Here is a 72,089-nt window from a genome sequence, read left to right on the forward strand (position 1 = left end):
ACCCATGAGGCATTGGCCACAATATGCAACTGTTCCACCAAATAGCAGAATACCCTGAGGTAGTGGGTGCTATAGACTGCATGCACATGCACATCAAAGCACCACCCGGTGAGTGGGGTAGGGTCTACATCAACCGCAAGGGCTTTCCTTCCATCAACTGACAGGTCATGTGTGATGCCCAGGGCATAATAATGAATGTGTGTGCTGGCTGCCCTGGAAGCTATCACAAGTCCCACACCTGGCATCTGACACAGCTGTACCACAGATTTGCCAATGGGGAAATCCCTTATGGTCACCTAGTGGGAGATGCTGGATGCACACTGGAGACGTGGCTGGTGACACCCATCAGAAATGCACACACACCCGAACAAGAAGTCCATAATAAGGCACATGCACAGACCAGAATTATAATAGAGCATGTGTTTGGGATGCTCAAGTCACGGTTCTGGTGCCTGGACACATTTTATTAATTTTATTTATTTGCATTTGTTAACCGGGTTGGTCCAGCTGGGTAAGAATTACCCTTTTTCAGTGGAGACCCGAGGGGAAAAGCCCCAAACAGACATACAAATACATACGAATAGAGACAAATTGACAATATTACAGAGGAAAACAATATTATGGGTACAATGGATGAGAAAAACAAACAATGAAGGTTTGAGAAAATGAGTAAGGTAGGCCAGAGGCATGCATGCAAAAGATTTATGAAAAGGTGTTCTGAGCAAGATCTCTGAATTAAGTTAATGTAGGCAAAGAAATGATGATTTAGGTGTGCCTTGCAGTACTCACCAGCTACATGTACCCAAATTGTCATCATATGTGCCATGCTACACAATATGATCCTGCGCACACAGCCCCCCACCATTGCCAAGGCCTGCACAGGCACAGAGTGACCCAGAGGAGGAACAACCTGAGCCTGCTCCAGTAGGCAGAAGGAGGCATGCCCAGTATGCCCTGGCTTTGGCAAAGAGACAACACATAGTACATACACTGACATAGGAGGGACCTGGGGAATAACATCTACTACAAGATAGAGCAAAATCCTTAAAAGGTAAGACACCCTTGATCACTATAAGTAAAAAACTAAGAGCTCTCATAAAATCATCCAAAGCAAATTTCGAGAGAAAAATAGCTAAAGACTCAAAAGACAATCATAAGGCCTTCTTTAGCTATGTTAGAAACCTAGGAGGAAACTCCCAGATATGCTCAGAACTAGTTCAAAATGATGTGAAGATTACTGATCCTACAGACATTGCCAACATACTGGCTGACAGGTTCAGTGCAAACTTCTCCCTCCCCCAAAAGGAGAGATATCTATACCAAATGAGTGCAGCCCCCAAACATCTCCAGCCCAAGTGAGAACTGCTCTCTCCAAAGCAAAAACACAGCATCCATGGGACCCGATGGTGTCCCGGCTGTGTGCTCCACGAACTCAATGAGGAATTAAACCCACAGCTAGGACAGCTGTTTAATCAAAGTCTTACCTCTGGATACATCCAGGAGTGGCGCACTGCAACTGTGGTCCCACTTCACAAAGGCGGTGCCTCCACAGACCCTGGAAATTACCGCCCATTAGCTTGACAAGCCTTATCTGCAAAGCCATGGAGAGGATCATAATGGACCTCATAAATAAAGACATAGGAATTTGCAGACTTTGGATCCAACCCAGTTTGGCTTTGTCAAAGGCAGATCATGCCTTTTAAACTTGGTTGACTTTTTCAAACAGTCACCAAAGCCATTGATGAGGGAAAGGCAGTCCATACAGCCTACCTCGATCTGGCTAAGGCCTTCGATACAATACCCCACTCGGGTATCATTGAAAACTCATCAGCTTAAATGTTAACCCATACATCACAAGATGGGTTGCAAACTGGCTGAGTGACAGAACCCACAGGGTCAGAGTTGCTGGCGCCATGTCAGACTCAAAGCCTGTCACAAGTGGTGTCCCACAGGGCTCAGTCCTGGGCCCACTCTTGTTTGGCATCTACTTTTCAAGTACAAGCAAACACAGGAGGGTTATGGCTGACAAAGTTTGCAGATGACTGCAAACTGGGCCATAGTAGAAAACACATCTGACACAGATATCCTTCAGAAGGGTCTCACAGAAATGGATAACTGGTGCCAGAGCCACGCCTAAAGTTAAATGCCAAAAATGCATAGTCATACCCTTCGGGAAAAACAAGGTTACCCCTAGCTACCAAATAGGTGGCAATCCACTGAGCACAGAAGAAGTTATCAGGGACCTGGGGACCCAGGTTGATAGTAGTCTGTCATTCGACACCCATGTAGCTAAAGTAGTTAGGAAGTCCTTCTACATTGCCCACCTTATCATGAAGGGATTCTCATCTAGATCAAGGGAGGTCATAGTCTCCCTTTACTCATCACTCATCAGACCAATGATTGAGTACAATGCCCCATTCGAATGTATCTGACCCGACACTTGCAGCAGCTGGAGAGGCCACAAAAGTTCCTCACCAAAAGGATAAAGGGTCTCAAAATCTGTCCTATGCTGCCCGACTGAAAGAACTCCAGCTCTATTCAGTCGCCACGCTTGCTCAGAGGTGACCTTTGCCTAACATACAAGGCCATGTCAAACCCAGATTTGATGAATATGCTTCACCTCAAAAATCTAGATCCATCAGAGCCACAAGGGCGGGAGACTTAAACCTCGACACGGCTATTAATAGGACGTGCTGGAGGGATAGATTCATCACCCAAAGACTCCCTATGCTGTGGAACAAAATCCCGGTACATGTGAGGCAGAGCACCTCGCTGGCCTTGTTCAAGAGAAATCTTGACCAATGGATGGGAGATCGCAGATATACCCCAGGAATTACCTCAGTGTCACTGCTCGACAGAGGCACAGCAAAATAATGGGTATAGTTCCCCATACTAAAGGGGTGGCGTAAGCCACAAAACAGTGGGCTAGGCTTATAAATGCCCTCGGGCAGATAGCCTAGTATGAACCTATGAACCTATGAACCTATCTCTCTTTGATTCTTATATACAGTAAAAGGGATGCCAAACGTGACACTATCTGTGCTTAACCATGTGTAGGGAATGTACTATGTACATCCAACATAGGCAGCCCTGCAGCACCACCCTCAATACTAGGACACCCAGAAGGTAAGTCATTCAACGTACCAATTGCCGAATGGAGTAGAATGTGTTGTTACCTGTATCTATGGTTTGGATGTAAGCATACAAGAGAATTGGGTGGCTGAATGGTATGCCAGCAGATATTAGACACCTATAGTGGCACCATGAGATCTGTAACAATTACTGGTGTCACCATAGTAGCCAGTATTACATAGGATGACAAAACCCACTGCAGGAAATGTGCTGGGCCACATGTGTGTCCATATGACTTTCACATGCCAGTCAGGGAGGTTCACATACCCAACAACAGTCTCAGACAGCAGGACAGGTGTAGACAAACAGAAACAAAGGCTGTGCTATGGCCTCTGAAATATGCCTATGGGTAACCTCCCTCCCCCAGGCCTACACAGACAGACTACAGCAGGCCAGGCAGTGGGATGTTAGTTCTGAAGGGCAGGAAGTCAGAAACTAATATGTAGGTCAATCAAAGCTAAGAACAGTAGTACACTGACATGCCTCTAGTCAGCATGATAGGTTAGAATACAGAATGAAATGGAGGACCTGACATAGCAGTACAGTCATAGCAAATGTGTACAAGTGTCAGATGTGCCCTCCCCCATCCTACGTATAAATGTAAAAACAGTCAGGTGTGCCCTCCCAATCCTGTGTAGAAATGTAGAAACAGTTAGATGTGCCACCCCCAATCCTGTGAAGAAATGTAGTAACAGTCACGTGTGCCCCCTGACTCCTACATAGACACATAGAAACAGTCAGGTGTTCCCCTTTCCTCAATCCAGCATAGACATGTAGTAACAGTCAGGTGTGCCTCCCAATCCTGTGTAGAAATGTAGAAACAGTCAGGTGTGTCTCTTCCAATCCTATGTAGAAATGTAGTAACAGTCAACTGTGCCCCCCAATCCTGCATAGAAATATAGTAACATGTATCAGTAGGTATAATACCAGTGGAGCACAGATGCCCAGAGGTGGCCAAGGTAGCAGGATAGGTTGTAGCATTTGCACAATATGCAGGTCTGTGTGTGTGTTACGCTGGTGTGTGTTTCATATTGTGTGAGAGTGGTCAGTATGTATGCATGTTGAGGTAAGACCTGGTGGCCATTGCCCACTACTGCTAATGACAGGGACAAGCCCTCAAAACTGCAGTGCCAAAGACAATTTCCACCAGTATAACACATGCTATGTATAGTGGTAAAATGCGTCACCATCTGAAAGACTGACATGTCATGGCTGTTGGGATAGATATGCAATCAGTACTCAGGGGAAAGTACCCCAGACATACAGTATATATTGTATCACTGTGAAATGGAGACACCCTTGGAATTGTACATACAGGTATGCATCAGATTAACGGGCCCTGTAGTAGGGGATAACGGTGATGTCTGCCCAAACACTTGCAGAACACAAAGGAGGTAGGACTGATGTATTAGGAAACAGTTGATGTACCTGCACATGCCAGCATAACTGGAATGCCCCATGCATATCTGTGTGTCAGATGCAAGTAGTGTCCATAGCGCACATGCATCCAACTCACGCAAACACCACCCACAGGCACCTCTCTGGTCATATCCCTGCTGTGGGGAATGGGTACAATATGATCCCGCCTGTATATGGCAATAGTGGAAGAATGCAGCACGCAGTGCAGGTGTTCCATGCAGGTGTGTCCCTAGCTGCACATAGCACCCTGCCAGCATCCACACCACCTGATCAAGACTGATAGGAGGTATTGGCATGAACACCTATCACACCTACCCTGTCACCTCATGGGAATATATTGTATGGTGGTCTGAGACTGTATGACTGACAGAATGCAACATCCTGCTACATCTGGCCTGCAGAACACCTAATAGCCCACAGGCCTCTGCTAAAAGCCTGTGTCTCACATGTACTGCCAATGCATGTTATGTCATGGACACCCAAATAACAACATAGCACACTCCACATAAGCCATATGCAAGGACATGTGGACAAACCATAGTAACATGTCCACCATGTCCCACTGCATGAACTGTGGACCAACACTAACACACACACACATGTGATGGGGTGATAAACTTATGGAAAGTATCAGAGAATGTATGCATAATGTATGAAAGAGGTTAGAATAACAGAAGGGGGTGGGAGCATGGGCAGCATGGAATGTGCAGGGTCCGACACCAAGCTGTGTGCACACACTTTCCGTGGCTGCAAACACATAAATGGGTGGCTACACACCTGCCTGTACGCCACAATAGGGGTAATGTCCTGACCCAGGGCCCCTGCCTCTGAGTAACCTGTGCGAATCAGTAGAGCTATGAGGTATTACCACAGCAAGATAAGGCCATACTGCCATGTCAATGGGTGTACAAGTATGGGATCCTCCACCAGCACTGTACCAAGGTGCTGAACCAGATACACAGACCCAGCAGCACGTGTCTGCAGCTCCCCCTCCAGAATGGCATAACTTACCATGAATACTTAGGTGTCTGCCCACAATACATGACACAGCTGCAGTCACCCCTGTCCTCCAAGACATCACTGTGAGCAAGAATGCCCACCTGACAGTACATGAGGACAGTAACATCACAGTGTATAACAGTACACATGTCTGACTATCTCTGCTAACAGCTGTACCATGCAGCTGAAGCCGCACAGACGCAGTCACCTACAGTACACAACATCCCTTGCACACTTTGTCCCCATATCGCCAAATGATCGACGGATACCCTGCAGAAACAGTTTTCTACCTGTAGGTGTACAACAAAAAGGTATGCACTGGAGTACAAACTACCTGGAATCGATCCACACATTCAATGCAGAAGACCATACTGGGCATGCTCACACACTTAATAAATGATGGCAATGTCAGACAACAACATACTGAAAGGTCATACTGGGCATGCTCACATACAAACAAATGAAGCCCATGTCTGCAAATAACAGTGAACCATACATGTCTGGCAGTTGCAGATGTTAGTGCAGACACTCCTCAGTATGAACCATTCATGCTTTGCACACGCAGTGGATAGGAATACAGACATATATCCAAGGACAACACACTATAATAAGCCACATGTAGATGTACATAGATGTGTAAAAGAGAGTGACTGTGACAAGGAGCCATCCATTATAAGGCCTGTCCCACTCAGCACACAGCCAAATGGCTACAACCACATGAGGTTCAGATGTCGCTCACTGTAGATACTAGCCGCTGATATCTGTCAGCATTACAGACTATGTGGTGCAAGTGCTAGCTGTGCAACATGACTGCACAAGGAAGTAGTCATCTCGCAGCTATATACACGTACCTGTGGAATATAACCCTGCATGTGCCTGCATGTGTGTGTCAACCTCTAGATGAATGGGTTATGGCCCATGCACATACACTGCCCTCCCCATAGCCCTACTATGACAAGGCTGTTGAGGTCATCCACTTTGAAATACTCCTTTCGGAAAATTGTAGCCCAGTAATCTCTGTGGCACTTTCTATAACTGTGTACTGCTGTAGTGTGATATACTGGTTAGGTAGGAGTCCTAATCCCAGACATGGCAAGTGTGTGTGTCTGTGTGTGTGTGTGTGTGTGTGTGTGTGTGTGTGTGTGTGTGTGTGTGTGTGTGTGTGTGTGTGTGTGTCTGTGTGTGTGTGTGTCTGTCTGCCTCTGTCTGTGTAGAGAGCGATGCTTTTTAGGCTAGTCACACTCCCTGCAATTCAAATGTCCCACTTTGGCAAGGCTGCTGATGTCATCCACCTTGAAATACACCTTTGGAAAAGTTGTAGCCCAGTAATCTCCATGGTGTGTCCTATAACTGTGTACTGCTGTAGTGCGATATACTAGTCAGGTAGGAGTTCTAATCACAGACATGGCAACTGTGTGTGTGTTTGTCTCTGTCTGTGTAGAGAGCAATGCTTTTTAGGCTAGTCACACTCACTGCAATTCAAATGCCCTACTTTGGCAATCCTGATGATGTAATTCACTGTGAAATACACCTTTGGGGAAAAAAGTACTCCAGTAATCTCCATGGTGCATCCTATAACTGGGTAGTGCTGTAGTGTAATAAACTAGTTAGGTAGGAGTTCTAATCCCAGACATGACAGATGTGTGTGTGTCTGTGTGTCTGTGTTTGCAATTTGTATCCTGTGTGGAGGTGGTTGTGAGTGTGTAACAACTGGACTCAATGTGGAGTGGGTTTTGATAATTTCTTTTATGGTGGCCCCAGTATATATCACAATGTCCACCATACAAGGATAACAGATGTAAAATAGCCAAGAGGCTGGGGTGCAAATCCATATCCCTACATGTAATATCAAGGCCAGGTGAAAAATGAGAGCAACCTTAGTATTACCCAGAGAACACTCTCAACCCATGTCTCATACACCTTAGTATTACCCAGAGAACACTCTCAACCCATGTCTCATACACACACACACACACACACTTGCCTAGGCAACAGCCGTTATGTTGGTAATACCCTGCATATTGCCCACTGATAGTAACCATGGTGTGATTGCAGTGGGCTACAGTGGGCATGGCACCCCGTCCATCAGTCCAATAGGCACATACATGCTGACAGTGCACCTTCCCCGTGTTCCCTACTGGACACCTGCAACACCTGCGGTGCCATCAAATGTGACCCACAAAGGACATACCATGCCTGAAAACATGCCCTGTATGGACAGATGCCACTAACACCAGGGAATACTGATATCATGCTATCAATGTAGGTGCAGGGTAAACCTGCTGTCCATTAACAGTTCCTCCACATGAGGCCAGCACTGGCACATCTGATAACAATCTGTGTACACAACATGGGCCAGACACCGCAGGTACAGTTCCACATGTCACTGTACATACATGTGGGAGGTATGCACATCCCAGACACCATCCATGTCATTGACTAAGGAATACATACATGGCAAGCAATGCACAGCATTGGCAACATGCAATAGTCACCAAGGTAACCGGATGGTGATTACAATACCCACCTGTGTGGGCAAATCCAGAAACTACACTACTGAGCCACAATGCAAACCATTGTCACGTGGCCTAATGACAAGGTATACCCATTACCTAGCCTTGTATAGCCATCTGGCGCAGTTAACCACTACATACCTGTGAAGCAATGCACCCATGTATGTCAGTACTGGCTGTGTGTGTGTGTGTGTGTGTTGTATGATGCGTATGATCACATTCACACTCACTACAACCCCGATTGGCATACTGAAGCATGCTGTCTGATGTCAGACACCTCCACATACACTTCACTCATATAACCTCCATATGACTCCTGTCGTGCATGTGATACCTGCACAGTAATGTGTTGGGGCAATCTCACTAGTGATGAGTTGTATTCCTGGCCCTGCCAAGTGTGTTAATGTGTGTGCATCCCTGTGAGAGTGTGGCTGTGCTGACACTGTCAACTGTTCATGCGGACAAGCACGTGTACTCCACCTACCGTATAGTTACCATATCCCTGTTGCAGATGTCACTCACCATCACATATACGTTTTGAGGGCTCCTCAACATGTAACCTATGTGGTGCATCCAGCAGCTGCATAGAAATCTGTTAGCACTACATATTCATCAGGGGTTTGATACCCTGTGCTGGTAGGTGTGTGACACGAACATGCTTAGGTATTACTCTTCCCACCCCTCCCTGACTTTTCTTTTCCTCTGTCTGCCTCTCTCACTCCCTCTCTGGTGGATGTGGAGACCTACACCTGCTTTGCTTAGGCAGCAGCATGTGTATTTTAAGTGATGCTCATGATCAGCTGATGGCCTCTGCATGAATTGCAGCCCTCTTCTAGCTGATTGCATGTAGAACAGCTGTGGTAACATTCCCATAACCAGTTGCATGGAAACACTATCCAATATCTAGGAACATCATGTTGGTGTTGGGCCTTTTCATTCACTGTGAGCAGGAACTCGATCTGTTGTTTAGCAAACAGCATCGCAGATGGATTGGAGATTTACCTCTAACAACATACACTGTGGAAACAGGCCAACACACAGAAGGGGGATGTGCCTGACCTGACTACAAACTGTATGTGCTTCTATACTGCATTTGGAGTAATTTTGGTTTAACAGGGTATTTGTGGATATGGCTGTCCTACATGTTTTAATACCTGCCATGTCAGTGCTATGTTTATGAGGAAACCTCCATCTGTAGGGTCATCTGCAGGCTGGGCAGTGTGTGGTGCCTTTTGTTTCATGTGTTACCCACAGAGCACCTATCTGTGAACTGCAGAAGGTAGTGTGAGGATTGCAGTATGTAGATGGTGACAGCCATGAGAGTTACTGACTTCATATCCCTCATAGGATATATGTTGCAACAAACCCTGTCACAACAGTAAATGTATGTGGTTATCACAGCAACATGTCAGTATTGGCCATGTGTATGTGCCTCCAGCCACAACTTTGTCAACCTTTGTACACATGTCATGCAGTAAGAGGTGCATATGTGCTGTACACCATAATTAGTGACATTATATCTGATAACAAGCCAGTGAGATATCAGATTGCTACACATGTTATGTATAGTAGGCGGTATATTTGATGACATAACCCAGACATTCTGTGGTTGTGTGTTCAGTACTGTCCGTGTACTTATGGTGAATGTTGACACTGTGTGTATTGTTAATATGTACTTTGGCCTGTGTACAGACTGTGGCAGATGTCATTGTTCTTGATCCTGTTCTATCTGATGTTACATGCTGCTCCACGATATGTTACCCCATCAGCTTACATGTTTGTAGGGTCATACACACACATGTCCCATACCACAGACAGGCATCGGACCACACTGTGTAGCGGCTCAGTATATGTAGGGTTAGGGTGTGAGTGGCATATATGAGGATGGTGTTGAACAGATAGCCAATATACTGTATTACTATGCTAGCTTACGATATGCGGCTGTAGCTGTGGCTGTGTTCACATTGATTGCAGTTATGCACTTTCATACAGATGTATCATACTCTGTGCTGTGACATGCCTGTAGAGCCTGCTATATATGTAGGTACATCTGCATTCCCCCATAGGAAATGTAGGCCAGTGTTGAGCCAGTCTGCCTGTAGCCTGCACAGTGCTTTGTTACATGCCTAGCAGCTAAGTGTACGTACTCAGTGAGATGTCATGTCCAGATACTTGCCAGATGTACTACTGCCAGGCCTCCCTTAACAGCCATGTATGTCAGACAGAGCAGTGGGATGCTGTACAGATGTATTTCAATATCTAGTGGGTAGTATGTGGCCATGGCACCTCTGTACCAGTGGTTATTATGTGTCAGGACAGACAGGGGTCTGTGAATGCATAACCTATGGGGGCAAATGTATACCAGTCATTACATGTTATACCCATCTACATGGCTGTTAACATCCACATTGTCAGGCTTGGTCCACATGTCTTGCACTAAGGGGTTCTGTGTATACCACTGAACTGTCCAGATTGCATCAGAATGTCCACATATATTGGCCAATATCTCTGCTGTAGTCCACAGGAGCATTACCTGCTAGCAACGGTACTGTACTATGATGTCCTTAGGATGTCTGTCAGTAGCCAATGGCACACATGTTAAAAGCAGATGTGACCTCCCACACACACACCATGTCTATGAAGGCAATCACTATTACAGTAGCAACAGTCTACAAATATACCTGCTATACATACCTGACTTCCCCATGCACTACAAAGTTGGGACTATAGAGGCTGAGGTATGGCTATACCCCATGTTCAGGACATATGGTGAAAATATATGTATATATAATTACACAGCTATCTATATAGATATGTACACATATACATATCGACATATATAAAGGGATATGTATATGCACATAGATACACATATAAATACCCAGATATATGCATATACAGAGCAATATATGTCTACACATATACAGATTGAGATACATATGCACATATACGTATGGATATCTACATATATATTGACAGTAGTAGGTATATCAGAATAGATATGTATGCACATATAGTTATAGATCTCTACATATATACCAACATAACTAGGCATATCTGTAGACATAGGATGTGCATACATATATAGCTATATATACATATATCTATATATACATATACGTATATCTATATATACATATATCTATATATACATATATGTATATACATATATGTACATACAAAGAAATGTACACATGGCCATATATATGTAGCACTATACAGATGTGTATACAGACATATGTATGAGTATACATGTGTATGTATATGTAGACATATATAGACTTATTATTTGTATACAACCATATCTCACCGTATGTATCTGCTATGTGTACATTATGTTAAAACAACATATGTCATGCAGCAGTAATATTAATCAGTGTCTTCCACTTGCTAACTGCATGCAGCTTGCTGTGTAGTACCTCCCATTACCACTATCATGACAACCACCTACTATAAATCCCTACATCATGTGGGTGTGGTCCCTTTACCTTTCCTGTGTGATGGACATCCTTCCTGTGTGTGGGCATCAGTGCTACAAACAGCAGGTAGCAATATCTCTTACAGGAGAACCTGCACACTCAGACCAGCTAGATATTTGTGGGAGGTTCCAGAACTACAGACAGAGTGTGAGTAGAGTTGTTGTATGCCTTGTATAGTACTGATGTTACAGGCTTTGTGTGTACATACTAGTTTACCTTGGGATGCAGTCTGTCTGCATAGCTCTCAACTGTGGGCCTATCCTCTTGATGGCCAGAGATGTGCCTATTATGTTTTGTCTGTCCACCACACAGGTTTTGTGTCAGATATTTCATTGGTAGTGTGTGTGCTGAGTGCTATCAGTACATGGCTACATCCATTTCTGTTTCTAACTTCAAATTCCTGACTAAGGGTATGTTGCAGACTATCCTGTAACACCAGCAACTTGCTTAGTGTATGACAACAGTTTTCCACATATGGGCCTGTGTTCCAGCCTCTGTCCTCCACCTACATATCAGGCTTTGCACATATGATATGCTGTCAGGGGTTGTTCTGTAGTGGGCTGTGAGTATGTCATGCTGCCATTCCTGCCATCAGTCCACTGCTGTTGTGTCCCCCACACATACAGTGGGGTTGGGGGCCATATATATGTGTGGGCTTCATCTACACAATACATGTGTGCCCTTATGCACTCCTGAGGCCAGTGTATGTAATAGTGGTATATGGTCCTGTATTATTGAGTCTGGGGGGATACACCATAACTAACCTAGGCTGTTACAACATGTGGGGGTATCAGGGGTGAGCTGCCTTAAGTTATCTGAATGTACATTAACATGCAATCAACCTTGGGTAAATGCAGGCCTACTACCACCTGCCATACAGACTGTTCGGTTTGTTAGTGTGCTTGTGATGGTGTCAGTTATGCCTCGTTATGTAACAGTTACATCCCATTGTGTCAGCTGAGGTCTTTACCCCCTAGGTATTGTGTACAGAGTGTAGATAGAGGCTGCTGAACTATACATCTGCATTACATACTGTTGATTGTTTGGTATCCTGTGACCCAGTCTGTCTTTACTATTGTACTATTTGAAGGCCTTGGCCTGGACAGCAACATTTGTAAGCCTTTCCAGACTACTGCATTAATATAACTGTTTCACAGTTGCATTACTCAGTTTATATGGATGTCCGTGTCTAAACAGCTATATGACATGGCATGTACAACTGTCATAGTACACAAATAAAGCTTTCCCATTTATGCAAACCTGTGTGTGGTGTTATATCCTTTGACCTCTCTGTGTGTATATGTTGCAGGTAACGATTGTCATTTGTATGGGTGGCTTATACCTGCTTATATATATATATATATATATATATAACTTGCTGTATATATAGAGACATATAGATGTAGACAAAAATATCTATAGATGTATGGATTTGTATGTATATATGTTTATTGATATATATATATATATATATATATATATATATATATATATATATATATATATATATATATATATACATATGTATATATATATATATATATATATATATATATATATATATGGGTCTACCTGACATGGTTGACAGTTCATATGGTCGACAGTTTATTTGGTCGACAGTTCATTTGATCGACAAGCATTTTAGGTGGGGGGCTTCGCCCCCCGATGTGGGGGGCTGTGCCCCCCCCACACACCCCCAACTATGTATATCAACTCCAGGGTTGCACAACATTGGGGAAGGGGGCAAATCTGCTTGTCGACCAAATGAACTGTCGACCAAATAAACTGTCGACCATATGAACTGTCGACCATGTCAGGTAGACCCATATATATATATATACATATATATATATATATATATATATATATATATATATACATTCTATATTATATCTATATATATATATATATATATATATATATATATATATATATATATATACATTCTATATTATATCTATATATATATATATATATATATATATGTTTTATCTATGTAGATATTAATATATATATATATATATATATATATATATATATATATATATATATATATATATATAGATATAGATATATATGTACACACACACACACACACACACACACACACACACACACATACACACTCACACACACACTTACATCTACATGTTAGAATACATTTCCTGTACTGTTGAATGACTGGGCTGAATGATATGTTTGTGAAAATATCAGGGTTTTGTAGATCTGGTGTGGCGTAGTGATAAATCACTTTGGCTATGGGATGATGGGTCCTGGGTTTGAGCCTTGCAGAAGCTGTTTATTTTGTTGCTGGGCAGAACAAGGGCAGTTGGATACAGAATGATTAAGGCACTTTTGAGCAGTTGTAAGCGGGTTTGCACAGGTTTGTGCGGAGGTAAGCACTGCTAACTTCTGGTTACAGTTTCTTATACTCAGATTCTAAATTGCTTAACCTGTGTAGGCATTGCTTACCCCCATGCAAGCAGGCTTACTGCTGCTTAAAAGTGCTTATTCCCGCTTACCCCCATGCTAATTTTTTTAAAAGAAAAGAAAAAAGGGTTGATAGGAAAGTGATGAAAAAGGGGCACAAAGAGGGAAAGACAGTAGGGAAAATAGCTAGGGATGTGCTGGAAGGGTGTAGGTAAAGTCCATAGCTGCCCATTTCTTCTACAGCAACAGCTGTGCATATACACTGAATTTGTAGGCAGATTTGGACACCCAAACCCCTGGGAGGGGGTGAGGACAACAATAATAATTTGTGATGCCAATTGGACCAGATTAATGTGTCCAGTGGACTCGTGTGCAAAATGGACAGATATGTATGGAGCGAGATTTTTTTTGTGGAACAGATTGCCATTTTTTTTTCAGGTGAGAGTGGGATGTTGGGGAGGGATTAGTAGGTATATTTGAGGAGGTAGGTTGGGTAGGTTAACAGATAATTCAAAAGACGCATACAGGGTGATATGTGACACATGTGGGGGATAAACATCTTGATAGGGAGGGGTGTTGGGAAATCGGAAGCCCATAAGCCCCCTAGTGGGCACAGCGTGACTGAGGTCCCCACCCATGGGCAGTCACCACTGCACCTTCTCAGCCCCGAAGGTGGCTGTGCTAGGGGCTGAGTCACAGAGCCAGGCTGACCCTCTAATCATGACACGAGGCCCTCAAGCTGGTGTAGCAGATCACCAAATTGCTGGTTGAGCTTGCTAACGCACCACAACCAGGACCTGGTGACAGGTGACAGGTTCCTGTCCACTCCCACTCCTGGGGGGTGCAAGCCCCATCTCCTGAGGTGGTTCCACCTGAAGGTGGTGCAGGACCAACAGACAAGGCGGTCCCAGGTTGGGCCCCAGACATGCTGATGCCTGGTGCCATGGCCAGCTGAGGTGGGACAGGTGGGTCCACTGGGACTGGCATTCCCAAACGTGCTATAGTGTTTAAATTTTATCATCATATGTGGATTAGTAATATTCAACACATTCCAGGGTTTGGTATAACAGCATGCATAGATATTCCCATTAACCCAGACACCAGATCCTGAACAGTTGCATAGCAAACATGCATATATGGGACCACAGTGGTAATAAGAACAGCATGCAGGTACATTGATGGCACCATGCCACCAATGTTGGAATAATTCAATATAGCACATGCATGGGAACAATTAAAATATTTATCAGACAACAGGACATTATCAGAACATTGGAGTCATTACATACCATTTGGGGTGGGCATGTTGTTTATTGCTGGAGATATGGTGGGGGGAGAGAAAGATGTCAATTAACAACTAGTATATTCCTGTAGTCCACATTACTTTCCTAGTCAGTGCTGTTATCTGTACCTTACAAGTCTTACTACACTACCCTATAGCCTTAGTTTGGACAGTGATATAGCTGTCATCATCTTTATACCTGAACTTATTTTACCTGCAGTATACACCTCTTGCCTGGTATACCTGTGGAGGGAATGTTTGTTAACACTAACTAACTGTTTCTACACATACTCCCAGATTCCAGGTTGATGTGCACATAGCTGTCCATCTCTTTCTGCACAGACTCTGGCCATGTCTTGACCACATGCAGGTGTACCGGGACATATCTAGACTATTGCCCTCTTCAACCTTTAGTGACTTGACATACACATATACATGCTTTCCTACACAGTTATATTATGTAGCACAGTGTGGGTGATAGTGACCAGTGATACTTTATTATTCAGAGAAACTGCAACACTCACAATTCCCTACAATACCAGAGTAAACAGTACCAGTACAGGGTATAATGGTTTTTATTTCTTAGCACAGTGTTCATAACTGACATACCTACGGGAGCAATGTTTGTTAGCACTACCTGAATGTTGCCACGCAAAGATCCAGATTACACATTAGTATTATGCACATACATCTCACTCTGTTACTGTACACACTCTGGTCACAGCTTGACAACATGGGGGTGTAGATAGGACATACTTGGCTTATTACTCTCCTAACAGTTTCAATAGTTGCTACAGTGACAGGTTTGTTCACATAGATGTTTGACAATCACTTGTATTCCCTGTTTGCTGGCTAAACATCTGGGATCAACCCACAGACTTCCCAGGGGGACAGGGTGACAGGCAGCAGATATGGGCCCATATACTGGACATTCTGGTCTTATCTATACAGTTGCGGGGTATGATTCTGTATGCAGCCTACATCCACTCCCAGGATTCAGACCATGGCTGTGTCTGCTACAACCTAAAGACTGTCCATCAGAGTTGTGTGTGCTATATAGATATTGCTGTATATCTCCTATCTGCTTTCTGTCTTATAATTCTCTTGTGCTTTGGCATTCTGGCCTTGTATTACAACACTCTTATACAGATTTCCTAGACAGTTATATTTTTTAGGATAGTGTGGGTGACAGTGATGAGTAATACCTCATTATTCAGAGCAGCTGCATCAGTCACAATGCCATACAATACCAATGTAAACAGTACCAGTACAGGATATCATTCTTGTATTTCTGGGCACAGTGTTGTTATCTGACAGACCTGTATGAGAAATGTTTGTTAGCACTACCTGAATATTCATAGGTTCATAGGTTCATACTAGGCTATCTGCCCTAGGGCATTTATAAGCCTAGCCAGAGTGTGTATGGCTTTCGCCACCCATTTTAAATTAATTTTGCTATGCCCTTTTTCGAGGTTAGTATACTATGCTTCTGTCCAACAGTGACACAGAAGTGATACCCGGGGTAAACCTACGATCTCCCATCCACTCATCAAGATTCCTCTTGAAGAGAGTCAATGAGGGACTCTGCCTAACCTGGACTGGGTTTTATTCCAGAGTGAAGGGAGCCTCTGGGTTATGAATCTGTCCCTCCAGCATGTCCTATTTATTTCAGTGCTGAGGTTTAAGTCCTGCGAGCACGTAGCTCAATGGGATTTGGATTTTCTGAGGTGCAGCATGTCCATTAATTCCGGGTTGGACATGGCTTTATAAGTCAGGCACAGATTGCCTCTGAGCAGACGGTATGCCACTGAGTAGAGCTGGAGTTTCTTTAACCGGGCAGCATACGGCATCTGTTTGAGCCCCTTGATCCTCTTGGTGAGGTACTTTTGGGGTCTTTCCAGTTGCTGCAGGTGTCTGGTAAGGTACATCCCAAAAGGGGCATTGTACTCAATTATGGGCCTGATGAGGGATGAGTAAAGAGGCACGATGACCTCCCCTGATCTAGATGTGAATCCCTTCATTATTAGGTGGGCTATATAAAATGTTTTTCTAACCACTTTGGCCACGTGGTTGTCAAATGAGAGATTGCTATCAACTTGGGTCCCCAGGTCCCTAATTACGTCTTCTGTACTTAATGGATTACCACCTATGTGGTAATTTCTGGGCACTTTGTTTTTGCCAAAGGGGATGACTATACACTTTTTGGCGTTTAGCTTGAGGCCATGGCTCTGGCACCAGTTGTCTTTTTCTATGAAGCCCTTTTGAGTTAGCTGGCCTACACATTGCTTACACCTCATAAGAGGGACTATGCAATGCTTAGCATTGCTTACATTTGACTTTGCATTATATTTCCTTTTTGGCATTGATTTATTATTCATTACATCTTATATGTATGCCTGGTATCCATGATTCATGTGTACGTACACTGTATGGGGTCCTTGTGTTTTATTGGGGACTTCAACACTCTATTATAATTACGCCTGTCTTCTGGGTTTATTGCTGTATTCCAGTTCACATATTTATGTTATGTAGTGGGTTATGGAACATATATCTGTATACTGATTCCTTTCACAGGTTCAGTTTGATTTTACTGTAGTGAAGACGTGTTTGCTGATACCTCAATCTTCTGTACTGTTCAGATGGCTTGGTGGTTAACTACCATGCCTATTGTGTATAGGGTCCTGGGTTCAAGACCTGCAAGGCTGTTAATTTTGTTGATGGGCAGAACACGGGCCATTGGATACAGAGTGATTAAGGCACTTTTGAGCATTTGTAAATGGGTTTGCGCAGGTTTGCGTGAGGGTAAGCAATGCTAGCCTCCAGTTACATATGCATGCAGAGAGTTAGCTTCAAAATTGCTTAACCTGTGTCCCCATTGCTTACCGCCATGCAAATGGGCTTAAACTCGCTTACCAGTGCTTAAATATGCTTACTACTGCTTATTGGTGCTTAAACCTACTTACTAATGCTTTATTCATTATGACACTGACACCTCACATGTGCATTTACTGCAGTACTCCAGTTCATAAATATATTTTATTTAGTGGGTTATGCAACAAAAATATTGGTCATAACGTGCTTTGCCATGGAAAGTACTACAGTGGGACTCGAACAGGGAATGCCTGCTCGTAAGGCGAATGCTCTGTCCACTACACTACTGCTATGCTGTTTCATTTGCATATATCTTCCTTGTTATCCTCTTCAGCCATTTAAGCTGCATTAACCATAGCTAAGCGTTGGGCACAACCACGCACCTATGGTTAGCTTTAATCGGAGTTTAAAAAAAAAAGTTTGTTCATTTTATTTGTATTTACTTGCTGTTGTACACCAGGATGAATGTTGGTGGGGATATGCGGACACCTATGAGCGGTCTTGCTCATTTCGTATGCCTTTCTGCTGTTCTTCATTGCGGGGGGTGTATATTCTGAGAGCTGTGCTCTCAGACATGCCCCCTGCACTCTTACATGCTCCATGTAAGATTAGGAGCTCAGGCAGCGTGCCTCATTAATATGTATGGCGTGCTTCCATCCTGCTCCTAAACCGCCACTTCTGTGCAGGACTAAGCTAGTCCTGTATGGAAGATTAGTAAATCCGGGGGATACTGTCAGCAGCATTTTATTTGTCTAGCTCTGATCTTTCATAAGAGGCTAAGGAGTTCTGTCTGTGTTACCTGATTGTTGAGATATTTAGAAAAATGTGAAAATTATATCTATGTAAATTAATGTCATAGAAACAACAGTTAATATCTATTTATCTGGACTAGGCAGAGGTCAAATATTAATGCAGTTGAGTTTGCTATTGTGTAAGCTTTAAGATGAAATCTTTTAAAACCTTGTACATAGCATGATTTTGGAATTATTGATATAAATATGAACAAGCAATATTTGATGCCTAGAGGCGTCAGTAGGAGTTAACTGTAGATACACCTGGAGGCGTCATGCAGATGTAATGAATTAAAACATATAGATATGTTTGTAATATTAACCGTAAAGATACTTTTGAGAGAATTTTTGCAAGCCTTGTTTGTTTTATATTTTAGATGCGGTCACCAAGGCTAAAGAAAATAGTTTTACAGTTGTGAATGTTTATATGGACTATAGCAGCAATAAGGGGAAAGCTCTGTTTTCAAATGACCAATTTCAGTCTTAGTCCAGAATTACAGGAAGTATCAAAACCAAGTATACAAGAAGTATATACTGAATAAATTCAAACAGAGAATATACTACAGTTCAGCATCACACTTAAAGTGTTGTAGATTCTAACAAAGGTGTTTGACACAGTTGACGTACTAGTATTATGTTGATAACATTTTTGAATACTATCTAGGCTAAACTTCTTTATGTAACACTGTATATAAGGGCTGTTATAGCTACTTGATACAGCTGGTTTTAGCAAGGGCTGACACTTTTCTTTTTTCCCCCTTGGTCCTCATCCTCAAACTCAGAAGAGGGGTTACCCAATGAGGACGCATTGCCTTGGACACCAACCAGATTAGGTATTACTCTGTATTATGGTATGCAGTCACATAAGATTATAGGTTTGTCAAAACATACAATTTACTGGTTTTCAAGCAACTTTATTGCAATAATTGCACATTAATCTTTTTCTGTATGCTTACTTCTGGTTTGGGAAGCATTTTCTATAATCTTAGAATGCATTATGTTGTGTATATCTCACATTTTACTTTTTGTTTTAATTGCTGATATCTCTGTTTAGTTTTGTGCTCTCTGATCAGGTGTTAGCTACTGCTGAGGTATATTCGAGGTGTAGATATTCAAATAGAATTGCATTACTGACAAGGCAGAAATTTCTTTACAGTAACCTGTCCTCGCCTCTCCTAGTTAATATTCTTTCTGTCAATCATAGAGTTTCTCTTCTTGTCACTTGCTCTAAAATTTTATTTTTTTTAATGAATCTTGATGCTAATCCTGTACCTCTTCTTTTCTGTAACTTTGATCATGTAGATTAACAATGCAACCCCCCCCCACCCATTTTATTCTCCATCCTCTAGATCTTTGCACATTTCAGTAACTTTAGATCTCTGTTAACATTAACTCTTGAGCTCTTTATCTTTTTCTACCCTGTTCCCACTATGATCTCTTTCTCTTCGTGTCCCACTGGCGTACCCTAACTACCTCTTTTTCACTCCAATACCCCCATTTCTACTTTTCCTTCGACAACTGATACTTGTCATACACACCTAGCCTACATTATATCACTTCTAGAATACCTGTTTGTCTGCTTAACCCAGTTTCTTTCCTTATGATGTATTGCTTGCTTCCCTTGTTATAGTGAACTTAGCACTATAGCTCATGTACTTTTCATCCCATCCAAACAAATTTGCAGGCTGATATTGCATTATCTGACCTGTCTTTATGTAACCATATATGTCAACCTATTATAGCGGATATACTTTCTCACTTATCATTTCTTTTGAGAATATTGCTGCAACTGCTGATACAGATTTGGTTTCTGATTACCTCCTTATGTTATTGCATTACCAGCTTATTCTTACCAGTCTATTCTCAATGGATGCATTTTGTCTTCAAGCTGCTGTTTCCACTTATGTGTGCTGCTGCAACTATTGAAATGCCTTTGCCTGTCACCTGTAGGCTTATATTTATGTGCAAGTTCAAAATTACTTTTCATATATTTGACACCTGCTGCTTATGAGGATGAATCTCAGGGGATGACATACATTTGAAGACCAGAGGAAGAAAAACAGCATATTTACAGCAAGTGAGCTTAAAAGCTTCATACGCCAACTCATTAGTTTCATTATTATCCCATTATTATCCTAATGATCAGCTCCCACATCTGGGGCGATTCCTCATGACATCACCTGTCTATCTATAGCCATACAGCCATCACTGATATTCCTGTCCTGCTAGCCAGTTTGCCATGAATTAATTTAGTTCTTCACATATTGCAAATAAAAAGACTGCCTGTTCACTAATCCTGTGTAATTAAATTTATGTTTTGGATTTCAAGGATCTTAGTTTTTTACTGCAATTTAGTGAAATTATATTCTGAGTGTAATGAAGGCATACTCTGGGTCTGTGTTTTTCTGACACCACTAAAACAATGAATGCTAACATAATGTCTTGCTTTTCTCCCACTCTATGAAATTCAGTGAACTTTCCTGCCTTTACTCAAAAGTATATTTTCCAACATCGATTGACTTTATAATACTGTAAAATGGTATACTACGACTGGTCACTTTTGCGCTGTAGTTTACTATACTCCACTGGTAATAGTGTGCCATCACTATATTCAGCCCTACTGTTTCTTATATGTCTTGGACTGCATTGTAAATTTCCATGACAACATAATGTTAACAAATTGTATACTTTCTCCACATAAAGACAAATAGTGCTTGCTGTGGTACATTGACATCTGAGATGCTCTTGTTCATTGTATATCTCACTGGAGACAAAACATTCTGCCTTCAGCAGTACCATAGCTGGTAACAGAATGCCTTTGTTTTTCCTGTCGCAGAGCACTCCTGAGCACTCCCAAGCTTTCCTTTTCACCAGCTACAACTTATCAAACCTCTGTTAAAATCTGTGACATGATGTAAGCCTACGCTGTACTCGTGTACTTATAGAGTATCTTTCATCTGTTACCACTCTGTTATTTTTATGCTAACATTCTGCCAGTAACAGATCCATTTCTTCACTTCGTTGTTCCAGGAGCTATGATTTCTTCTCTGTCTCTGTACCCATTCTTACACTCCTCCTTATCTATCTTCGCAGAACTATGTCTAATGTCTAGTTCATGGTCACGAATAAATTGCAGGCCTGGCAAACAGGCATTCCCTTCAGTTTCTTTTCTCTTTTTCTGCTCAGTGGAAATCGGTCTCTCACTGAAAGTTGTCCTTTTTGCATATCCATTGGGTGCTAGAGCCATTGGACAAGGGAGCACTAACCCCCTGCCCACTTTAAAAGAAGCACAGCTGTTTACCATGTCTGGTTCTTTAAAAAATTAATTACATTTTTGTTACTATAGTGACAGTTACGCAGTTTCCATACATGCCAGGTATTCATAGATTGGAGCTATCAGTGATAATTGTTTTGTGTGAATGGCAGTGTTTTAAGTGATGAAGCAAGGTGACAGTGATGGAACTTCCTGCTTTAAAGGAAGCTTCAGCATATGCATTTACTGAAGGTAGAGATGGGATAAAGAAACTTGCTCTTAGCAAGCTCTGCAATGGAGAAATGGGCAAAACTAGTTCTGTATGTTGGGTGGGGTGAGGGCTGTTGCTTACTTAACAGATAAAAGTGAAGCAAGCTAAGTTTCTTCCTTTTCCTGTGCTGCTGACTGTAGAAAGAGAAACACAAACAGACATCTGATTTGGATTTTTGAATTAATTGATTGGATTGCTGTAAATGTGTTTTGAGTTTTTAAATAAACATTTTTATTTTGTTTCAGCTTTATTGCTACTAGGCTTGCCACTTGTGTGTTAATAATATTAATAATTTATTTCTACCATGCCTGCACCATTCTATGGACCTGAAGTGGCAGCCAGCTAAGGTTATCATTGTTTATTGCCCTTTATTGCATCTTATATCACTTGTACATTTTAGGTATCACACTAATCTACTTATATAACTGACCTTAGCTGTCCTTGCTTGACACTGGCTACTAAATGTAGATGGAGTTTGATCAGAGATGGAAACAATATTTTATGAAATGAGTAATCCTTTTACAGTATTTTCAATAGTTAATGGTCAATCTATTCACACACACACACACACACACACACACACAAAACAAAAAGCTCATTCAAGTAGCATATTGCTTTTTTCCAAAGAAAACATTCCAAGTTAGTAGTACCAATAGTTTAAAAAGTGTCTAATTTCTCTTTTGCTTTGTCTCTAATTCCAGCAGGTAAAAGATTGAGAGTTATGTATGGCCACCTGTTAGAACTTATGTTATTATTCATTGGAACTATTCAGCCAGCCAGCACCATGTCAGTCCTTTTTCTTCATATTAGTGAATTTGTTTGTTTTCAGGTACTTGTGAATTTAAATTAAAATAAAAATTACAAATGGCTTTGGTATTTTTTATTCTCTTGCAATTTTGTTTTCATAGGTTCATAGGTCCATAGGTAGATACTAGGCTATCTGCCCTAGGGCATTTATAAGCCTAGCCAGAGTGTATTTGGCTTCCGCCTCCCTATTAGATTAGCCTACTGTGCCTCTGTAAAGTAGGTCACAGAAGGTACCCTTTTAAGATTAGTTTACTGTGCCTCTGTCTAGCAGGGACACAGAAGAGATCCCAGGGGTGAATTTGCGATTTCCCATCCACACGTCCAGATTTCACTTGAAGAGGGTTAGTGAGGGGCTATGTCTAACATGAATTGGGATTCTATTCCAGAGTGAGGGGAGCCTCTGGGAAATGAATCTGTCCCTCCAGCATGTCCTATTTATTTTTGTGCTGAGGTTTAGGTCCCTGGAGCATGTAGCTCTAAGGGACTTGGATTTTTTGAGGTGAAGCATGTCCATTAATTCTGGGTTTGACATGGCTTTGTACGTCAGGCATAGATCACCTCTGAGTAGGCGGTAAGCAACTGAGTAGAGCTGGAGTTTCTTTAGTCGAGCTTCATAGGACATCTGTTTGTAGCCCATGATCCTCTTGGTGAGGTACTTTTGGGGACTCTCCAGTTGCTGCAGGTGTCGGGTAAGATACATCCCAAAAGGGGCATTGTATTCAATTATGGGCCTGATGAGCGATGAGTAGAGGGGCACAATGACCTCTCTTGATCTAGATGTGAACCCTTTTGTGATAAGGTGGGCTATATAGAAGGTCTTTCTAACCACTTTGGCAACGTGATTATCAAAGGAGAGATTACTATCTACGTTGGTCCCCAAATCTCTAATTACTTCTTCCGTACTTAATGGATTACCACCTATGTGGTAATTTGTGGGCACCTTGTTTTTCCCAAAGCGGGTGACTATGCACTTTTAGCATTTAGCTTGAGGCTGTGGCTCTGGCACCAAGCATCCGTCTCTGTGAGACCCTTTTGGAGGATGCTTGTGTCAGCTGGAGATTTGATTATGGCCCCCAGTTTGCAGTCATCTGCAAACTTTGTCAGCCTTAATCCCCCCGTGTTAGCCTGAACCTCAGAGAAGTATATACCGAACAAGAGAGGTCCCAGAACTGAGCCCTGTGGGACGCCACTTGTAACTGGTTTGGATTCGGACATGGCACCTGTGATTCTGACCATGTGGGTTCTATCTCTGAGCCAGTTTGCAACCCATCTTGTGATATAGGGGTTGATATTTAAGCTGGTAAGCTTTATTTATGATGCCCGAGTGGAGTATTGTGTCAAAGGCTTTTGTGAGGTCCAGGTAGGCTATGTGAACTACCTTGCCCTCATCTATGGCTTTGGTGACTGTTTCAAAGAAATCAACTAGGTTTAAGAGGCAAGATCTGCCCTTAACAAAGCCGAACTGGGTAAGGTCCAGTGTCTGGAGGCTCCCAATGTCTATGTTTATGAGTTCCATGATAATACGCTCCATAGCTTTACAGACCAGACTAGTCAGGCTTATGGGGCGATAGTTTCCGGGGTCCGTTGTGGCACCACCTTTGTGGAGTGGGATCACTGTAGCTGTACGCCATTCTTTGGGTATATATCCTGTAGTAAGGCTAAGTTTGAACAGTGACTTAATGTGAGGGTTCAGTTCTTGGAACTCGTGTAAGACACAGCCTGGGACACCGTCCGGTCCCATAGATGCTGTGTTTTTTGCTTTGGAGAGGGCAGCTTTTACCTGTGCATCTGTGATGTCAGGGAGGTTACATTCAGTTGGGATAGGCATTTGCTCCTTTGGGGGGGAAGGGGGGGGGGAGTTTGCGCTGAATCTGTCTGCCAGGATGTTGGCTATGTCTGTAGGTTCGGTATATTGTGTACCATTATGCAACAATTCAGAGCATATCTGGGAGTTTCCGCCCATGTTCCTGACATAACTAAAGAAGGCCTTGTGATTATCTTTAGTGTCTAGGGCAATTTTTCTTTCGAAACTGGCCTTTGATGATTTTATGAGGGATCGAAGTTTCTTGCTAATACTGATCAGAGATGCCTTCCCTATTTGGGATTTTGCTCTGTCATGTAGTAGCTTCCTCCTTCTGTTGTATAGTTTATTTATGGCCGGGGTCCACCAGACCGGTCTCCTGTTTTTGGAGGAGTGAGTCTTGGTTTTATTTGGGATAGCACGATCCATGCATTCTTGCAGGTGCTTATAGAATGCATTTGTAAAGGATTCTGCAGATTGGGCTGTATTATCCTCTGGCCCAGGGACTTTGAACGATTCCACCTCAGTCATGAGAAGTGCAAAGTTGGCTTTTGAGAAATTCTTTACAGTGATTTCCTTGGCTGGGGGTGGGGATGGGATATGGATGTCCAGGGACATTTGTTTATGGTCTGATCTTACCAATGAGGGGTTTACCTCTGGTGTGGAACATAGAGTCCTCATGTTGGTGATGACCAGGTCCAATATGTTGTTCCCTCTTGTGGGAGTGGTGACCAGTTGTTCCATTGCGATAGAGTTTATAAATTCAAGGAACCGTTGGGCGAGGGTGTTTGGGCTTGAGTAGTTTTCCCAGTCAATGTTTGGGTAGTTGAAGTCACCCAATAACATAGTGTTTGGGGAGGCCTTCATATTCTCCATTGTTCTCAGGAATGCCAAGTGGGGTTCCTGTAATAGGGAGGGTGTTCTGTAGCAGGCTACAAACTGAAAGGCAGTTTTGCCCGCTGTTACTTGCACATGGATGGTTTCCGATGCTTCGTGCAGTGCCATTAACCTGGAGGTGTAGGTATCTTTGATGAATATAGATACTCCCCCTCCTTTTGTGCTTCGTTCTGAGTTTTGGGGCCAAAACGTATGGTATGAGTTATAACCTGGTAGTGCTGGGGTGCTCTCTGGAGCCTTGAACCAGGTTTCTGTTACTGCACAGACATCAATTTTCTCCATACTGAGGAGAGTCTCGAGTGCGTGCATCTTGAGGTTTAGACTTCTAGCATTGAGTAGCATTACCTTTAGTTTTTTTATCATTGGGTTGTCTATGGAGGTGGGTTTGTCCTTTGAGCCTTGCCTAAAAAAGGCACTATGGGGGTGGCAAGAACCTTGGCCAGTATACAAAAGCCTAAGGGTGACAGGTGCAAGCTGTACCTAGCGAAGCAAGTGGCTTGTTGAGCATGTCATCCCAGGCTGACAGACACTGGATCCCCTTTGAATGGCACCAATACTTTAGCCAATTGTTGAAACTGATCATTTTGTCTTTATACTGTGGCATCATTCTTGGTGAGGGCAAGATGCTACTCAAGGTCAGCGTCATACCAGCCTGGGCTACATGGTCAGAGAGCTCCTCTATGTCTCTTTTCATGTAGTCCAGGGAGGTACGTCTCAGGTCATTCACACCAGCATGGACAATGATGGAGTCATACTTGTACTTGCTTTGGAGTGACCTGAGTGCTTGCATTATGTGGCAGATCCTGGCACCTGACAGGCAGCTTACAGTGACCTTCTCCTTGTTCAGTCTGGTGAACGGGACGTCAGTGTGCCGGACAATAGAGTCCCCTATAACAAGTGTATTTGGTGTGTTGTTTGGCCTTAAGGGCTGTGACTGTGAAGCACACTGATTTTGTGAAATATGTGATTCATGGGTATTGTTGAGGGGTGGCTGTTGCTTGGATATCTGCTTAGGAGGTCTTTGCTGTTTAGGCAGATTTTTATTTAGAGCCTACGAGTATGTTTTTGTGTGTTTATGTGTTGGGTATGCAGATGCAATAGGTCTGTGTGAGACTGGATTTGTGGTGTGGGTGGTTACCTTTTCCTCCTGACTGACTGTGCCAGTCTTGAGTTGAGAGAGCTCTGCCTCCAGTTTGGCTGTGTAACTGCATCTCTCACATGTATTACAGTTTGTTGGAAGGAGGAGAGGGTTGTCTGTGTACATAAGGCAATTGTAACATTGCCTCAAAATTCTCAGATTCACCAGATGGACTGGAGAGTAACCTTGAAACTGACCCTTGGACATACCAGATTAGTATAGGGAACTGTTTTTTTTACTGATCAGATTAGGGAAGGGAACTGATTTTTCACTTGATCGGGAAGGACTAATCGGGAGCCTAATACTTATGAGAAGTCAAGGAGGGTGTAGTGCTTTAGTTAGTTAGTGTTTCCTTTTAAGAGCTGAGCAAGTGCAGGGCTTTAGAAAGAGAATAGAGTGATTACTTTGAGAGTTTAAACAGTTCTAAGGGAAAAAGTGAAGTGCAGACTTTGTGGAGCCTGGAATAGATTAAACCTGTTTAGGCGGCGCTGCCCGACGCTGCTCAGTGCGCAAAACTGTGCAAAAAGAGAGTTGTAGGGTTTTAAGAGAGAGAGATCAAGGAGTTTAGAATTGACCCAAAATGGCCAATAAAACTACAGCTTCTAGGTAGTAACTACTCCTCCAGGGACAGGCAGGCTGTTCACTGTTAACAACTCCCACTGGTGAACACAGAGACTTCCCTTTAGCCCAAGCAAGCACTGGCCTTCTAGAAACTTCCAAACAGTTCAGAACCTCTCCATCCCCAAATTCTCTGTGTTCAATAGTATGCATCCCCAAAATTCTTAATTCCCTAGCCAATCTCTGGTTAATAAACCTCCTGACCCTTTCATTCGCCCTATAACTATAAGCATTCCTCCAACACAAACAAGGAACCATCTCCAACCAAACAATATCCATACCCAGGTACAATGTCTGCAACCTCAACAAATCCTATAGAATAATATCTACTAATCGCCTCTTAGAAAGAATTCCAAGATCATTGCCTCCCAAATGAATTACTAATATGCGAGGACACCCCACCCTCAATTTAACCTGTTTAAATTCATGCAGCAACCTATCCCACCTAAGACCCCTAACCCCAAGCCAAGTCATTAACCATCATACATGGGATAAACCAAAATTTTTCCCATCTTCCCTGACTAATGCATGCTACTCCACCCAGTGGATATATGAATGCCCCAAGATGACAATTTGCTTCCCTAGAAAAGAAGAAAAAAAGTCATTAATCATGCCAACAACTTTTATCGAATATATGATAAAAATGCATTTAAAGACCACCTCCTCACTCTCTTAATGACTTCAATGGAACTGCCCTCTCTAGCTAAATCTGAAGCCCTGTCAATTTAAAAAGATTGAGCTGCAAACATATCCACTGGAAATCCCATGAAATGTAAAAATAATCAAACATATGAATCTACTATTTGACACAACCTTCCCATCCACCAAACAAAAAATTAACTCATATACACTCCCCATCCTCCTCCTCCTGAATTCCTTGGCCATCTTACTGGACAAAGGCTAGCATTCCTGTCAGTCTAAAGCACCACCTGTAAACCTCTAGCCAACTGATTTGTCTTACTCTTCCACAACACAATAGTAATGTCTCCCTCACCTATGATAACGTCCTTCCAGCATAAAGAACTTAGCAACTCAGAAACACGCTAGACACTGAAATATAGTCATGAACACAGCGTGCCCCACATGAAATAATCCAAAGACTGACCTTGTAATAACACTAACCCTTTCAACAAAACTTTCAATACCGCCCTCGTAAGCGGCCATCGCATATCCCTACATTCCCCAACCACTCTCCCCCACCCCCTCAACATCCACCCTACCGTCCATGACTTTGTAAAATCCTGCAACCCCGATACCTTAGTGAAAATACTAATAGCAGCCAAATCCACCCTGACAGTCTGTAATGCCTTACCTAGTCCCCAAGCTTGAGCAACACTGCAACAATAGTTCCTCCGACCACACTGCTTTCTCTTCTGGCAGCTGCAAAACAAACTGATTAAAATCAGAAAGAGCCCTACCATAAGCCTTCCTTGTAGAGGGAGCCCAAAAATGATGTCCCAACCTCCTGGCTACCTTGACCCAAGGTTCCAAACCTCCTCTGGCAGGATTTCCGGTACTTCCTCCACCCCTGGAGCCAACCCTCGAAACTTGCAAAACTGAAATCGGGACAAGCTATCAGCAATATCATTCTTTACACCAGGCACATGCACTCCTGTAAATGAAAAATTTATTAACATGCTCTGCAAAACCAATTTATGTAATACCAACAACAACAATCCCAACTTAGCCATCTTCTTTTGTAACACCCTCACCACAGCCATATTGTCAGAATGAAAAACTACTCGCTTGTCCCGTAAGTGCTCCTTCCACACTGCAGAAGCTACCTACATAGGCATCAATTCTAGGAAGGCCACATCATGCCTCCATTCCTCTTTCCAATCCTGAGGCCATTTAGCTGCAAACTACTGACCTCCAAAGTAGGCCCCCATACAAGTGCCCACAGCTGCATCCGTAAACAACTGAAGTTCCTCCTGCCCCAACCAGTCAGCCTGCTAGAACGAGATCCCATTAAAATTTTGCAGAAAACCTTCCACAACAACAAATCCTCCCACACCAATTTGGACACCCTAACCTAATGATGTTTACTCTGGCCCCCCTTCAACATAAATGCCACTGACCTACAAAAGGGGCACCCTGGGTGCACTGCTCAACAGGCAAAATTTAAAAGCCCCAACAACTCCATGACTGATCGAATCCATATCTTATCCCTGCCCAGCACTAAATGTATCATCATCCTAAGCCTCTCTATCTTATCCTCAGGCAGACAAAACAGTCCTCACTCCACGTTTACTGTTAATCCCAAAAATTCTAACTCTCTCACCGAACCTTCCATCTTATGCTGGGCCAACAGTGCCCCCAACTCCTCACAAATGCTCGTAAACTCTTGCAGCCCCTCCTGTGCCCCTGCCCGTCCTTCACCCACCAGCAGAAAATCATCTACATAATGCACTGCCTTTTGCATTCCCAGTCACTGCTGCCATATCCAATGTAATACTGTACTGAACTTCTCAAATGTCGCACATGCCACTGAACAACCCATAGGCATAGCTTTGTCAAAATAGTACTATTCACCTACCCTCATCCCCAGTAATGGCCAATCCTCCCTTCTAATTGTCAGCAAGTGAAAGGCAGACTCAATGTCAACTTTAACCAGCCATAGCACCCAAAATTCCCTGATCACTTTCACAGCATCATCCAAGGATGCATAATGCACCTTGACCTCCTCCTTTGCAGTAAAATCATTCACTAATTCCCTTCCGAATGAGACAAGTGATGTATCAATCTGAATTCCCCAGCCCGTTTTTTTGGCACTAACCCCATGGGTGACACCTTGTAATGACTGAAAGGCGGACTGTCGAAAGGGCCCAATAAATGCCTCACCCAGAACTCCTTCTCCTCCAAAACCTCCAAAATGTCCTCTTTACCTCGCACTGATCACAGGTTCTTACAACCCTCCCCCAATATCTCCTACAGTGGACTTAATAGGAAACCCCTGATGAAACCCCTGTAATATCTCCTTCTTTATCACAGGGTCAGGAAATCGCCTAAGCATGCCCCGCAGGACCTCAACCTTAATGGGGAAAGTTGCCCCTTCCCCTGTTCCCTCTAAAGAACCCAATTCCTTGAGATCCAGGAAAATTATCCCTACTCCTTGCCGATTGAAACCCTTCCAAGGCGGGAAGGCGGGAAAACCACCCTCCCGAGCCATAACACTGGAGTTCCATGTAGACAGGTCCTGCCGACCACAAAAAATGACTGAATGACTCCTAACATATCTTGAGCAAATGTGTGCAAATTTGCACCCTACCCACGAACAAGAGCCACTATTGAAAGACCAACACACACCCGCTCCTTCTCCCCTGCTCACCCTCCTGTTAAAGCCACCATAACTATCCATCATGGTGGTTAACCATATATCCGGATGACATACCTCCCAATATAGTGAGTGGTCCACAGCCTTCTGTTTGCGGAAATGATGATTGTACCAGAGCCATGTATTCCGTGGCCTTAACCATTGAGCCTCCTGAATAGTAGGGAAATAACCTAGAAGTGGCAGGGCCAATGAACCATCCTTCTCCATCAGTACAGCCATATAGTAAATAAATCTGATCACCCAATTATCCCACATCCTAGGGCAAATCCTACCTACCCTTTTCCTCCCCAAAGCCACTAAAGCTGCCAGCAAGTCCTTACTACTAGACGACTCCATCTCCACTAACCACTGGACCCCTTCCACATCAATCAACTCAAATGCATCCACATACTCCCCATCCAAATTTTTTCTTACACCGACCCTGGAATATGCGGAATCAGAAAGACCGCTCCTGCCTCTTGTCCCAAGGCTTGAGTGGCTAACCAGTCCCCGGGCCACAGCCCAAAGTCAGGGCCTATGTCCGAGTCTAAAGCCAAACTGCCCCCATAACCTACACCAGCCCCAGTCGCATCCCCCAACTGCATACCCAGATCCCTCTACCACCCCCCCCTGAGCAGACCATATCGCTTGCCATCCCCTCCCGAGATCCCCACCTAATAGTTCCCTTTTATCTCGACTCCCCCCAAGATCCACACTACTCATTTCCCCAGCCATCACTGATGAAGCATAACCATTACCTGCACCTCCATCTTGAGATGTACTGGAAGCCAATGTCTCCACTGTGACTGCCTGCTTCACTGTCATCTGTCTTTTCCCCTGGGCTGGGGTTCTCGCCATGGTATGTCACCTCTTCTGACCTGGAGCCTGTTCCTGTTCCGTTACCACCTTGGATGACGCCACCTCCTGAAAAAATGATTCAGTCTGGGCCACAATAGCTTTCCACCACTGACATAGTCCCGGCAAGTTAGCCATCTGTAAAAAAAAAAAAAAAAAAAAAAAAAAAAACACATAACATTAATACCCTGCCTCGGACCACAATGCCCCATCCCACTTTGCTGACTTACTTAACCTTATAGATGCTAAGATCTTATGGTGTATTGCCCTATGCCCTACCTCCATTATCTGATTCACCTACCTCCTCTACCCTTTAGCCTGTAGAGGAAAAAAAAATTGTCCAGCTCTGAACAAGAACTCCTATCAAGGCCTAATTGGTAGGACAAACAGGGACCATACAGTCCCCCTGCAGCTATCTCCTATCCGCTCATCTAAATCCTCCTTTAGCAGGACTTGATTCCCAGACCCTGCACACCATAGTCAAAGCAATTTACCAGCAAGATCCTTAGCTGGTCATTAAACATTCCACTTTCCCTTCCATGTTTGCCTTTGCTTTCACTTCTGGACAAAAGCCTGACCCAGAGACTCCCCAGACTCCAGAATAGACTGCCCATACATGTCAAGCAGAGTGCCTCTTTGGCCCTCTTCAAAAGGAACCTTGATGATTGGATGGAAGAAAGGAAATTCACCCCGTGGATCACATAAGTCTCCCTGCTAGGCAGGGGTCCATGGAAGAAATAGCTAGGGGATTGTTATGGCTAGGCTTGTATAGGCCCTAGGGCTAATAGCCTAGTACCAACCTATGAACCTATGAACCTATGATATGATAGGGTAGCAAATAGGGACAGCTGTTAAAAATTGCTCTTACTACCTTAGAAAGTTGATAGAATAGGTCTTGAATCAGCATGAATTTTCTGAAGGATGTGGAGTCTTAACTCAAATGTTTGCCCTTATTTAATGACTTCCAACTTCAGCTACTTGCCAGAAAGGAACACATATTAGTAGGAACGCACCAAAACATATGAGGTGAAAATCTGGATATTCTGTGAAATCCGTAGCATTGAGCAATATGCCCGGAATCCCGTAGCTCTCCCTGCTTCACAGTGAAAGCATTACACAGGCTCGCCGCAAGGGCAACTGCCTCCAATGCACATACACAAAAGTGACGGCCATGTTAAGACTTCCCCAGCCTACTGACACATAAAACCAAGCCAAAGACCAAGGAAAGAAGCCAAACAGCCACACAAACCCACCAGGGAGCAACTAAGAGATCCCTAACCACTACTTCCATCACTGTCCGTAACCAGAAGACAAAAACTCACCATAGCCACCACCCACAACAACCGGGACATACGCAGACCAGGCCGCCGAGCCTCAGGCCTGCCACCAGACCACATGACCCTATGGGTCTATATTAGAACATCAAAGTTTCAGGTCTTCGAATGTTCTAATATTGACACCTAGTAACCGAAAACCGGTAAGACCAAAAATTTAGAACATCGAATTTTTTCCTAGGGAAAAAATTTGCTGTTCCAAAACACATACACACAGCACAAACACCAAACACACAGCAATCCATACACATACTCCTAAAATCTTACATGTAAACCTACACTAAACTGTACATACACCACTATCTACCCACTTACCTTAACCCAAACCCTAACCCTAAGGTCTGTCACTATTGCATACACACCTCACCCGCGCCCTAACCCTAACTCACCTATCCCACCCTAACCCTCACATCCAAACATTTGCACACTTACCTGACCCGCGCCCTAACCCTAACTCACCTATCCCACCCTAACCCTCATGTCCACACAATCGCACACTTACCTGTACCCGACTGTAACTTTTCACCACAGAGCTGAAAATAGCGAAGTGACTATAACGGACAACCGAATTCTTTCCCTAGGAAAGAATTTGCTTATCAAAAAATTTGCTGTTTTCAACTTTCGGTTACTAGGTGTCGATATTAGAACATTCGAAGACCTGACACTTTGATGTTCTAATAAAGACCCGGCCCTACTGAGCCCCCTTTTGAAATTACAAGGCTGTGACTGGACCAACGAATAAACCCAGAACCACCACTGGACCACCAGCGATCATCTCCCGCACCCCAACGCATCACCGGACCACCATGGAACCAATAAGCTGACAGCCACACCCCCAGCTAAGCCAAGCACCACCCTCCAGTCATGCACCACACGCCAACCACAAGCAGCTCCTCTCAAACACAAACTCCTGCCAGTTCTATAGCCTCCCTACCTCATCCCCCCATTCCAATACCCACTATTGCTCACTACCCAAACCCCCTTAAACCAGAAAGAAAGAAAAAAAAAAATGACACATATCTAACTCCACCTAGCTTCTCTCTACCACCCATGCCATCCAAGGCCTACCTGAATCCTCGATGCCTACAGGTCATCTGGACGTGAGCTAGTTGCTACTCCACCAACAACTCATGCCAAAATGTCCCTACTTCCTCTAAGCCCTACCACTTAAGCCTGCTATAAGTCCCTCCCTCCCCTATATCACTTTCCCTAACCTCCCTTTCTCTTTAACTCTTTAACCACTAAACCCAAGGCCGACTATCTAACCTACCTGCCAAACTCAAAACATTAACTTTCTACAGCTATACCCCCCTTTACCATCTGCGTGTGGGACCAGGACAACTTAGTTTGTCCCAAACTTTATTTAGCAATAGAAAAATGAATATAAATGATAAAACATATAATATGTCTTCTTTAAAATGTGTTTTATAAATGTAAATGATCTCAACAGTAGCAACAAGAGAGGTAGTTTGTTTAAATACTTAAAAATGCATAAAAACACAAGTTGCTATTTTACAAGATCATTTATTGTAGTAATATATTAATAGATGAAATACAATGTAATATAATATAATAGACAGTACTAGCAAGTTCTAGTTTTAAAGAAAAGCTAAGGGTTACAGCAGTCTTCTGGAGAAATTTTAATTTAATGTAGAAGAACAACAAGGCAGGATTCACCAAACTCAATTTATTCTCAAAGATACAAAAAAACTCTGACGTCTCGGCCTTCGCCTTCCAGGAGTAAATTTTAATTTAATACCTATGGTTATTGGCTCATACAGTGATAATAAAGGTATGGTATGAATGATCATTATAGAATATCAAAAAACAATATTAAGCTTAGCAAATATGTACCGGATTTTAGGATTAGGGGCTACATTCTATAGGAAGTATCAGGAAATTTTAACTTCAAATAAGAAAGGAAGTTTAATACTGGCAGAAGACATTAACAGTATACTTAAAGAAATATATAGTAGTGCAACAGTAGTACAATTAACAAACCTAGAATTTCAGCTAAGGTTTTAGTAAACTTTGCTGACTTACTTAACCTTATAGATGTTAATAATGTTTCTGAATCAAATTATTAGTTTTATCCTTATTTCTCTCGTAGATTTACTACACAGTCAACAATTAATACGGTATATATTTCAAATAATTTGGTTTCTAAAATAGAAAGGCAAAGGTGATAACTTGTCCTATATCAGATCACAATGCAATTATATATTCAGTACTGATACATCAGAAAAAATGCCTTTTTAATAGACTAAACAGCTTATGCAACAAAGGTAAAGAATTTTAAAGAGTAGCTTCTAATATAAATATAACAGTGCTTAGACTTCAATAATAATGGTGACATTTGTAATTTGATCCTATGTGACTCAATGAAAGCATATTTATATGGCAAAAATCTCAAATGGTATTATAAAAAGAGAAATCAGTGAGATAATGACTTATTGGAAGGAAAGCTAGAGAAATTAAAATTAAAATACAAAAAGGGAAAAATTACCTATTATCAGAAATGAAAAAAAAAATTTGGAAAAAGAAAACCCACAGTTGGCAAAAAGGCAGCCCTGAAAAAATAACATAAAATAAAGCAAGCAGGGTTAAAACAGAGGAAACCATTTACATATTTATTAAGAATTTTATTACATAAAAAGAGGAAGTGATTTTAATTTAACAGGATCTGAAGAAGGCTTGTTATAGCCAAAAGTGTTTATCCTTTTTATCTATGAGCTTTGTGTTTCTGAATAAATATATAGACAGTTTCCTCTGTTTTAACCCTGCTTGCTTTATATTATGAAAAAAGAATTCAGTACAGAGTTTTAGAAGATCCTATGACATAATATTTTATTAGTTTAAGAGAAGTGAAACTACATTTTTATTTTTTAACTCCTAAAACTTACATAAGTTAGGTCCTAGATCCGAAATGATAGCAAGAACTAATTATATTGAAATAATATTTATCCCTTCTAGTAATAAGAAATATCCATGTAAGAAATTCTGGGATATTTTAAAAATACTTCACATTTTTACATCACTAATTAACCCTCCTGCCATTCACCCCCTCACCTTCAGCAGCTTCTGGCACCCTGACCATGGAATGTTACAACTGCAATTTTCTAAGTATTATCATATTCAGCTATTCTAACTGTTGACTGCATCACTCTTGCCCATCTAGAAGTACATAACTTTTACAATGTAAGTGAACCTGTATCATTACCACACAACAAACTAATCAAATGCTGTCAATGATTCTGACTAATAACACAGCATATAATGGGGCAAAGGGAAAAAGCAAGAACATCCAAGAGTAGATCAAGACAATGAGGAAAATATGAGAAAGAGAGAGAGAGAAAGATAAACTGGTGATGTGGTCCACATGTGGGACAGCACTTAGACTCAGAGTGCTTTGGAGTCATATTATAAGCACAAATGGTGAAACAGATGAAGCAGGTGGACAAGTTTGCAGGAAACTGCAAAAGGGATAGGAAACTTGATAGATGAATCGGGAGGAGGGAAGGCTGCAGATAGGAGGGATGGGAACATGGGATGGCAGAAAAGTAATAAAAGAAGAGGAAGAAAAAATATTGACTGGAGAAATTGCTAAAACAGATGAGATGAAAAGGGAACATAAGATTTTATGGGAACAATGTATGAAAATGAGAATATATTTTGAAAATTGGACAGATTCATGGCATGCTTATATAGTAAAATAAAAAACAAAATTTTGATTTTACAAAATGAGTGAAGCAAATTGAATAGGATAGTCTATAATGAAATTGTAAAAAATACATCAAAAAGAAACAACAATCTGGTGAAAGAATAACATAAACAAAACCTGCATGAAAACATAGAGAAAATTTAAAAGCATGTTGTTTAGACAATTTTTTAAAGTTTAACAGAGAAAAAGAAACATTTTCACCTTTTTGAAAAAAGAAAAAAAAATAAGAGAAGGAAGACTGGATACAATGATTGAAGAATAAGGAAATATTACATAGACAGAGAAAACTAATTGAAACTGTGGAAATATTTTGTAGGTAGAATGTATGAAAAGCAAATAGTACAAAAAGAAGTATGGATTGTAAAACAAATATCTGCAAATGTTAAGAATTCTCTAGAAATGAGGGTAATATGAAAAAATGAAGGAAATAATAAAAGAAGGAAGAGAAGAATTGGTACAGGGAATAAACTGATTTGGTTATTAACATTATAAAGAGATAAATGAAAATAAGAAATCAGTATTCTGTAAAATATTAAATTAATGGCTAGAGAAAGGAATAACAGATTCATGAAGCTTGTGCCAGGCGCACGCATAGCATAGGCGTGATAACGCCAAATATGTCCGCCGAGCGATTCAGGTACGATCCAATTCCACATGCACTACCGGCGTACGCCACATCTGCGCAGCCCCCGGCGTAGGTATGCAAATCACCCCATGTGCAGTGTTGCACCATGCAAATGAAGGCATATAGCGATTCATGAAGTGGTGCAGGCATAGCGTAAGCCCACGGAAATGTAAACCAAAAAACACGGTTTACATTTTCCCAAACATAACATCGGAGCTATGGAAGAGGGCCAGACCCAGGTATCACAACGTGAACATATGCCAATGGCGAAATACACAGCCAATGGCATAAGAAAAGATGCACAACGCGTATATAACAACATTTAATGTCATGTCCACAGTAACGCACAGCAGAACCGCAGGGCATGCGTGCGGAAGCTGTAACATAAAGAAATAATATAAAAATGTCATAAAATCGCAGCGTAATAGAAATCAGGTTTACAGCATAATACACAATGGTAGGCATGGAACACCACAACCAAGGTGCAAGGGTTGCTAAGGGCTTGCGATAGTGTTCGGCGCGGTAACTATGAATTAGCAGTCAATGCCATGCAAATGAGGCAGATAATACTGAATCGCAAATGTCCCGCCGGATGAAGGTTGTACCATACGGCGCAGCAGTATAACACCGAGGAGTGGCTCAGAGGAGATACATGACATCAGCAGAGGGGTGTGCCACCGTAGCACTAAGCACATTGGAGCATTGCAAATCTGGCCTGTCCGTTGCTAAGCAAAGCTGCAGGACAGGGGTGGGGAGGAATCGTTTAGCTGAGAGCACACATGGTGGCCAAAAGCGCATGTGTACGAGGATGGAAACGTGCCCCAAACCCAGTAATCAAATGCACGCGCCGCAAACAATAGCATAAACAGGAAGGACAGGGGAAGAAAAGAAGGAAATGCGGAAGTAGGGTAATTGGAGTACTAATGAGCAATCAACACCAATCAACCCACGAAGGCCAATCGATGGCAGCTGACAAGTCCGCTTGCAGAAACCTGCAAAACAGGATAGGGGAGGCATGTGAATGCAAAGAAAGGAGGGGAGGTATTGGATTGCAAAGATAGGAGATCTGACACAGCAGAGCGAAGCAAACCGACAGCAGACTGGCAGTAGCACACATAACGCAAGATACGCCAGGTCCAGGAAAGCACAAATGAAAGTAGGCTGCAGGATGCACGCCAGAAAATGGTAGGTGCAACGTGCAGAAATGTAAAGGGAAGGCCAAGAGGTAATCCACGGCAGACAAATGTAATTCAACACCAAAGGCACCACAATACTAGTCCCGGCAGTAAAACACATAATGTAACCTGTAGCTACGAACGTACATACACACCCTATGACATCATCGGTGTTCACAGCACAATAGTATAAAGTGTGTAAGCACCCAACACACACCTGTGTATTCCCAAACACTGCACCATAGGTGTAAACACACGGGGAACTTTTAAAATGTACATGTTGGGAGCTGCCATAGCTGTGATTCATCAGCATGTGTCAGAGACTGACGGTGTTGTTGAGGATGATGCCGACAACCACCGCAGGCCTCGGAGGAGAAGGAGAGTGTTCAGACCAAGGGTAACTTACCAGGGGCTACATGACCTGGAGATAGTAGAGTGTTACAGGGTGGACAGGGACATCTTACAGCAAATAGTGGAGCTGTGCCGGCCACGCCTGCGAACCAGAAACAACAGAGGGGAACCCATACCAGTGGACAAGCCTGCGAATACTGGCCACAGGTACCTTTCAAAGGCCAACTGGAGATATAATGGGTATCTCACAGGCATCAGCATCCAGGGTACTACACCAGTTCCTGGATGCCATGTTACCACATGCTAATGAGCAGATATACTTCCCCAGAACTCAGGAGGAGTTGGCCAGCAATATGCGTCACTTCCACCATGTGGCACAATACCAGGAGGTACTGGGTGCGATAGACTGCACGCACATACAAATCAAGTCACCACCCGGTGAGCAGGGTATGCGCTACATAAACCGCAAGGGATTCCACTCCATCAATTGCCAGGTCGTGTGCAATGCCCAGGGCATTATCATGGATGTGTGTGCTGGCAGCCCTGGAAGCTACCATGACTCCCATATCTGGCATGCCTCACAGCTGTATCAGGTATTTGTCAGGGGACATCCCACATGGCCATCTCGTGGGGGATGCTGGCTATGCACTGGAGCCGTGGATGATGACTCCCATCAGAAATGCACACACACCCATGCAAGAACGCCATAATGAGGCACACGCACAAACCAGAATCATCATAGAGCGTGTGTTCGGGATGCTGAAATCACGGTTCCGGTGCTTGGATACATCTGGTGGAGCCTTGCAGTACTCTCCAGGCACGTGTGCCCACATCGTCATAGTATGTGCCATGCTACATAATATGATCCTGCGGAAGCAGCTGCAGCAGGGACAAAATGGTGATGGCACCCATAGCCCACCGCAATTGCCAAGGCCAGTACAGGCACAGAGGGATACAGACCATGAACACACTGTGCCAGCCCCAGTAGGCAGACGGAGGCATGCACAATATGCCTACGCCTTGGCAAAGAGGGAACGTATAGCACACACTCTGACCGTGTAGGCCCCTACGGACTGACACCTCTCCACCTGCACACACAGTAAAATGGATGGCACACAAACATGACCACCTGTAAATTGTAATGTATAGGTGGCCCAATGTGTGACTCCTACATAGGCAGCCCTCAAACATTGTAAACACAACAGCCAGTGCAACACGGAATGCCAACACCTGAACAGTACATGAGTCCTACAGCATATGGTGGTGCTGTGTGCCTGTAACGTTCCCCGCCAGATATATATATATATATATATATATATATATATATATATATATATATATATATATATATAGATAGATATATATATATATAGATATATATATATATATATATATATATATATATATATATATATATATATATATATATATATATATATATATATGTACACATATGCATATATATGATACAGATAGAAAGGGCAATAGAGGGATATATGGTGATATAGATGGATTCAGCGATATCTGCAAATATGATAGATAGACCAACGACATTCATAACATCATGGAGGTACAAATAAATAGTATACCGCCAACCAAGGAATGTGTAACATACCGACATGCGTAACCACGAGGCTGAAAGACCGATAGAACACAGTACCAGAACAGTACATCCGCGAGTAATAGTATGATGATATGAAGGGACGGTTAGTCACCGCTGACGGTGTTGCAGTCCACGTAGGTACTGTGTTCAACCGAGTCTGTGAGTGCCGTGGTCTGTGTAAGTGTGCGTCGAGGGTGCGGTCTGCGTTTCTGTGTGACTGTAATGTGTGTGTGTGTCCGCAACATGTGTATGTTGGTGCCAAGGCAGAGGCAGACCAGTATGGTAGGTGTGGGTATAGCTAGACATAGGCATACGGTAACTACCTGTACCACAGTAGGAGGGACATCCCCACCCTGGGCAGGTGTGTCCTGACATAAAACAGTACAAAGGGCAAATGTCCGAGATGGTAGGACATAAATATATCCCATATATAATGTAACAGTTGTATTTAATAGTCATGCCTGTATGTAAGAAACTTAAATGTCACATGCAATATGATAGGTATCCAAAGTCACAAAACAATAGGTATGTAGTGAGGATAAAAGTATGTGCTACCTGTGTACTGACCGTGGCCACGTGTTGGCCTGTAAACACCGCTTTGTGTCCTGCAAGTGTCCAACAATGACCATATGATAAGGTGGCAACCCATGGCAAACAGGCTCTTTTAACAACACAACCACAATGACTGCAAATATCTGGGACAGAAATATAAGGGATAGCTGTCACCTACACATATCCCCTGATATATCGCTGCAATTACGGAGGTATACAAGTAGCAAGCTCACCTGCAGACGATATAGAAACCAATTAACAATGGCCCAACGTACAATCCTGTAACATAAGTCTACTAACTGTTAGCTCTCTAATAAGGGATGGAGCCCACCCACATATATGCGGATTATGTAGGAATGCAAGGCCCACAAACCGTATATGTTACGTACAACCACCGACATCCCCCACACTAGAAACTAAAGCAATACAAACTGTAATAGCAGCACATACATCCAGTCAGTCAATTACATCTGCAGAACCCTCAACATACCGTGTGGGAGACACAATTAAAGGCGACATGCATAATTGTAGGCGTAGTATAATGGAACAAACAGCCATGTTACAGGTATTGATTGCAATACTCCGTTATCAGACGTCGGGATGACAGGTACACCCACATGTTGAACCAAATACTCTACCTGTCACACACAATCCACGGGGGACATGAATCCAAACTATACTTGTCTCCATGCATAGCAGTTGTAGTTACACATAACAAAACACAATACAGACCGTCTCCCCAAAGGTAGGGCAAATAGGCAACACCAAGTGGAGAATCCAATTATACCCCACTGTCACTGCGTAATTGGTGAATGGAGTAGCTGCACAGCTGATATGCAAGTAATTAGTCACTCAGGAACACCAGTTGGCGGGAAGAAACCACATGTTTCAGGTATCGACGTATATAAGGATGACTCGCCAGACATTCAAACCGTATGCTCATACCGAAAAACATTGGAAACACTGTGAGAGTGATAGAATTGAAACGCCAGAATCCGACAAGGTATGTAGAACGCCCGATATGTAAGGTTATGTATAGCATGATCTGTATTAACTAGTTTTACTGTATGTATAGCCTGGTTTGCATTAATTAAACGTGTCCGCAATGCATAAAGTGGGGAAAGGTATTTATGTAGTCATGTCTTGCTGAGCATACTAACGCTTGTAGAATCTGTGTGTTCAGCAGTGGGACACAAGGTACATAGCACAGACACCAGAAGGGATGCTACATGAGGCCATTACACAGAACAATGCCATACAACCTGCCATCAGTGGTAGGGTATGTCCAACAAGGACGTGCCCTAGCAGGGGATAGTATATGTTGATCTACTGTCACAGCACGCATGTGTATGGGCAAATAACATTAGTGACATATGTAAGGTGGTCCCGCTGAGCAAGTATGCTTTGCATCATGGGATACTATGTGAAATATGTGTAATGTATAGTATTATAGGTAGATATGACAGATATTCAACACAGCATAACAGGCATAACATGCATACCACAGGTACCGTCTATCGGTATGCACAATAACAGGATACATATGGCCTGTAGGTATGGGACATCGTAATAGCATGATAGCTAATCTAAATGGAAGAGCTACCAAGTAACCATGCACAAAGGACAAGTAATAGCTGCACAGGTGCATAGTGGGGTACTATGCAGTCTGTCAAGTCCATGTGTAAGCACAACTACAGTGTTCACACTAGTGGCACCTCTCCAGGGTAGTGCCCTGTGAAGAGCAGAGCCAGGCGTCACCTGCACCACTGCACAGTACAGCCACTGCAGTGATCCCAGGCCTACATGTGTCTCCCAACCACCAAGGGAGGTATCACATGAACAGTGCCACTGAGTGTCCCTGCTTGATGTACTGAGGACTTATGTTCCACAGCATGGTGAGTGTCCGGTCTGGGAATGTAACCCAGAAGCACATCCCACTCATTGTGGCGTGTGTGCACATATCCATGAGCATGTTGCTCACAGTGGCCTCTGCTTATGTTGCGTATGAGGAGTATATCCATCAATAATGTTGTGGACATGGGTCCTGTCTGATCAGCAGAGGTCACCCCTGAGTATGTAGTATGCAAATGTGTACAGATGTGGTGTCCATAGTGCATCCACAAATTGACACTGTCGGAGCTCAGTAAACATCATGGTGTGTTAATGTTGTGGCATGTAAAGCTGTAGCTGTTGTGTAAGGTACACCCTAAATGGGGTGGTGTACCCTTGAATGTGTGTAGATGTCATGTGTTCAGAGGTACAATGGGTGCCTATGTACCAGTTACACACCCAGTACAGATAGGTGTGGCCACGTAGGAGGATATCCACGCCACAGTGGCAATACGGTAACCACAGGAGTGGGTGCGACATGTGTGTACTGCAAACATGTACAATGTGATATGTATGTAGGGGACCATCATCCATGTGATAGTCAGTGGGTGAATGGTGTAATGCAAAGGTGATGTGCATGCACCTTGTGTCATGCAGCTTGCTGCCATGATAGTCATATTATGTATCTGTCACAGCGACATCCGTATGGTTGGAGTCAGTATCAGCTGGTGGAGCAATCATGGTGCTTGGTATGTAGGGGTTCTAAAGCCAGGCAGGGAAAGTGCCCTGTGCCAGCCTGTTCCACAGGGAAGCATATACATAACATGAAGGGCACTATGACTGAGGACCGTGGTATGCCAAAGTACCCGACATGTAGTAGGTACTATGGTATGCTGGCCTCACTGTGTGTCCTGTCCATGAGCCACATAGCATAACATCGTGAGACACAGGGTACGATGTGCAGGTGGATGTGTATGTTGTCAATACCAGAATGGGGAATGGTGCTGAAAGGCAATGAGAGGACAATGTAGGATGTGTGGACTCCTGTACCATCAGCAACTGCCCTGGTAACTGTATGAAAGGAGTCCACCATGTGTAGGTGCCATGCTCTGGCCTTAACAAGCCCAACCCGGGTGGCAGCAGAGGGCGGGAGACCAACAATGTCTCTGAGAATGACGTCCCTGATGATGTGCCCCATAGCCACGCAGAACAGTCCAGTCAGGTGTGTAGGACTATAGTCCCACTCATGCAATGTGGTGCCACCTGTGTGTAGTGTAATAAATGCTGCCATATGCCATTCATGGTCTACAATGTCTGAACCAAGGCTATTACTGAATATGGTGGCCTAGTGGTGAGACATGTAAGTCGGAGGTTGGTGGACATCACAGCCTGGGACGTTGGAAGGTGACATGGGGCCAGTGTCCTAGTACACATAGAGTGTAGGTCAGTACTGTGTAGGTGTGACCACAGGGACACCACAATGTTCATGTATGGATTGCGGCCCTGTAGTGAGTGAGAGGGTGTACTGTCAGCATTGAATCCATCCTCCAGCATGTTGCCAACAATACCTGGGTCTGCAATGTTCCTGAGTGACTGTTGTATGTGACAGCAGATGTGGGTGTTGCCATCGAATACTGACATACCACCATAATGCCTGGTGGTACACCCCGGAATGTGTGGCAGTCATGTTTACGTAGCTAGTCTGGGAGTATGCGATGAGGGACCCTGTGGCCCCACCACAGCTGACCAGTGAGCCACCCCACACATGGGAATATACACCACTGTGCAACAGCCTACACCTGTTGTTGTACATCATATGTCCGTGGAACATGACCACCAGAGTGGCGTCTGTTATCTGGTGTGTACCATCATGGCTCTGTGTGGAATAGCATGATCCATGCAGTTGTGTACATGCTAATTAAGTGCACTGGGGTATGTGTCAGCATTTGTATGTGCATTGTCCATCTGCACGGGTGTCATGATGTCAACAACCGCTGTCAGCAGACGTCTGTAGTAGGTGTAGTAGTACACATGTACTGTGTATGCTGTGATGGGTGTGTTTCCGGGATGTGGCTAACACGGTAGATTAGCATATGTTCGGAATCCACCAATGAGGGGATAACCCCAGGTGTGTAACATCAGTCACATGGTGGTAGTGTCCATGCCAAGGGTAATGTAGGTCCTGGAGGTGGTGTGTATGTGTTGATCCAGCTGAGTGGAGGGTATGACTCATGGATGTGTCGGTACATGAGTGGTTATCCCAGTGAAGTATGGGGTAGTGTCAGTCACACATCAGTAGTAGCTGAGGCCCACTGTCCACTATACCACCATAGAAGGTATGTTACCCGTGGGGTATGATGTTGACTCTGTCACTTGTTACAATGTGTATAGCGGTCCCGGACACAGTTAGTTGCACATGGAGCACCTCTGATGCATTGTGCTAAGCAACTTGCCAGGATGTGTGACAACATAGTGGGATATGGGAACCCCTCAGCTGTGGGTGTGCCGGTCCAGGTATGTGCCTGGAAGGTATGGTCCGTCTATAACCTGTCATTGCAGGTGTGCTCTGCAGAGCCTACAGGCAGGTCCCAGTCACTGCAGAGATGTTGGAGTGGTGTATTATAAGGTGTGCCTTGCCTGCGTGTCACAGGGAAGATGCAAGCAATGTGTCACATGACCCTATGTCGCGCATGCCAGTTACCGCCCTGCCGGTGACAGTTATTGGAAGCTGTGCAGGAAAGGCAGTATAGAAGCAGCAAGAGCCTAGCATGTGAGCTGTACTCCCAGGGCCGACAGGTGCAAGTCATCTGTGCCACAGCATTGTGTTTGACCAGGACAGTCATAGCGGACACATACCACATGCTTGTGGAATGACAATAGGAGCATAGGCAACTGTTGCAGTGACACAGTTGGTCACTGTACAGTGGTATCGTGTCCGGACGAATGCAAAATGCTCCCCAGGGCTAGGCCTACACCTTCAGGGCTATAAGACTGGTGAGCTATTGCACGTCCCTGCACACGTAGTCTGTGAAGTGGCATCACAGGGCAGTCACACTAACATGGCGAATGACAGACATATCGTACCTGGTGAGGTGTGGCATGGGTGCATAGGTTATGTTGCAGAAGCAGTTACCCGACAGCAAGATGTAAGTGAATAACGCCTTGTGTAGCCTGCTGTGTGGAACTGCAGTGTGACACCCTACAGAGTCAGCTATGACTGGTGTGTTGTAAATGTTATAACACACTATTGGCTGTATGTGGTGGGCACACATGAGTCTGTGGGCTATAAGCTGGTGATGTTGTCTTCCATGATGGGGGCTACCTCTGATGCCTACAGTGAGTATGGAGACGTACTGCACAGGTTGTCCTCGTAGGTGTGGCCAGTGGTGTAGATTATGCGAGACAATGTGATGGGTGGGGTGTGTTGCGAATGTTACACATCCCCAAATGACTGTCAGGTGCAGTCAGGGTTAGCGACAGCATTACCCCCAGCCATAGCTGTCATCCACCTGTCCCCAAAATGAGGAACATTAGCCCTCATACAGTGTGACAAATGGGCGAAACGTGGAACACTTACAACTGGCTTACTAACAGCATCACCTAGGAAGGGCATATGATGGCTAAAATAGGCTGGTCTTATGTATAAAACAGATATTCCAATGAATTAATATGATTCTCATCTATCTAGCCATGGCTAGCAGGTAAACTATGTACAACAATGAATGTATGGCGTACCCTTCCAATGTGGAACCTTGAGGAACATGCACCGTTTAGAACCCCAAATGTGGTATGTTCCCCGTATTGAGGTACACCTGAGAGCTATGGCCCAGCACGGCTGCAGACGTGCATCCCCTACAGGCTGTAGTGCCGTATGTTGGGAAGTGAGCATTGAATGTGTACATGACACAATTGCTCTATTACCACATGTACGACATATCCCTCATATAGACAGGCAGTAGCACTGGTATGTGACAGTTGGACATGCCTGCATATACAACCATGTCCCACAGGATATGTGCGTTACATGTGTACAACAGCTGTCGTACCTTAAGCAAGCTGGGAAGTGTAGGACAGCCAGTGTACCTGTGGGAAGTGGTGTGGAATGGGCGCTATAGTAATCAGTAGCTCATGACATGCTCACATGTTCCAAACAATTGCTTAGCATGACCATACAATGCAGATAGGGTGTTGGATAATATCAACCCACAAGAGGTGATGACAGTCATTTAGGATGGCACCGCACTATAACCCTACTGAGTATGGTGTGCATGTCCATGAACCATTAGCACTGTAGATGTTAGCAGTACAGATGTACAAGATAGCATGGATATCTGATCACAAATACCTTTGCATGTCACAGGTGTGTTCCACCAGTGGCCTGTTGACAGACCCACAACTACAAAAGGTGAAACAGTGACATGTGCACAGCACATCTGTGCCAGATACAGTAGAACAGGGTTAATGTGTTGTACCCCACCCACATTGTAGCCCATACCACACAGACAAATGTTAGCCATCTGTGTATGTGAGGCTGTGAATGGCCATGACCTATCAGTTTAGCTGTGTCAGTGTTGTGAACAACATACAGAATGGGCTGTGTGTGTGAGGTGTGCCACATATGTGCACAGTCTGATGGATGATACCAGCAGTGTCACCGCTAGGTGAACATCCCTGTACCCATAAACTGCTACCTAGGCTGTGGTCAACATTATGGACACTGTGTAAGGGATGGTGCTGTGCAGTGCACCCCCGACATGGTGACGTCTCCAGGCCCCTAAGGTAGTCATCTGGGGTACCCATGTCATGTCAGGGTGCCATCCATGAGCACAGAGATCACTGGCCAGGCATATACAGCACTGTGGTGACCAATATTGGATCACATACCACCTGTAAGGGGTAATGGCTATGCATGGATGTGCAGGAACAGCCTTCACAATCCACACCTCCACTATGCAGCATGCCGTCTACCTTGCAGAAGGACATTTGCTACACCATGATGATGGACATGTTACATGTCCATATCCTGATCTATATGACATATGTCATGGACAGCCACCGTTCCAATACTAGGATCACCACAGGCTGGACAGATCCCTGTGCCATACATGTGACATACTCCCGCCATACCATGCAAGCCTGTCCATCAAAGCTGCAGATGTCATCCCAGTCATACATGGTGTGATGGCCGCATGGTAGATGTACTATCAACTGACTGGATCAATAATGTGGCACTGATGCAGCTTGCGGTGGCACAATGGCCGTCTGTAACAGTGTGGAAACCAGGCCCGCACATGCTATGGTTGATGACCAACCCTGCGAATGTCGTCTGACTATCCATTGTCCCATGTCTATCACATGTGTAATACAGGCGATCCGTGTCAGGATGTTGAACAGTTGTACAGTGCTGTGTAGATATATATGGCAAAACACATGCATGTACAGGTGCCCATGCGTATGTGTGCATTGTCACTGCTCAAGTCCATTCCGGCTGTGTCTGTGTTGATATGTGACATATACACAGCATCCAGGTCAACAGTAGTACCGTGGACACATTGAGGCATGTGCAGATAGGTAAGAACACAAGTGCAGGCAGATAGACATGCCCACAGCAAGACAGCATTTACATGGAGTATGAACACTGTAATGAGGCGACACACATATATGGTGATGATATCCAATGCATAATGGGTGTGACATGTGTGACACAAACACGTCAGTCATGTCAGTGTCATGGTGCTTTGCAAAGATAACTGTGCAGATGCAGTAGATGTCATAGAAATGTATGTGCAGCAGTATCTCTGTACATCTCTGAAACTGTGACCTGCCACCATCATTATGTTTTACAGATAATGCCCCGTACACGCCTCCCAGCATACACCCGCCAGGAGGATGATGTCCTCATCCCTCTGCTCCATGACAACTATGACTTGTTGTTCAGCCATGTGCCACAGCATGCCCAGCAGCGGGATGACCTGTGGCAGGATCTACGCAGGAGGGTGAACGATGTGGGTGGCCATAACTGCACCTATCAGCAGGTGTGCAGACACTGCACAGACCTGATATGACATGCAAAACAGCGTGCCACTGCAATCGCCAGGGAACAAGGTGGAACAGGTGGTGGGCCACAAACCCAGCCCCCACTCACACACACCAAGGAGCTACTGGCCAGTCTGGGGACACCCAGGGAACAGCATCCAGAAACACTAGCTGCCATCGTGGAGGTGGGTGTCTCCCAACCAATGAGCCTGGAGTTGCCTGGTAAGTCAGTAATGCACATATGGCTATTATATCCCATGTAGTTGCATGTGTCACTGTACATAATGTAAAGTAACAACATATGCCAGGTATGTGGACACACATGCTGCATAGTACAGTATGCTACGTTGTGTATGCACACATGTGCATACTATATGCTATTACACAGGTGAATGTGTGCACATGCACAGTGCAACCTGTGGCTGTCATACAGTCATGGATAATGTACATATTGGTGTGTCACCCCTATACAGGTACCTCTGGCGTGCCGCACAGACATGGGTCCATTGCAGGTGAGACTGTCATCAGTATCAGGCATGTTACAGTGTAGATCTATTTGCCATGTGGCCAGTTAACACTTGCACACCTGATGTTTGTTCCAGTCACGATATGCAGGTCGCACCAACATGCATTCACACACGCCACCCATGTGCAATATATGCAAACGTAATGATACACAGACTTGAAACCACAGTACATGTCATTGCGACATGTGTGGTCAGCTGTGCATACAATGGTGGAGGTGTTCTACAATGGAGGCATATGTAGTATGCATTGGAACAACATGTGTGGTACGCACACAGTACCACACAGTTGCTGTGATATGGGCAGCCCACAAGTGTCACCATTGTGTCATATGCCCCCACATCGGGTGCACACACTGTGATGTGCCACCAGACATGTCCCAGACATGTAGTGTCCTGTCTGCAATATTGTCACACTATCACATGACCTATACCCCACATACCAAACATACAACCCGTTGTCTGCATAGACCTGTGGAATGTGACATATCTGACATGTATGGGTGTATATCATATGGGACCACACAGACATGTGGAGAAGATGCCCATCACACACAATGGCCACCACATGTGCACACATGGCCATGGGGGATGGCCTGAGACATGTAGCCACACAGTACATGGGATGTGTATACACCCTGTTGCACATGGTCCACACATGGTCCAATTATAGCCCTAGTTGACCAATTACACAGTTGATGTGGTACAGTGGACAACCTAAAAGCCTGTGCACAGCTATTGGAGGTGTCACTGAAGTCTACCATATACGATCTGTCGAACATCACGACTGTGTTGCAGTTATGGCTATGCAATGTGTACACATTATGCATTCTACAGCAACATATATGCCTCATGTTGCCATACAATGGCACAGTGTCTGTACTTCACAATGTATAGCAATGTAGATGGTTCACACTACCCTCCCGTGCTCATGCACATTTAATAAACATTCATTCTATCTGTAGGGCATACACACAACACTGCAATGTGAAGCCCATTATGATGCTGTACATGTGTCAGGACACCATTGTGTCAAACATGTATGCATGTTAATGCACATGTCAGCAGATTACATGTCAAGGACACATCAGACATGTACTGTTATCCTGTTCTGGCCCACATGGTGTATCACGGAGATGCATGCATACTACCATGATTGTATGACCTGCATGGCTACTGATATGACACCTGCTTGCTGTAGTGCGCACCCCAGGGAGGTATGCTTACTAACACTATTAATGTCTGTGCTGCATGCCCTCTGCTCTATCGCAGGCATGCTGCATGCCATCTGACAAATCACATGCATGGTGTGTCTGTGTGTGCCTGTGTGTGTGTCTGTGTGTGTGTCTGTGTGTGTGTGTCTGTGTGTGTGTGTGTGTGTGTCTGTGTGTGTGTGTGTGTGTGTGTGTGTGTGTGTGTGTGTGTGTGTGTGTGTGTGTGTGTCTGTGTGTGTCTGTGTGTGTGTCTGTGTCTATTGTACTTTACAGTATTTCTTTGCATTCACAGGTGATGTAGGTGCGTTACCCTCCTGCGGTCCATCTGATGTTAGTGTCCCCACAGATACTAGCGGTGATGAACATATGCATGAGGTACAGGCAGGGTTGTCAGGGGCTGAATCTGTGCCAATGGTTACCATCCCAGCTATGTCCCCCTCTTTCCCGCACACAGTTCTGCTGCCAACACATACCACATCATCGGTGGCCATAGAGGAAGGACAGTCAGCATCTGTTGGCATGGGACAGGAACGTGTGGTGGTTACAGAAGGTGTGTCTGCACACCATGGTGTCAGTGTAATGACTGCAGATGTGCCACACAGGCATGTGGCCAGTGCTGCTCGTAGGAGGACCTCTGGCAGACATGCACCTGCAGGACAGAGCGCAGCAGCTGGTATCACCAGACGCATGTTCCAGACTGTAATGGCGGCACAGGCACGTGCTGAACAGCAGAACAGAGAAGTGCAGAGGCTGCAGAGGGCTGCTATCCACACCCTAAATGACAACATCCAGGCATTGGCGAATGCTCAACAGCAGATTGCTAATGTTCTGGATAGGCGGCTAAGTGAAATGGTCGGTATCCTTGACCGAGGCATGGCAATTCGTGAGCAGGAGCTGTCTGTGCTGGAACACCTGGTAGGAGTGAGGCATAGGCCACGTGGACGTAGGCCAGCAACACCACCTAGTGTAGGTCGACGTGACCATGCCACCTCACGTGCCCACTCCCATAGTGCTGATAGCAGTAGCAGTGCAGCTGCTGCTGCGCTGTCAACACCAGGACACAGCAGGCCACGTGGACGTGGCCCTGGACTATCTCAGCGGGGACACGTTTCCAGCGGACATGTGTTGTCGGACAGTAGCCACTCTGTACCTCCACCTGGTAGTGCCCATGCAACCCCAGGCAGGCACAGGTCACGTGGCCGTGGATGGACACAGTGAGCTGTACAACCTGCACTGTACAATCTGGGGCTGTCAATTATACCCCGTGTAGGCATCACAAATGGCAGAACTGTGTACACACATACACGCACACAACTGTAGGGCTTCACAACACCCACATGCATTCTGCACAGATATGTCCAGTCAACTCACCGGCCCTTACACACACACATGATGTTATCCATTGGTGCAGCCTATGCCCCTGGCAAACATATCACCCTGTACATATGATGAAGCCTGCGCCGCATCCCTGTCATCCACACCATCGGTGCAGGGTTATGCACAAATATTCTGATGCACAGGGTGAACAGCATAGTGAGAGGTGTGTATGCATAGTGAAGGATGTGTATGTTGCAGTGGTTGTGTGTGAATACTGAGTTGTGTATGTGACATAGGTTTGTGTACTGTCGACATGCACCAGTCACACCATGTAGTGCAGGTGCAGCATGCATTGTGATGTGTTCACGGTATGTGTCTCGGTTACATCTGTAGCAGCATGTTTGTTGTGATACCCTTGTTCCCTCCAATGATGTACTTGCATGTGCCTACAGGTAGTAGTGTTTGCAGTCCCCCACGTGTAACTGTGGAGTACACACAGGCGCGTCTGGCAATATCAGCATGCTACATGTACCCTCATCCTGAGTGTTGGACACACAAACATGACACAGATGTCTGCACATATACTGCACCTGACGCATGTGGTCGGTGCCACAGGCTACACTGGACAGAGACGTGACATACATAGCAGGACACATTACAGGTATGGTGACATGGTGCAGGGGTTGTACACAGCGGCCTGGCCAATGATGATGTGAGGTGTCAGTTGGTAGCTGGAGGCCAAACTGTGCGGCAGTAGGACCCATAACAGTACGTGAACATGGCCGCAGTCACGGGGTGTACACCACTATAACGCACACCCCATAGTGTGCAGCTGGAGACCCTTGCCTGTGTGGTCATCACCCTCACAGTACTATGCACCCACGCGAAGTGTCACAGAGAAGGGACATGCACAGGTAGCCAGTATGGCTGGGACCTATGGCATCAACAGGGTTGTGCAATGCATCACCATTACAGGTTAGTCAACACGTGGGGCCAGTGATATTTCCCACCGTATATTAGCATACACACTCACACCAAGCACCAGACATACATACAGACACACACACACTGTGGTGACCACACATGTGTATACGGACAGCCGATGTGTGTGATGCACATCACCAGCGAACGTCATGCTTCCCACACTGACATATGTACAGTTCTCTTCAATGGTGTACAGGGATGTGTAGCAAATGGGACATATTCCCCGCAATATGTGGCAACCCTGGTCACACATTCGAACACACATGGCAGTGCTGGGAATGAAACATCAGCCATATGATGACACGTTTGCTGGACATGCAGCGGTATTGATTGCATTATGTGTACCAACGCTATATCTGGCAAATGTGCTGCTATATACACACGGGAGGTTGTAGGTGTTACAGTAGCCATATGACATATAGTTGTTAACACCTGACCGCTGTGTATGCATTATGTCAGCACCGTCACGTAACAGCGACATAGCGTACAGTTAGCACATGGCATGATAGGATGGTGTGTGACACAACTCTGAGCCACCCCTTGCACACATACATCTAGACAGGTGGCTCACCACATTACGTACACACATCCCTCCATACGTGCTGTTTGTATGTCACCGTATACAGATGTCAATGATGGGTCTGCATTGCGTCTGCATGTCGTAGGTAGGTGCAACTATGTTACGGATATTGGCCACTGCACATGCATGTTTGCTGCATGCACAGTACAGATGTCACATGTGTCTCCTGTTGCCATGTTTGTATGCATTGCTATTGTTGGACATGTGTGTTGACATACATGACACATGGACTGCGGTATGATATCACGGGTGTCACAGGCGACCAGTACAGGGGTATGTGTCCCTTTCAACACTGTTACCCCCTGTAGTCTGAGCGTTCAACAGACATGGGCCCACCTTCAATTCGCATATGTAGCATTGATTGGGCCAGTGTTATGCACGAGGTACGTCAAAGGCCATGTATGTATGTGTTGTGTGTGCAGTCCATGCACACATCCACACAATTACATGTACGATGGACCCAGATGTGTGTTCATTGGTGTACAGCAACAGTCAGGTGTCACAGCTGTGTAAGGGCCATGGTATGTTATGAGCCGACCTGTTCATGTATACTGGCATCGTTGCAATGCATAACACCTGTTGGATCCCTGTTGGTACGTGTGTACTCTGCACAGCTGGTGTACACCACGGTACAGCCCAGTGGTAATGTGCAACATGGTGTTGTGGGATCGTAAGGCTGTGTAGTGCTTCACCAACGACATGGTGCTGACTTGACAGCTACAGTGTACACTGCAGTGTGTACGTGTGTGACCTGCACCTGTGACAGCTGTGATGGCAGCTGTGTATGTACAGGTCACTGCATGTGTGACCGCCCTGTGCGTGAGGGCAGTTATACCTTACTGTGCCCTTTTGTGTGTACACTCCATCTGCATGCAAGATTGCCCTTTGCAACTGCTAAGTGTGTGAGCATGCCCAGTATGCCATTGTGTAGATGGACACACAGTACATTCCACACTGCACCCCTCCATGATTAGACTCCATGTGCATGCAAGATGGCCCTTTGCAACAGCTGTGTGTGAGCATGCCCAGTACGCCGTTGTGTAGATGGACACACAATACATTCCACACTGCGCCCCTCCATGATTAGACTCCGTGTGCATGCAAGATGGCCCTTTGCAACAGCTAAGTGTGTGAGCATGCCCAGTACGCCATTGTGTAGATGGACACACAATACATTCCACACTGCACCCCTCCGTGATTAGACTCCATGTGCATGCAAGATGGCCCTTTGCAACAGCTAAGTGTGTGAGCATGCCCAGTACGCCGTTGTGGAGATGGACACACAGTACATTCCACACTGCGCCCCTCCGTGATTAGACTCCGTGTGCATGCAAGATGGCCCTTTGCAACAGCTATGTGTGTGAGCATGCCCAGTACGCCGTTGTGTAGATGGACACACAGTACATTCCAAACAGACGTGTGATACTAAGTGTGTGGGCATGGCCATTGACATCCTGTATAGCCATGGTGGTCATCCAGGCACCAGATGTCCAATTTCAATGTCACGATGGATGCCTACATTGAACACACTTGCTGCTCTCTCGAAGGGTGTACTGTCTGTGGCGCATCCCATATCTATTCAGTGTTTGTTGTGCTCCGTAGCTATTTAGTTGGCCGGTTGACAGCACTGGCGTGTTTGTGTACATCTACCTTGGGACGGTAATATGCTTTCAGACCGCTCACTCTCTAAACATTCCCTATCGGCATCTTTGCCTTTGCGGATGATGTCACCCACCTAGAAGTATGCTTCTGAGAGTGCTGTGTTCAGTAATCTCAGTAGCGCGTTCTGTAAATGCGTAATGCTGTAGTGTGTTAGAGTAGGTAGGTGTGTGTTCAACTCCTGGCCCTTCCAAGTGTGTGTGTGTGTGTGTGTGCATGTGTTTCCAGCTGCCTGGGGACACAGTAATGCTTTTAGATGCCTCACAACACATACATTCCCTATTGGCATCTTTGCCTTTGTGGATGATGTCACCCACCTAGAAGTATGCCTCTGAGAGTGCTGTGTTCAGTAATCTCGGTAGCGCATTCTGTAAATGCGTAATGCTGTAGTGTGTTAGAGTAGGTAGGTGTGTGTTCAACTCCCAGCCCTTCCAAGTGTGTGTGTGTGTGTGTGTGCATGTGTTTACAGCTGCCTGTGGACACAGTAATGCTTTTAGATGCCTCACAACACATACAACACATACATTCCCTATCGGCGTCTTTGCCTTTGCGGATGATGTCACCCACCTAGAAGTATGCCTCTGAGAGTGCTGTGTTCAGTAATCTCGGTAGCGCATTCTGTAAATGCGTAATGCTGTAGTGTGTTAGAGTAGGTAGGTGTGTGTTCAACTCCCGGCCCTTCCGTGTGTGTGTGTGTGTGTGTGTGTGTGTGTGTGTGTGTGTGTGTTTACAGCTGCCTGTGGACACAGTAATGCTTTTAGATGCATCACAACACATACAACACATACATTCCCTATCGGCGTCTTTGCCTTTGCGGATGATGTCACCCACCTAGAAGTATGCCTCTGAGAGTGCTGTGTTCAGTAATCTCGGTAGTGCATTCTGTAAATGCGTAATGCTGTAGTGTGTTAGAGTAGGTAGGTGTGTGTTCAACTCCTGGCCCTTCCAAGTGTGTGTGTGTGTGTGTGCGTGTGTTTACAGCTGCCTGTGGACACAGTAATGCTTTTAGATGCCTCACAACACATACATTCCCTATCGGCATCTTTGCCTATGCAGACGATGTCACCCACCTAGAAGTATGCCTCTGAGAGTGTTGTGTTCAGTAATCTCGGTAGCGCATTCTGTAAATGCGTAATGCTGTAGTGTGTTAGAGTAGGTAGGTGTGTGTTCACCTCCCGGCCCTTCCAAGTGTGTGTGTGTGTGTGTGTGTGTGTGTGTGTGTGTGTGTGTGTGTGCATGTGTTTACAGCTGCCTGGGGACACAGTAATGCTTTTAGATGCCTCACAACACATACATTTCCTATCGGCATCTTTGCCTTTGCGGATGATGTCACCCACCTAGAAGTATGCCACTGGGAGTGCTGTGTTCAGTAGTCTCAGTAGCGCGTTCTGTAAATGCGTCATGCTGTAGTATGATAGGATAGTTAGGTGTAGGTTCGATTCCCAGGCCTGCCAGATGTGTGTGTGTGTGTATGTGTGCATGCTCCCGTCTGCCTAGGGAATCAGGTTATGCTTTTAGATGCTTTGCAATACAGACATATCCTGCTGCCATCTTTGTCTTTGCGGATGTTGACACGCACCTAGTAGAATGCCTGTGTGTCTGCTGTGTTTAGTAGTCTCGGTAGCGTGTTCTGTAAATGCGTCATGCTATAGTGTGATAGGGTAGTTATGTGTAGGTTCGATTACCAGCCCTGCCACATGTGTATGTCTGTATCTCTCTCTCTATATATATATATATATATATATATATATATATATATATATATATCTTCTTCCCATAACCCTGCTCTTGCATGGGCAGCTGACTGTTTTATGTATCACATATTTGCATAGCTTTCACATACCAATGGGGTATGTTGCAACTCCCAACATTGTCCATGCAACGTCCGTGTTACGGGCGGTGTTACACGCCCTTACAGGCGTTTGCTGTATATCTTGGCAGACATCTATCCTTGCTGTACTCTCACTGTACTCAGACACCGGAGGCTTCATGTATCATGGCCTAGCTTTGATGTGTGTATGTCTATTTGTGCTGTGTGCATGGCTGTGGGTATGTCCCAGTATCATCATTTGTAAAGGTGACAGCCCTAAAGGTTCTTCATGTAGACTGCTGTGTCATTTGCAATGTCAGCACATACCTGCGGACAGTACTGCACGTCCTACTGCAGCGCATGTCATACCTTCTGCGTTATCTTGCAGTCGATATTGCTGTTTCCTCACACATGTATCTGTTTCTGTTCATACCACTCCACCTCCTAGAGCAAGTTGCTGGACAAGGCCTTATCTGATAGTGGGACACATAGGGGCAGTATTGACATGTTGCTCTTACAAACGTAAATAGTTGGCACAATAATAGGTTTTGCATTAGTATGGCTTTTCTGTCAGATTTGGTGTCTTACACACATGTTTGTCATCATTTCATGTCTTCAGTTATCATGGAAGTGCCAGAATGTTACTGTTACATGGAACACACCCAACATATGAGGCAGAACTCTGCACATTCATCGTAAATCTGTACAGTTGCGGAGTATGTGTCTGTAACAAACTATCAACTTTCTGACACCAATACACACACTGTTTGGTGGCATCACAGGCCACATGCCATTACATTTATATTGCAGGACACACCCACCCAGACAGTTGTATTCCTCACACAGGCCAACAGCTGCTTATCCACACTGATTGGTCTATCATGTGCCATATGTGTGCGCCGGTATTTGCGCTTTCCGTCAGTGGCAGAGCTCACGTACGTGTCTGGGGGACTGGACATTGTTAAGGTGACACTGCATGACACCCTGAGGGACACATTACGTTTGTGTCTATTAACCTTCCACATTGACATTCACAGGGCATACGTTGTCATTCACATTTGTCGGTGTACATGCGTGTGACTTGTACATGTTATCTCATTTATCCTGATGTCTTTCTTCTCACCTGTCCACCTAGTATCACAGGTTTTGTACATGTATTCTGGACAGGTTACCTTCATAACCCTAACCTGTACACATTATGGGTAAACACCCTGACGTTTGACCTTGTTACATTTGTCATAGTGATGTGCCTTTCTGGTACATTGCTGGCAAGGCATTACGGACTGTGCGGTAGATAATAGTGACGGACATTTCCATTACATGATTAGTAACACTCATAACATCCGTATTCATGGGTGCGCCAGTATTCTCACCACGTTCTGACTTTGTCTGGGGTATATCTAATATAGTCCCTATTTGTATTTCATGTACTATGCCTTAGAGCAGCTGTGTTATTCTGACAGTCTGCCAGGTATGGGTACCATCTTGGTCGTACGCATGTCCATCCATGATTATCGCCTACATGACACTGATATAGGGCCCTACATATTGCCAAAATGGTTTCCGCAATATCCAGTGGATGGTTTGCCCCATTATTGAGGATATAGGCGTGTGCTATACCCACATCACTCCCGCAGGGTGGGCCTACGAAATCCCTGCCAAACAACACCTAGGCCCATATCTGCATACCCATGATTCCCATACCTGACAACCCTCTACAGTACCCATTACACATTTTTAATGTGTGCGTTACTGAAGTGTGGAGACACTTATATGCACTCCCCACTCTCCGGATATCAGTTCGTACGTCATACATTCTATCGACACATGTGTCATCACCCTTGCACCTGATACTGTTGCATGTACAGCTATTTCGTATTTGCTGCGGTCACTTCTTTTGCGTCAATGTCAGTTGACACTACGTATTCCAGTTTCTGGAGTCCTGCAATGGACACCTATCTGCATGTTTAAAGTGTAGAACTTGCTGGACTGTCACTTTCTGGCCAATGTTTTTGAATGCTGTGGTTTATTCACCTTTCCTGCATGTCTGTTTGTCTACCCATATTAGATGTAACGTCGCCTATTTATGTACATATGTCATATCTACGGGACATAAGTCTGTTGTGTATACATATATACATGTGCAATCCTCATTTCATAACTTGCTTTGGTTTACGTCTGTGAATTATGTGTATACACATATATCTATATCCATACCATACCTTTCCACTATACAGATTGTCGCTGAGTGTACAGCTGCTTGCCCCTTTATCTTCGCTGTGTTTTACATAAACCTGTGTCTATCTGGCAATGTAGTGGAATTTCATCTGAGACTTACGGTGGGGATTTCTGGCAAGCAGTTCAGGTTACGACTGCATACCCTTCGGAGAATCCATGCTACTGACACACCCATTATTCTATCCACTTTCTATGTTTGTTCTGGCACATATCTGGGGTTTGTCCCTATATGTACCGGTAGTTTGCATGGCTTCGTCCGGTTTCATACTTTACCAGGTTAATGGGTTTGAGCCATGTATAACTAACGTGGTGGAAACAGCATTCATTTACTATGCTGTGGCGGATCACACACGCACAGGCGCACTTGCATTTCCTTATTGTAGGTTACGCGCGGGCGCGCATACATATCCTTATTGTGGGTTACATATGTTTACTAAGTCTTTGTGCTTACGTGGGCTTTATTACTTGTGACAGTACCAGTACTTATCTGTAATCCCGTTAACGGACGTTTGCGAAACACACGTTCACCTTTACATATTTAACTGTCTGTACAGCACAGACGCATTCATGACACTTTCACATTATATGCGCTGTAGTCGTTGTTCAACCGGGACTGCATTCACGTTGGCCGGATGCTGTAACCAGTATATGTTTGGTGTTCTGACTCATTTATATGCATACCCATAGTACATAGCTACATTAACATATGCCTCTCCGCTTCACTTACATCACAGGCATCCATTCTCCTGCTGGGAAGAATGCGGTACTACATGTTACACATTCCCTATTCCCTACTGCTCTGGACCCACGCTGCATATTTCATCACTGCAGGGATATTCAGAACCCAAAGGCTTATATTCCTGACACATACAGGTCTTTAATTGTCAGGGTGTTCATGTGGTGATCTGGGTTTAGACTTGTCTGACTGGTGAACGGAACTGCCCTGACCATGTTCAAATGTCAGACAAAGCACATGGACAGGGATTGTACATTTTGTACATTTAATCTGTTTACAGACACAGGTGTTTGGGCACCTGTCCGCAGCTTATGATGTTGGCAATACATAACATGGGTGGGGGTGGTTATGATACATAATCCACGGTGAGTGGTGTTCCCATTCACATTTGACTATTTCCTGTATTCATTCTTACGGGGGTTATTATTTTGCACATGACGTAACTATGAATTAACTACGGGTATGCAGTAGTACAGTCAACATATGTGACGGTTTGTTACAGTATATTTGTACGGACCTCTGTAATACTGGGGACTACCCCACATCCTTCACAACAATTCCTGCTTATGTACATACTATTATTCAGTGAACTTTCGAAGCTTGTGGGAGCAATAATTACATCTGTCCCTATTTGTCCTCCCATCCTTTTGGGCTTTGTCCAGGTTTTGTTGCTGTAATAGGTTGAGAGAACCACTTGTTCCTCTTTGCGAGGGGAGGTCCCACTTTGGACAGTTGTGTCCTGCAACGACACCTAAGTCATGGCAAATGTCCTGTGATTTTAAGACAATAATATATTTCTTATTTTCTGTACTAGTTGCATGATACAGGTATTCTGTATCTGGTACACATAACTATTATTTGGGATAGCATAAGCTATTCAAATGCTATGGCATGAGCTTTTATGTTGGCATACACATGTATTTCTGTCCTTTGCACTGGCTGGGGGTATGTTTTATCCTGCAAATTCTCACATTTCTACAAGGGATGTCCCACCTTGGCCATCTGAACAGGTGGCAACCCTAGTGGGGTGACCTGCATGGTGGACAGCTGTTCCATCCTGCGTAGTATGAATTGCATGTCTGTGTAGAAACTGAACAGTACCGTGACTACACATACATGTTTTGTCCAGATGTGTACAGTAATGGACACCGTGGCGTGTACACAACTCTGAGGTTTCAACAGGTTACTTATCCCATGCGGGATGTACACACATTTTGCCGTAACATTAACGTGCAGGCATTTGGATTTACGTACCTGTGATGGGATGTTTACATTCGTGGGGTACATATTTGCAATCCGGACACTGCCTACGACGATACTTCCTACTACATATGGGGAATACTCGCTATGTGCAGGTGTACGGATGCGCAAGGCTGGTAGCTGGATTTGGTGGACATTCGGACATGGGTGCGGGTTATGTGCTATACTGGGGCTGTTGCGTATTGCATTTGCATGCATGGGTTCTACTTTTGGATATCCCGGTTCCGCGTATAGCATCTTATGTGTATGTGACGGGTACGTTCCTGTTCATGTGTGTAGCACATTTTAATATACATATGTTTGTGTGTGTTTGGTATACAATTTGGACTGTCAGGTTTCTTTACGGTTGTTATATAGCCACAACCGCCCTGCTATGTACTATCACTACCACTGTGGAACTGCTGGTGACCATACCCATGGGTCTAGACGTGTGTATTGGCGGCACGCTGACATGATGCGCTTCACTTCCACTGGGTATAACTTCTGACAGTGCAGTACATTACGGACACACGATTTTAAATATCATGTGTTCCATGGACGGAATATTATCTTATGTTGCGTGCATTTCTGTTTGGTTCTCCATTTTGTGTGGCCGGGAACTGTCTTGCATGCTTTGCATACGTTTCATTATCCACGGACACTGATAGGTGCGATTACTATTGCAGGCAGGCTATAATATTCAGCAGTTTAGGTTGCTCATCGCCAGCCGACATTGACACGCCTCCGGTCGCAGCTTAGTCATGCCCCATGCACTCGCGCACGTGTCCTATGCACGTGGATGTGGTAGCGGCGCACCTTCATTAATATGCATATGGCGCTACTACACCATTTATATGCTGCACGGCCGACGCAGGCCTTACACCGGCCTTGCGCCAAGCTTCATGAATCCGGGGGAAAGATTATAAAATCTTTATATAATAATACAAAAAAGCTGCAGTAGAACAGAATATTTTCTGAATCAAGGGGAGAGATGTGAAGTAGATGTTGCTAATAGTACAAAAAAGTAACAGATATGATTTTGAAAGAAAATAAGGTAGTAAGGTTAGTACTGGGGTGTGGCAAAGAAGTTTGATGAGGTTTGTCATAAAGTGATATGGAAGATTCTAAAGACATATGTGAAGGGAGAAACATCTAAATTTTATAAAAAATATGTTGTGCTATGATATGTCATGGGTGAAAGTTATGGTAAACATATAGATGAGGAAAAAGATAAAAAATAGCAGGAGAGTTAAACAAGTATGACCATTAAGTATATATCATTAAGTATATACAGTTAGTATACAAATTTATGTCATATGCAGATGATTTAGTGATTGTTCCAAAAAGGTATGAATAAGTGAAGTGGTGTACAAGTGGAGAAATAGTTAAATAAAGCTTGGTTTAAATAGGGCCCAAAGCAAAGATTTTGGTGAAACTAAGGAATAAGTTGAATATATTGTATTAGGATGGAAACAACTGCATTAGGAGTATAATTTAGAGAGTATAAAAATGTAATAGAACAGTAGACAATAATGTTGCAAGAAATAAAAAATGCTACCAAGGTGAAGAAGTTTTAATATATCATTTAACAAAAAGTGTATATGTTAAATACAAGCATACTTAGGAAGGTGTGCATGTTTCCAGCTAAAATGGAGACAGAGGTGTAAAAATAACTTTAAATTTTATTTGGTTATCAAAATGAAATCCAGTGAAAAAAGGGGTGATAAATCATAAAAAGAAGGATGTTTGAATCTAAAAATCATATAGTGTACTTAGTATCTGTGCTAGGGTTACCACCTGACCCTCTTTGCAAGGGTCAGTCCCTCTTTGGGAAGTTGTGTCCTGCAGAATAAAATGAAAAAAGGCAAATGTCCTGAGATTGTAGGACAAAAAATATTTCCCAAGTTTTCTTTAATACTTCATAAAATAGTTATTTTGTATCTGAAACACTTACATGTTACATGGAATAGCACAAGTAACTCAAATGATATCAGAATAAGCATTTATTTTGGCAAAAAGTGAAGTTCTGTCCTCTGCACTGGTTGTGGATATGCTTTGTACTGAAAAATCTCATGTTTCTACACAAAGTGTCCTGCTTTGGGCATTTGAAAAGGTGTCATCCCTAATCTGTGCATTTTTTCTAGATAATAAAGGTGAAAGAGAGGCTTCCGCTACAAGTGGAAAAAAGAGAATGTACCAAGGATCAAAATCCATGCACTGCATTTCCCATAAACATCCTGCCAAAAAACATTTTTCAGTGTTTTCTTCCAGTGGGACAAGTCCCCCTGCACCAACCACATCCCCCAAACTTATGTATACCAACTCCATAGTTGCACCAACTTGAAAATGGGGAAAATTCCACCAAAAATTGATTCAGTAATGGCACAACTCACTGACATTGATTTCCTACAGAGAAACTCCAATTGTTGGTAAGTTGAAGCAGTCAATCTTCATCCACCAGTTATATGTAAGGTATGAAGAAGTATTAAAATATGAAGAAGGGAAAAGAAGTGACAAACTAGAAAATATAGAAGGAATAGAATATGAAAATAAAATGATGGAAGGTGAAAACTAATGAGATTCTTAAAAACAGAAAATGATGGTTCATAAGTTCATAGGCATTTACTAGACTAATGACCGCAAGGGCCTTTTTAAGCCTAGCCATGCATCCCAAATCTTTGACAAGTTTTGATATCTTTGATAAGTGTAAGTATGGGCCTGGAAGATGAACCATTTACAGGTTACCTGTTTGCATCAGAGACATACGTGCCAAACCAGGGATGAATTTCCAATTTCTTATCCAATTGTCCAAGTTGCACTTGAATTGAATTAGGGAAGAACTCTGCTTCAAATGGATGCGGAGCCTGTCCCGTAGGTGAGGTAGTCTCTAGGATACATACCTATCTCTCCAGCAGGTCCTATTTATATACTATGATGGTATGACAATATTATGGAGAAATGCCATAAGGTGCATCATTGGAAGGAATTAAAAGAAAATGTAAAAAAATCACATAAAGATTAGGAGGAAAAGGTTTGAGAAGTTTTATGAAGCAGGGGAGATTTCCTGAGGAGAATTTAGTTGGATAAGTTACAAGTTAAAAGTAATATGAAATATAAGCTATTGGAAGAAAAAAATGATGAGTGTAATGGGAAAGAAATAACAAAATATTGTTTTTAGAATGTGAAAAAATGAATAGTTTTTGGTTAGAGTTTTAAAAAGGAATATCAATAGGAAGGATTTTAAAATATAACAAAGGACATGATATTATATGGGAAATATGAAAAAGAAAAAAGGTGAAATTGAAAAATGGAAAAAAAATTGTTTGTAGCAATCTGAAAATTATGAATCCAAAAATGAAAGCAGCATGGGTAAATCCAAATGCTTTACAAATGTAGTAAAATAATAAATACAAACTGCAAACACAAAAATTATGCAGAAAGTGAAAACTTTATTTAGGCAACAAGTGCTTTCACACCAAAGCAAGTGGAAATGAAGATATGAAGGATTGTAATAAAGCTACAGATGATAAAGACAGTCTAGATGAAATAAAAACATGTTTGGGAAAGTCAGGATAGTAATAGATAAAGACATTTTTTTTAACAATGACTGATGTTTAGAAAATCATATTTTTGTGTTTTTCCTGACATTCTTTTGGCTTTTCCCGATTAGGGGTCGCCACAGAGGAACTCCCGTCTGCTAATGATTGGCAGTGCATTTTTATGGTGCTGAGTTGCCAGCCTGACGCCCAACCTTCAAGGAAGGCACGCCCTTTCGTGCACGCACCTACCTGCATGTCTTTAACGTCACTCAACCACGGGGAGGACATGCAGACTCCACACAGAAGTCGCTCCAGCCGAGAATCGAATGGGAGAACCTCTTGTTGTGAGGTGACAACGCTAACCGCTGCACCACCACTTTTCCTGAAATGATAAAAAAAATATTTATTTATTTATTTATTTATTTTATGTTTGTAGGTTACATGTTAATATTTAAAAAGAAGGGAATATTTATGCATATTAATGTGCAATTTATATAAATAAGTATAAATGATAAAAGTTGCAAACAAAGCAACCCCTACTGCTTTTCCTATAAGTGCCATAAGATCTTTTACATCCACTTGTGCTATTACCAACCCAGGCAGATGGGACATCAATTTAACATCTTATCCAAAGAATGGTACAGTCAAAATTTCAGCACCCTATGTATTGTGGATTGCAATGTCAGCACTGGGAAATTAATCCAAGTATCTGATATGATAATAGAACCCTCAGCCTTCTTATGGGCTAGCATCAAAGGTGAATGTGCTATATGTTGAGCCACTGACATTTATTTTGTGAGATTTTAAGCAAACTAACTTGAGGCAGAAAATTGGATTGTTCATTAGTTATGAATAATGTGACATTGACATGTAGAAGAATTGATTATGAGCTATGATTATTGTGAAAAAAAGCTTCAGTAATTAAAAGACAGTTTTTTAGAAACTATGCATGTTAAGCATTTTTTATTCATTTTAATGATAAAATCTAGTGGAATAGTGTTAATGTTGATAAATGCATTTGAATTAAGTGGTGTAAAACACAAAAGTTGAAGCCCATGATACAGAATGCACTTAAAATATGTTGTCTGTGCTAACTTTCCTCTAAAAAGGATCACAACATTATACAGTAATACAGTGTACTTGCTCTCAAACACATAGGTTCATAGGTGTGTACTAGGCTAATGGTCCTGGGGCCTTTACAAGCCTAGCCATAGGATTACCATGGCATAGTGCCACCCAACCTTAGTTCCCAGTGCCTCTGTTGAGTAGAGCCACTAGAGTTATCCCTGGGGTGAATTTTCTGTTTCCCATCCACTCATCAAGACTTCTCTTGAAGAGGGTCAGTGAGGTGCTCTGCTTGACATATATGGGAAGTCTATTCAATAGCATGGGCAGTCTCTGGGTTATGAACCTGTCCCCTCCAGCATGTTCTGTTAATTGTGGTAATAAGGTTGAGGTCTCTGGTGCATGTGGTGAGGAGGGATTGGGATTTCTTTAGATGTAGCATTTCTAACAGAACTGGGTCAGACATGGCTTTGTAAGTCAAGCAGAGATCACCTCTAACTAGATGATATGAGACAGAGAATAGTTGGAGTTTTTTGAGTCTGTCCATATAGGACAGGTGTTTAAGGTGTAGGATCCTCTTTGTGAGGTACTTTTGTGGCCTTTCCAATTGTTGCAGGTGTCTAGTGAGGTACATGCCGAATGGGGCATTGTACTCAATGATTGGCCTAATGAGGGAAGAGTAGAGGGAGACAATGACCTTATTCTTCCTGGATGCAAAACCCTTAATAATGAGATGTGCCACATAGAAGGACTTTCTCACCACAGTGGCAATGTGGTGATCAAAAGAGAGGTTGCTGTCAACTTGTGTTCCCAGATCTTTTATAACGCCTTCTGTGTTCAGTGGACTACCATCAATGTGGTAATTCATGGGAACTGAGTTTTTCCCAAAGGGGATGACGACACATTTTTTGGCATTTAGCTTAAGCCATGGTTCTGACACCAATCATTGGTCTCAGTGAGGCCATTCTGTAGGATGTCAACATCACATGGAGAGTTAATAATAGCTCCCAACCTGCAATTGTCTGCAAACTTTGTCAGCCAGAGTCCCTTCGTGTTGGCCTGGACTGCAGAGAAGTAGATACCAAACAGGAGAGGACCCAGGACCAAATCCTGTGGGACTCCACTCATAACTAGTCAGCAGTCTGACTTGGAGTCAGCTACTTTCACACTGTGGGTTCTATCTGTGAGCCAGTTTACAGCCCACCTAGTGATATAGGGGTTGATGCCTAGCTTAGTGAGTTTTTCTATGATTCCTGAGTGGAGATTAGTATCAAAAGCCTTGGCCAGATCAAGGTAGGCTGTATGAACTACCTTGCCTTCATCCACAGCTCTGGTGACTAACTCAAAGAAGTCAACCAAGTTGAGCAGGCATGATCTACCCTTCACAAAACCAAACTGTGTGGGATCCAGAGTTTGGAGATTCCCTAAATTCTTGTTTATTAGGTCTATGATGATGTGTTCCATAGCTTTGCATATCAGGCTCATCAGGCTAATGGGGCGATAGTTCCCAGAGTCTGTAGTCACTCCTCCTTTGTGCAGAGGGATGACTGTAGCAGTGTGCCATTCAGTAGGGAAAAGCCTGAGGTGAGGCTGTGATTGAATGGGGCACACAGATGAGGTGCCATTTCACTCTGTAGTTCATGTAGGACACAGCCAGGGATATTCTCAGGTCCCATAGAAGCTATATTCTTGGCCTTAGATGGTGCTGTTTTAACCTGTACAGCAGTAATACTGTGTGCCTGGCAATCTACTGGTATTGTGATTGATCCTTTGGGGAGGAAGAGGGGTAAAGTTAGCGCTGAATCTGTCGGCCAGTATACTGGCACTATCTGTTGGCTTGGTATAGGAGGTACCATTTTCAGTAGCTCAGAGCAAATCTGGGTATTGCCATGGAGATTCTTTACATAACTATAGAAGGCCTTGTGGTTGTCTTTACTATCTGCTGCAATTCTGTTTTCATAGCTAGCTATAGAGGATTTGATGAAGGATCTCAACTTTTTGTTGAGGCTGTTAAGGGAGTTTTTCCAGTCTTGAGTTGGGACTTCACCTTATTCCACATCAGTTTCCTCCTTCTGTTGTAGAGTTTGTTTCTGACAGGAGACTACCAGATTTGCTTCCTTTTTTGGAGGAGAGCATCTTGGTACTATTGGGTATGGCGAGATCCATACATTTGCGTACGTGTTTGTACAGTACATTGGTGTATGATTCGGTGGTCATACAAATATTCTCCATTTGCATGGGTGCCATGAAGTTAGCCACCTCTGTTTTTAGGAGCCGAAAGTTAGCTTTGGAGAAGTTTTTTATGGTGGTTTCCTTTGCAGTGGGTGGAAGGGATGTGGATTTCCAAGCTGACTAGTTTGTGGTTGGATCTAACCAGGGAGGAGCTGATTATTGGTGTAGAGCAACGGTCACCCATGTTAGTTCATAGGTTCATAGGTTCATAAGTAGGTAATAGGCTGTCGGCCCTGGGGCCTATATAAGCCTAGCCAAAAAGGTCCCCTGGCTAGTAATGACCAAGTCAAGAATGTTGCTACCTCTAGTGGGGGTAAGAACAAACTGGTCCAGGGCATTGAAATTAATGAACACCAGGAAATGTTGGGCAAGTGTATTGGTACATGAGTAGTTTTCCCAGTTAATGGAGGGATAGTTGAAGTTGCCTAGTAAGAGAGTGTTAGATTGGACCCTAATATTCTCCAGGAAAGTGGAGTGTGAGTCTTGGGACATGGTTGGTGACCTATAGCAGGGTACGACCTGAATCGCTGTCTTACCCAATGTTAGCTGCACCAGAAGTATCTCTGATGTGTTATGTTGGGCTACCAGTCTGGAGGTGTGTACTTCCTTTATGAATATGGAAACACCACCGCCTTTGGAGCTTTGGTCCAAGTTCTGGGGCTGAAAGGTGTGGAATGAGTTATAGCCTGGTAGTGCAGGGGTACTTTCTGTTGCCTTGAACCAGGTCTCTGTTACAGCACAAATGTCAATGTTCTCAATTTTAAGGAGTGTTTCGAGTGAGTGCATTTTGAAATTCAGACTTCTAACATTGAGCAACATGACCCTCAGATTGCATTTGTTTGTAGCTGTTATGGTGGTAATTTGGTCTTCGGAACACCGCCTAAAAAAAGGCACTATAGGGGTGGCAAGACCCTTGGCCAGTATCCGAAAGCCCAGGGGTGACAGATGCAAGCCACCTCTGGCAAATTATCGAGGTCTGTCAAGTCATGTCATCCCAGGAAACAGATACTGAATCCCCTTAGAATAACACCAGAAACTTAGCCAGTTGTTGAAATCAGTCATTTTCTGCATGTACTGTGGTATCATTCTGGGTGATAGTAACATAATCTGAGAGCTCCTCCATATCTCTTTTCATGTAGTCCAGGGAGGTACGTCTCAGATCATTCACACCCACATGTACAATGACAGAGTCATATTTGTACCTGTTGTTGAGGGACCTGAGTGCATGCGTTATGTGATGGATCCTGACACCTGACAGGCAGCTCACTGTTACTTTCTCCTTATTCAACCTAGTGAGTGGGACATCAGTGTGCCTCACTATCAAGTCACCTATGACTAGTGTGTTGGGCATGCTGTTTTGCCTTAGGAGCTTTGGTTGAGTGGCACACTGTTTAGGAGAGTTATGTGTCTCGTGATTAGTGTTGTGTTGTGCTGGTTGAGTGCATTTCTGCCTTGGAGTTCGCTGCTGCTTGGGTAGCTTTTTATTGAGATCCTCTGTGAAGGTGGGTGTGTGGTTTGTGTTTTTACGTGAAGGCAGTGCTGGTGTGTGTTCTGGAGGGCTGTGTGTTCCATGTGGTGTGGTGCAAGTGTTGACCTTCTTCTCTTAACCGGCTATTCCGGTCTTGGCTGGAGAGTGCATGGCTTCCAATTTGGATATATAAGTGCATCTCTCGCAAGTCTGAGTGTTGGGAGGTAAGAGGAGAGGGTTGTCGGTGTACATGGGGCAGTTGCTACATTGCCTCAGGATGCCCAAGTTTACCAGATTAATAGAAGAAAGCACAGGGAACTAACCTTTAGACATGCCTGGAGGGGTGGGCATTGATAATAAGTACTGGATCTGTTTCCTCGTAGAACATTTAGTGCTGGTAGCACTTTTGTGTGCTACAACAATTGCTACAAGAAGTCCGGTAAAGTGCTAGACTAATAAGCATGTATAAGTGCAGGAAAGGAGAGAACTAGTAGATCTAAGGGACAAATTGAAGAGCAGACATTGGCACTGCTCAGGAGCTTAAAACAGTTTTGGATACAGCAAGTCTGTATCTGGACTAGACTAGTTACAGGAAAGGTGGGAAACAAGTGCAAACGTGGGCTTTTAAACCAGAAAGTTGTGGGACATGGAAAAACTGCCCAAACGGCCAATAAACTACAATTTCTGTGCCAGAATCACTCCTCGTGGTAGATGGGCTACCTAGTGCTTGCCACTCCCACTGATAAGCTAGAAGGCTTCCTTCCAACACAGAAAAGCTCAGAAGCCTAAAAACAGTCCTGGATACAGCAAATCTATATCTAGACTAGAGTAGTTACAGGAAAGGGGGTGCAAAAGTGGGCTTTTAAACCAGAAAGTTGAAAGAGATGGAAAAAAACTGCCCAAACGACCAATAAGCCACAATTTCTGGGCCAGAAACCACTCCTCTTGTGGTGGATAGGCTACCTAGTGCTTATCACTCCCACTGATAAGCTAGAAGGCTTCCCTCCAACACAAAAAGGCTTGGGGGGCTCAGAAGCTTACAAACAGTCTTGGATACAGCAAATCTGTATCTGGACTAGTCCAGTTACAGGAGAAGAGGGAAACAAGCTCAAGCATAGGCTTTAAACCAGAAAAGTTGAAAGAGAGCAAACGGGCAATAACTACAATTTCTAGGCCAGAAACCACTCCTCTTGTGGTAGACAGGCTACTTAGGGCTTACCATTCCCACTGATAATCATAGATGACATCAAAGGAATACAAGGAGATACTAGTAAAAGGAGTGAAGTAGTGAAGCAAGTGGAGGAAGAAAGTTATAATTATATGAAAGATTAATCTTTCAAGAGCAGACTGCAAGCCTTCATGCACCAGGATTAAGAGGGAGTGGGAGCCGATTGATTTCTTAGATCATAAAGGGTTCACCCAGCTGATGTAAGACATTTCTGAATAAAACAGAATTCTGTTTGTGGTCTTATGTCCATGTGTACAGATGCCATTAATAGCCAACAAAAATAATGTCATTGTGTAGTTTAGAGGATGGAGAGATGGGTAATACACAAAGGCAAAGATGGTGGTGTGCGATTTTAGGGGAGTGGTTTATGATGAACATGGAGGAAAAGGTAAAAGATGACTCAGGGGTAGGATTAAAATAAAAGCAGCAAATAAGGAATGGGAATGGATTAAGGATGTAGTTCTTACTGCCATGAAACCCTTTCAGCAGCATGATGTCCTTCTTTTTGTATAGCTTTCACAAGGACACTGTACTCCATACTAAGAACCCATTCCACCAGCTCAACGTCCCTCTCCTTATATGGTCTACAGTAATGTACAGATTACTCAGGGTGTAACCAGACAGCAGCCTGGAAGATGAGAAGCATTTCTGCTTTGCTTCTAGTGTCCATCCTTCTGGGGGACTTCCCAACATTCTTTTGAGACACATCCAATCTTTAGGACGAGAGGCAAGCATTTAAAGAAGAATCAAAATGGCAAAAAGACAAAAGGACCAATGTAGGTTCAGGAAATGGTGAAAGTAGCAATTACAGTAAATGACAAGGTAAACAAGTGGCAGTAGAGAGGGTGTAGGGAGTGGGAGAAGATACTGCAAAAAGCTGGTAGAAAGATGACAAAGAGGTGAGGGCTGCAAAGGCAAACGATGAAAATGTGTTCAGAGAAGAAGTAAAAAGGAAAAGCAAAGGCTTTTTTAAACATATAGCAGAAAGAAAGACAGGAGGGGCAGAACTGGCCTAGATGAGCAAAGATGGAAGGGAGCATAAAGAAGACTGTGAAAAATCAGAGTTATTTTAAGAATGTTTTCCTCTGTCCTAATAAAGGAAAGCAAGAGGGGAGTGCGATGATGGAATGAAGGTAGAGTAAACTGGTGAGATCAATGAT

Source organism: Protopterus annectens, chromosome 11.part0 (assembly GCF_019279795.1).
Source record: "Protopterus annectens isolate FY-2018-M chromosome 11.part0, PAN1.0, whole genome shotgun sequence".
Classification (NCBI taxonomy): Eukaryota; Metazoa; Chordata; order Ceratodontiformes; family Protopteridae; genus Protopterus; species Protopterus annectens.